Source organism: Rutilus rutilus (genome assembly GCF_951802725.1).
Source record: "Rutilus rutilus genome assembly, chromosome: 4".
NCBI lineage: Eukaryota > Metazoa > Chordata > Actinopteri > Cypriniformes > Leuciscidae > Rutilus > Rutilus rutilus.
The window spans coordinates 31,636,320-31,708,408 of NC_140212.1; the positions used below are offsets into that span (position 1 = coordinate 31,636,320).

The following is a 72,089-nucleotide window of genomic DNA, read 5'->3' on the forward strand; positions in this document are numbered from 1 at the left end:
CTCATAGGCAGCTATTCAAAAGCAACTGTAATAAAAACATTTATTTTATGTATGTCAGGGCATCAACTCCAGTTCTAAAGTGTAAGTGTGTCTAAAAGTGCTCTAACCCTAACCAAACACACTTGAAAAAGCTAAATCATGGTGTTCAGAATTAATTGCAAATTACAAACGAAAATCTTTGACAGACACAGATAGTAAAATAAGCTCTCATTTATATATTCAAGATATCTGAAATACCTAGCTTTTATCCAAACCTTTTATGTAGGATTTTCAAAGGCAGCTTCACAGAGCCAAAAAACCAGCACCAACCAGCAACCAGCATCACTTTGTGTGTGAAGTGCAAGAAATTCATATGCAGAAAGCACACACTTGCTGTGTGCTCATCATGTCAGAAGTAACTTCTTGACTTTATGAAATGAGTTTACAAAAAACTTAGGAAAAGTAAATATTTTCATTATACAGCTACATTTAATTGGTCAGTTATGATGTTCTAAGCAAAAAAAAAGTTTAAAAAAAAATATGTGATGTATATGCAAAACAAGTCAGTATACTGTTTATTTTCAAATTTTGTCAAAACAAAACAGTTTAAAATTTAAAAAAAAAAAAACATTTTCATTAAATCATATCTTCAGATATATATTTTTTGGCATATTTGACAAATGTTGATATTAAAAGTTTACAGTTTGTACCTGAATCTTTGTTGTTTTTCATAGTGTGATTTTTGAGGAATTGTATTGAATCCAATACTCTGATTTCACGCAGCCGTTATTTTGAAATCGAAAGCGAGGCTCCGGTGGGAAGAAAACCGGAAGTGTCGCCTTTAATCACAGGAGAGTCGTGAATGCGATGGCGTATTGTTGTGTTTAATGATGTTGTGTCAATTCTAAAACTGTACATACATTTCTTTCATACTTTAGAATATATACAGTGAAATTCATTTATAAATAAAATAAATTTTTTCTATATAATTCAGATATAAAAAAAAGAAGCAGGATTCAGGTTGGTAGTCCAAGACATTGTTGTTTATCTTTACTTCCGGGGTTCTTCCCACCGGAGCCTCACTTTCGATTTCCAAATGGCGGCTGCGTGAAATCAGCGTATTAGGGTCAATTTGACCCGCTCCATAAAGGGTGTACACAGAAATCGAACAGTGCACAAGGGTTAACCCAAGACTTCCTCATAGGTTTTCCCCTTTTAGTAGAGTATCCCCACCTAATTTGGTCCATAGGTGTCATAATCTTCAAGATTAGGGAAAGAAACTATAAATACTATACGATCACAATAATATTATAGAAACTATAAATACTATATGATCTGCCCTGCTGTTTTGTTTTTGTCTCTCTTTTGTTTTGCAGACCTGAATGCTTGAAGGTCCCATTCCTTTCACTACAACCTCCCCTCCATCATCTGGATATGAAGTTTTTTCACAGACATCCTTGAAAGATCATCACAAGAATACACCTGACGAAAGACTGCACAGACGTTCCTTCTTCACGGATGAAATCTGCACCTGGGATCCTTTACCATGTGCAAGTTAATCACACCAGTGACTATTATAAGTATCGCGGAAGCGTTGGACTCCAAAAAGCAACATCTTCGTGGCATTAATGAATATGTCTAGAAATGCCTTGATTTCTGGGAGAGATGTTTGTATGCCACATCCACCTTCTGTAGGAGCAGGGATTCCATGGGTAGCACACCAAACTTGGTGGTCAAGAACACTTGGAGCATTAATTCCGAGTTATGGTGTTATGCAGGCCCTAGATCAAGTGAGAAGTTTATCTAATGCAGTGCAGAAGCTAGCTAATGATACTGCTTTTGCAATTGGCAACATCTCTTATGCATTAGCCTCACACAAAATCATGATACTGCAGAACAGAGTGGGACTAGATTATGTTCTTGTTACAAAAGGGGGAGCATCCACTGTTATTGGTCCTGAATGTTGTACAGGCCTGGTTGACCCCACTGATGACTTAGATAAAATGCAAAAGGATATTAGTGAGTTATCAATGAAGTTGCATAATATGACTGTGGAAAATTCCTCATGGTTTGAAAACCTCTTGGGCAAGTCAGGGTTATGGGTTAGAGAAATAGTAGTATTGTTACAATCACTTTTACTATTTTGCTACATATTTTTCGGTGTTATAAAGTGTTTCATTCAATGAGTGACTGACCTCTCTCGAAAAGAAGTAATTGCGGCTTCAGTAACAAAAAAAGATTATTACCCATAGATTATTAGTTTACCTTATTCTATTTTGTATTATTATTATTTTGTATTTTGTGAGAGTTATTTGAACTCTCAAAGGGGGAATTGTGGGCCCCCTTATAAGACACTGTATTAACAACTAACCATTTGTGTTTTTTCTCTTCTAATCAAGTTCTCTCCTCTTCTATACAAGTCAGCTGTCTAAATATTGTAATAGTCAGGGGTAACTGCCTGTTTAAGGACTTTTAAGGTGTGTACTGTCTTTGGATGATTTAAGGACAGCCCACTGAATATCTATAAGATACCATGTAAAGTTCCCTTAGTCAGACTCAATGACTGCAGCTATGGACAGCTTGTGTTCTCAATAAAGAATCCTAATGAAGAAACAACCAAGTTTCCTGGTCTCCGGTTCTGAGTTTCCTACACCAGTGTGACAGCCTGTTAGATAACTTTTTTTCTTCAATTATCTACAGTCTTCTGCAATGCCCTCCAAATCTCGTGAAGCCTGACAGTGCACTTGGAGAACCAATTAACAGACACAGAGACCAGATTGCTGCTCAGTTGATTCTCAGTTTAATACAGTTGGACAGAGGATACATGTGTCAGTACACGCGTTAGCCTGTTTTCTGCTTGCCTCAAAGTTGCAGGCAGGAAAACCACAGACAGGAAGGGTAGACAGCGCACAGAATGCAAACTCAAACAGGGTGACAGAGAGCCAAAACATATTTTACACTGGCACAAATATCACATCACGGTAAGTCTTCAGGAATTAATCTTCAGGATTATAATGATATCGAGCTCTAGGGATTCTGCTTTTAGTTTAGATTAATTTACAGACGCTTTACAATCTGAAATATACAGAGGTGGAAAGTAAACATGTAAATGTTCAACACTGCTACAGAAAATCTATACTCTCCAATTAAAGTGTCTGGATTGTGATATTTAAAGGAAGAAGCCCGAGTAAATAATCTGATAAATTATTTAATGTTTTTATTTCACCTATTTGAAAATGCTCAATAATAATAATACTAATAAACTAGATTGAAAAGTTTGTGGAGACAAACTTTAAGTTTGCTTGAGAAAGTTTGGACCGGAAAGTTTGAAGAAGTTTAAAGTAGTTTGGAGTTTAAATTAGTTTAAAGTTTAAATAAGTTTGAAGTTTAAAAGTAGTTTTAAAGTTTAAAATAGTTTAAAGTAGTTAGAAGTTTAAAGTAGTTTAAAGTTTAAAGTATAGTTTGAAGTAGTTTAAAGTTTGATAGATAGATAGATAGAGCAACCTCGGTTGCTAGGGTGTTTCTAGTGGGTTGCTAAGGTGTTCTGGGTGGTTGCTAGGTGGTTGCTAGGGTATTCTGGGTGGTTGCTATGGTATGACTAGGCGGTTGCAATGGTATTTTGGGTGGTTGCTAGGGTGTTGCTATTGCTTGGGTGTCCCTATTTTCCTGAACTGCTTTTACATGCCCTTCACTCAAAGCATTCTTGATTTTGGATCCTCCTCCTTCCTAATGTTATATTCAGCCCACGCATCATACAGAGTTTGTGCCGCACTGGCATTGAGTGTTTGGAAAGATGATGTTGCTTTGCGCCGATTCTGATACCCGTCGTGTGTAAACGCGCAGGTCAGCCTAACTGAGCCCTCCCCATTAAAATAATTGTTTATTCAGAGGCTACACTTTTTCTTTAGGTCTTTAATGATTATTATTATTATTTTTTAAATTAAAGTAACAGAGTAAAAAAAAAAAAAAAAGGAAATGCTAAGGCGGGGCTGTGCTAAGCTAATTTCTGACGAGGCTATAAATATATATATATAAATCGAGATCTCCGAGACAACTTCATGACCGAATCTTTTGAGCCCGTTCTTTATTCCACTCGTCTTCCTTTATGTGGAACGCCAGAGGAAGAACTTTAGGCCCTATTCTAACGTTCTGAAACGCAAGTATCAAACACAAAACGCAAGTAACTTTGTGGGCAGGTCTTGGGCGCTGTTGCTATTATACCGGCGGGATAAATGACTCTTGTGCCCGACGCAAATCTAAAATGGGTTGGTCTGAAGTAGCTACATTACTCATAGGTGTGGTTTGGGCGTAATGTGAAATAAACCAATCAGAAATCACAGCCGGTTCACAGCCGAGGAGGCCGACGTTCTCATCAGGGCCGTAAAAGACAGAGAAGTGACATTGTACGGGGATGGGAGAAACCCACCCAAATTAACTTAGGTTAAACAGGTGTGTAATAGTTTTGGTAAATGTGTAAGCTAGATTTATGCCTATTTTTTCACATTCTCATGGACACCACAATGATTTCAATTGTGTGGAATATGTTTCCTTGTAATTATGTATGGTTTGCAAAAATGTCAACTGCTGCGTCTGTGTGTAGATGAGAGAAGCAAAGTGTATGCGCGTTGTGCACACGCTACATTATGGCCAAGCATGCACCCTTAAAATAGCGTCTGAACGCGCCACTGACTTTAGACTAGGTTTTTCCTGGTCTGTGGCAGAATTGTTTTCTGGAACTGCAAAATAGCACCAGGGAACGTTTGAGCCAGAACACGCTGCCTCTTTTCGCTGAACCGACCCCGGGAGCGCAAGTTCATTCCCTAATTTGCCAACGTGGGTCTGTGGAGGGGAAAATTCGGTGTGCGTCGGGTGCAAAATAGGAATGATACATGCGTCGGTGTGCAAAGATGGGTGCAAGATAGGGCCCTTTATCTGAAAATATCGCTTTCCAAGCATTGCTATTTTTCATTTCCGCTGCTCTTGGTAGGTTGTGTTGGTCATTATGGAAATGTGTCTGTGTTCCTTCATTTGCATATTATCATTAGATCGACAGCAGAACTTTTACACTTCAGTCTGCGCTTTTATGGGATATCGTGGTCTTACGCTAATTTGACCTGTTTATAAATCTGGCCCTAGATTATTACTATATTATTATACTACCTATTACTAAATGACAACTCAGCTACTGTTTTTAGTAGTGTTGATAAATGTCAAATTATTTTCCCACAGATGCAAATGGAAATCTTGCACTTAAGCTGTTACCTGTTTTACTTCCACCAGTCAGTCAAAGCTTTCATTGACATTCAACCCGTAAGTGCAAGACATTTACCTTGATTATTTTATGACTTGACCAGGTATTTTTTAAAGACCAATAGCGTGTGATTCATTGATCACATTCTGCTCTGTGTGGGAAATGTCTGGAGTTGCTTCTTCCCTTTCCTTCAGGAATGTCTTTAAAACTCTCTTCCCACACACACCAATTAATCATTTTGAATCTCAGAACTTGGATGATGTGTCACCCTCATTCCTGTCTTCTTATTCCTAATTTTATCCAAGTGGTGTTTAAGGAGTGCATCATAATGTGACAAAAGTTCAACTGTGCCGAGGAAATTGCCATTATGCACATGTAACACTTGTGTGATGCTTTAATCAGTTTGTGGTAAGTAACAGGTAAAAATGTTCCCTGGAAACCCGACCTAATCACTGGCCCTCAGAAGATTTAGGTATCACAGGAGGCAGGAAAACACACGGACTAAAATTTTAGGGAAATATAGTTTATATGTGCGTTGAGAGAAAAAAAAAACGTGAAATAATAATGTATGAACCGTATTGTTGGTTTATTGCTGTTTATGCTATGCCTCGAAGGAATGTGCTTGTGGTATATTGGTGCATTACAGTTACAGGATTCAATATACAATTACCCGGTGCTCCTACAAAGATGTCCCGAAACCTCCCTTTTCCATCCACAATACCCTGGAGGACTACAGAATAGTAGCCTTTTCTATTCAGGTAGTCCCCTCCTCTGACAGGTGGCCGCTGTATTTTTATGTGGCATCCATCTATGGCACCTGCAATACACAATAACAATGCACAGTTTATGACAGATATGCAATTTGACTAGTGGTCATTTTTTATTGACTGATCCTATAATACAGTGTATATTAATGCTCTGAGTATGCTCTGTATATTAATGCTCTCAGTTTTTAAATCTTAAACATCTTTATTAATTTGGAAGGGACAGTGCGAGTTGATGAACGCGGTAGAAGTTATGATTTTGATGCACATTTGCACCTCCCTCTTCGAGTGCTGCTATGTGTGCCCTATAGTGTGTCTGAGCATATCTGTAACAGTGTGCACTGTAATGACATGTTTGTAGTTTTGTTACCCTGTACAATGCCATGTCTGCGGTGTATACCTTGCAGTTGTGAAAACTTAAAATGTCCCTATCCCCTGGCCCTGGGGATGAGTAAAAGCTATCATAATGTACCTATGATGCAGTCAATGCCACACATCGCCCTGAAGGCAGCAGAGGTTAACATCTTTTCACACTCGGTGAACCAGCTGACAAAAGTTGGAACCATAGTGCAAAAGGTTCTCAGCACTTCAACCACACATCTGTAAAATAGGATACAACAGATTAGAACAGGTTTTTATGAGCATAACACAATTCATTATCAATCAGGATATTTCAAACTGTTTATTCTTCAATTGACCCTTCGCTAAGCCCCGCCCTCCTTAGTTACTGTTGCTACGCCTGTCAAGCTTTTGCGCCTGGCACGTCTATTACAGTATGTATGCACCGGTTTCAGACATTCCCAAGGAGATAATTAGTCATTTTTGGCGAACAGGTGAAAATCTGAGAGAGCAAGACAAAAGGGACTGCAGTATGCATTCGAGGGATATATCCACGACATAATATGCAAACGATTAGAGAATAATTTCATCAAAATTGAAGCTAAAGCCTATAACGTTAGGTCCCAGCGCAAGCAGCAGCCGCCTCATAGGCTGACCATTCAAATGGGAAACACACAAATTGAGGAACAGCTATGTGCATGCACAGCAGGGTGAGTGAAATTTGAAAATCTAATATTTATAAATCAAACAGCTTATCCATAAGTATTGTGGAATAAACACAAGACATTAGCCTGACCACTTTGCAATGATAACATTCTCCCGCTTATATTTTTAGTGCGCCAGGCTACAGCTCACACGTCGTGGGTCACATAAGTGACTACTGTTTATGAACTGATTAAGTTTGCATACCAACCTTTTCCTTGGAGATCTCCGGCAAGTAGTGATGGGAAGTCCGGTTCTTTTCCGCGAACCGGTTCTTTCGGACAGTTCGTTTCAATGAACCAGTTCATTCACCAGTTCTTTTACGTCATCACGTAATGACGTCAATTCTATCATCCCGGCGTATAAATATACATTCAAATAAAGGCATTTGTAATCATAACTTCAGTACTCATCGTCATAATCATCTTGGATAGGTTTCTTACATTTACGTTTTGAAAATGAACCCTGTAGTAGGCCTAAGGCAATGCGCAAACGCGGATGTTTTACATGAAGTGAATAAACTGGTCTTCATCATTTTTATTTTATTTGCAATGAAATAAACTTACATTTCGCCGAATTCGGCCCCTCATTCAAGTCATTGGTTCACCCGTGCTCATGTAACAGCACAGCACATAGACAGTATATAAAGACAGCATCAGTTGGCCAAAAGAAAGTTCGGTTCAGAGACGGTGCGATCACGCATGCGCAGTCTCTCCAGCTCATCGGTTCTCCGTATCGAACGTGTCCGAAAGAAACAGTTCTCGGTTCTGTGCTGGTGATCCGAGAACTGCTGCAACAACCAGTTCTTGACTCGAGAACCGTAGCATGCCTGTGTGTGAGCTGAAAACTACTGAAACCTTACTAGGCTAAATCAGTCGACAAAACTAAAAACTCGATGCATGTCTCCAGTATGTTTAATACGTTATGTTTTGATTAACACATTATAAACATTTGCACCCTTTAAAACCTTGGCAAGAGTTTAGGCTACGTCAAAAACGTATATCACCTTACTTAGAAATTAAATTATCTGTTCCTGAAAATAATGTTTTAGTATAATAATAAATGTTTAGTTTTATAATCCATTCATTGTTTCCAATCTTTAAAATAATACAGTGAAAAGGCAGTAGCCTATGTGATAAACATGTTTCTAACATGTTTTATTTTGTTACACTTCTTGATGTTCAATAAAATAGGCTACTTAAGAAACATGCATTTCGTCCCTCTGAAAAAATTGCACGCATGCTCAGCTCATCAGCTCATCGGTTCTCCGTATCGAACGCGTCCGAAAGAAACAGTTCACAGTTCTGTACTGGTGATCCGAGAACCGCTGTACCTGTACGTTCAGTAGTGCGCGCATGCTCAGTATCTGCTCGTGCTCATCACTTCTCTCAGCACAACATCTCAGTTCAGTGAACTGTTGGATTTACTGGAGTAACATATATGCCTACTCCGGGATATTGGTTTATTTTGAGTCGAAGGGACTGTCAGGACTCAGGCATGTCCGAAAGTGAGTAACTTAACTTGTGGATCAGCGCTGACGCAAGACGCGAACTGTTTCGAACGATTCAGTCCGATTTAGTGTACTGGTTCGACCAGTTCACTAAAAAGAACCGGTTCAAAAGAACGATTCGTTCACGAACTGGCCATCACTACCGGCAAGCCCCCTGGTTTACTTTTACTAGAACTAACACCGGGAGAGTCGCGATCGGATTGGGGTACTAGTTTGGCCGTCGATTAACAAAATGCTGAAATATATTTTTAAGTAACGTTAAGTTATGTCAGTGAGCCTCCGTCTTGCCTTTAATCACACTGCTTGATCCACGAGCTGGACAATAACTTTATTCTAGAGCTGCTATAAAGCCAAAACACTTTACTTTTAATTTCCTATTATCAATGTAAAGCTGCTTTGGAAAAATCTACATTGTTAAAAGCGCTATATAAATGAAGATAACGCCCGGCATTTCTCCCCTTGGGTTTTAGGTTTCGGGAAGGGAACAAAATCCATCACCCCGTCCAATCTTTTAGGATACCGGGTATCAGATTTGCACAATCCATACGCACAACGCTTCAGCATGTTTCCCTCGCTCGAAAGCTTGCCAGACCTCCCGCGCCTAGTTACGGTTGCTAAGCCACGATTGGCCTGTGGCGGTTTTCGGGCGTGGCTTAGCGAAGGGTCAATTCTAGCATCAGTCTGTTAATCGGTTTTCTAGCAGCAATGTAACACCTAAACTCTCTACCTGTGTGCAGATGATTGGGACAAATTGAACTTGTCTGAGATTTCTCGAAAGCTATTCTGGTTTGCCATGTACCAGAGAAAGAGGAATCTTAACACCTCCATCATGCTGGTCCCCTTTCAGACCATGCTGTCTCAGGACCTCAATGAGGTAGACAAACTGCGAATGGGTGACCCGGAGATGGCGGTAAAATGTCTGCTCATCCATATGGAACTGAAGCTCCCATTCTATGCCAGTCTTCAAAATCGTTGTCTGTGTCAGGAAAAATTTAGCAATAGCATTTCTGAAAATTAAGTTAAAACAGGCTTAATGAATGAATAACAAAATCTTAATAATGGGATTATCCTTTAGGAGCTAGGCCATTGATTTCACTGTAGAATATTGAATTATTGGTCTTCACTGAACTGTGTGTAGGATATTGGTGAGTGATTGTGTATGTTTGTGTGTGTGTGTGTGTGTGTGTGTGTGTGTGTGTGTGAGAGAGAGAGACTGACAGAGAGAACAGTTGAAGCAGAAAAAACTTCTAGTTCTCACATTCACATTGCTGGGTCATGCTCATAAACTGGTGGTCAGGTGCCTTCAGATGTAAGGTTTCTCTAACGTTAGAGAAGGGCCAAATCGTTTATTAAAATCAGGTATTGCTCTAACGTTATTTATCCGCAAATGTTATGCATTATCAGCAGCTATTCTAGCATTAACTAGTTTTCAGTCCATTGAGTGCAAGGATAAATTAATACCAAATACATTTCCAAATATACAAATAAAGTAAAATAAAAGGTATAACAGCTTATCTTGCCTTAAGCGCCGTTTTCCCATTTACAAATGCGCATAAGCCCCGTAAGGTCCGCCATGCTGGTTTGTTTACATCTAGCTACCACAATTCCTTGCGCTCAGGTAGTTTGGCGTGACTGGCCTGGAACGCTACAAAGTCGTGAGTCGTGGTTTGAAGTCGTGATTTACGTGCTCAAAAACCTGCCTGGAACGCAGCAATAGTTCCAAAATGAGAGTTGAACGGACGTCTTCGACGTCATCTGACCGTGAATTCCACGTCTCTTCTGCGTGTCCGTGGCCGTCTAAATGCGTCGTCATCTGTGTGTTTAAATGTGTTGCTGCATAATTTAAGTGTATATATAAGCCTGCATATAAAATAATCACACACCTATTGTGTAACATCGTGAAAGGCAATCAAGTCTTGAGGTTTACACATCTTGACAAAGGTTCTAAAAAGGTCCAAAATTGGTCCAGTCAGACCTGAACGTCAATAAAACGTTTTAATCACGTGTACATCACAAACATCATGTGAAATTGAAGACTGGAGTAATGATGATAAATTCAGCTTTGATCACTGGAATAAATTACATTTTAAAATATATTAAAATAGAAAACAGTTATTAAAATGTAAAATAATATTTCACAATATTACAGCTTTTTTTGTATTTTTAATAAAAAATGCAGCCTTGGTGATCAGAAGAGACTTCTTTCAAAAACAATCAAATTAGTACATTTTCCAAACTTTTGACTGGTAGTGTATATTAGGTTGTGTTGTCACTAAGGTAGACTTCGTTTTAAAATAAGATGCGACTGTAAAGTTCTCACATACAGTGGGGAGCCCTCTGGGACTGGGGTTCACTCTGGGACTGGGGCGTCCTCTGGTATTGGGGCGTACTCTGGTACTGGGGCGTCCTCTGGTATTGGGGCGTTCTCTGGTACTGGGGCGCCCTCTGGGACTGGGGCGTCCTCTGGGACCGGGGCGTCCTCTGGGACTGGGGTGCCCTCTGGTACTGGGGGCGTCCTCTGGGACTGGGGTGCCCTCTGGTACTGGGGGCGTCCTCTGGGACTGGGGTGCCCTCTGGTACTGGGGCGCCCTCTGGTACTGGGGCGTCCTCTGGGACTGGGGTGCCCTCTGGGACTGGGGTGCCAGTGAAGAATTTGGGACAGGAGACAATACTGAATAGACATTAAAAACAAAAGTGTGAAAAATAAAACATAAAAGTTATTTAAGGTAAGAAAGGACACATTCATGAATGAACACTATAACTGTACGATTACAAACAAATCCTCTTTATGTGAATGACATTAAACAAGAAAACAATACTATGCCTCTTTCGGTTCTCCCAGATGGCCAAGAGAACGATTCATTAATTCTCTCTCTGGAAGATGGCTGTTTGTTATGTGACCATGCGAGACAAATTGCACCTTGCATGTAATTTCATTAAGTACAATAAACATAAAAACATGCAAAAAAAACATTTAAATAGTAAATTTTATAGTAGTGTAAAATATTAAAATAAATCACTTTTTAAATCAAAGTTTTGGGATATTATGTTGACATTCAGGCAAAACACCTGACTCATGGAATACATTTCTACCTCTAAATGAGAATAACATAATAATAAAGGCAAAAGTGTATGCACTTTGGAGGCAAGCAATGTGTTTGTAAAGTGTGGGAATGCACTCCTGGATGCACCAAAAAAAAAAAAAAAGCATCAGTAGCACCTACGTCTCACAGTGTCGTTGCTTAAGGGTATGGATCAGAGCATGTGAGCGGAGTGGAGCGGGAGCAAGCGGGGAGCGCGAGCGGGCGGATCTTGGACAGAGCGCAGAGCGGCAATTTCAAAAGGACGGAGCGTCGCATTTCCCGCTCCAATTTCGCTCCGCTCCGCTCACACCACGAGTCTGAAGCATGCTCAGTCAAGCCTGACCCTGAATCCAATTGTCTTGCACAGTCATCAACAGTAGACTATTTTCAGGCAAAACTCGGCTCAATAATGGAGTTCAAAAAGTAAAATGAGAATTCATACAGGTGTAGCCTATCAATATAAGTCGCTCCGGAGTAGCCTATAAGGCGCATCAGTCAAAAAATGCGCCATGAAGAAGAAAAAACATAGGCCTAGCCTCGCACTGGACTATAAGTCACATTTATTTAGAAATTAAAAAAAAAATTTATGGACAGGACAGTTCTCCGTTACGGACGTGAGCGCTCTGAAAGCGGCACTAAGACTGCTTTAAAACTTTCACTCAGACCTCAAACAGAAAGCACAAAGCCTGTCTTTAAAATTAATTTCGTTTTGTATTAATTGTATCTTAATTTTAATCAAGGTTTCATCAACCATTGTCTGGATTTAATAAGAAATAAATATATTAGAAAATAGATAACCACGATACGAAGGCGCCGGCGTGAACCTGGAGTTTGTCTCATGAATGAACCGAAACTCAGCGTATAGCCTACTTGCCTCACACACCTGAGACATATATATAAAGCTTGAAATGTCTACTTTTAAACAGAACAATTCAAAACGAAAGAAAACAGACTGCTCTCCCGTATGAAATGTGCATTTCTCTCAGGCGCGTTCACTACTGCGAAGATCACGAGTCAGCATCTTTCCAGCCGACAGACATAAAAAAAAAAAAAATGTCTTCTGCTATATTTTACATATTCATAATCATTTTGCCGGTTCGTTGTGACAGCTTTTAGGTGCCCTTACATGTTACGTGAACGCATCAGCACTGAAAACATAGAGATTTTTTTTCTTTTGGGGGCATTTTGTTTGTTTTCAGACTTTCTCATTTGCCTGCGCGATGTTAGAGGACGCCGCTGTTAATAAAGTTGCGAGTAGGCCTACACATTGGATTCACGTTTATTATTATAGGCTATTTAAAAAAATACCCCAGTTTTTATGCCAGTCGTATCATTTTAATAATTTTTGTTGTATTTATCCGCCACACACCTTGAAGGCCGGTCCGTGTCTGATATTGTCTGATTTTAAACCGGTCCGTGGCGCAAAAAAGGTTGGGGACCGCTACAAGTGATATACATGTAGATTTTTTTTCCTTTTTTGGAGCGAGCGGGGGGTGATTTGAGTGGAGCGCGAAGCAAACTGCGTTGAGCGCTGAGCGAAAATGAGCGGAGCGGCCTGATGTAGCTTTGAGCGGGGGAGCGGAGGGGTGAACAGTTCAGTGAGCGATGAGCGGAGATTCTCACCGCTCCACTCCGCTCACATGCTCTGGTATGGATCAATCACACTATCTTGATACTGATGTTTACTGTCATGAAGTCCGCTATCACCTGTGTAAACAAAATACACCAAAACAATTTATATACATTTTGGAGTTTGATATCAAAATATATAAAAGTCCTTTTTGAAAGCATGATTCTTTGTCGTAGTATTAAGCAAAAAAGGTCAAAAACTTACAACTTAACGTAGGGTAGACAAAGTCAGGGGTCGGCACGTCTCATCCAAGTGTGTTGGACATAAAACTTGATCTTTAGCACAAACAAGGACATATGACAAATTAGGACATTAACAAATGTGTAGACTGTTTAAGCCATATCTACACAATTCATATCTACAGTTTACCATACCTTCTTTTATTATTGCTTGAAGAATGTGCAACATCTTCATTTGTTTTGTGTTGACCTTCAACTGTAAATCAAATAAAATTGTAATTAATGATATTAACCCCCCCAAATAACAACTCCAATTTGTTTAAGTGTATTTTCAAACTGAGGCATTTACCTGGCTTGGGTTTTGGATGGTTATATTTTGGAGGAGGATCTGGGTTGGACACAGTCCATTTATCAGCTTGTTTATTTTTATTTCGATTAGGTTCTACTTTTCCTTTGTACAAAACAAAAGCAAAGTAAGTTAATCCAACACTTATGCCGAGCTTTTAATACAGAACAGTATTTAACAATTTACATGTGCAATGATTAGGCAATCAAATCATTGTAATTCCATAGCAAAAAACTTCTTCCTCATTTTGAAGGGCTATAATTAAAATTCTACAAAGAGAATATTTATGATTAGGCTAAAGATGCACAATAACATAATAAAAGTTGGCAACTCATGTTTTTTGACTGCCAGGAGACTTTGACTAAGCTGGGTTAACTCAATGTCAGTCACGTCACTGTCGTTTTCAAGGTCCAAGTCTAAATTGAATAAAACAGAAATAAATTTGTGTCAGTTTCAGGTTCACATATGAAAGACAGTGCAAGACTGCATTAACAAATGATAGTCTAAAGCCGTTTTGAAGCACCAAATAATAATGTACCATGGAATGTAGTCATATAATATCAATAATGTAGTCATGGAAGACTTTCCTCTCTCTAGTTCTTTTTGCTTCGCCCCGATTGTCCATTACCTAGAAGGACAGAGTTTAACTTTCAGGACACTAAATTCTGTCCATTTATTCCAACAGTGGAAAAGCATAATAATTTTAATATAATTTTGCATCATACATGCTAGTAATTGTATATACAAAAGAATGTTGATTGTTGAATTACACCCAAGTCAGATCATGCTGATCACCGTTAACCACAAGATTAAAACCATCAGGTGGATTTAATGTTATCGCTAATTAGTGTGTTAGGTGCTTTTCCAAACCTTACTGAAGTAACAGTGAAAATATTATATAAAAAAAAAAAAGAATAATTAGGCTACCAAAGTCTAGTCATTCTTGTTTGTGCAGCAGAGGGAATATAGCGTAACCCTGATTGTAAGGAAGACACACAGCCTTTTTGTAGACGCTTTCTCTGTTTGTCAGTATTCGCTTTGCCATTGTCAAGTCACTGCTGACAAACATAATGTTGAAGAGCTTTGAGTTGCATGGCTTTTCAAAGACACTGTCACAGTCAGTTTCCCTAAACACATCCATCCATAGCGTTCCATCGCTTCGTTTCTCCTGGATAAATCCCACTGCATTATCCATCAGGAACACACAGTTGTCAGGCATCTTTGCTGTTAGCTTGCTTGTATTTCGGGATTGTCTGGCATGTCTTTCAGTACATTGTCTTTCAGCAAGTCTTTTTGTGACTTGCACTAGCGGTTGTTTGCCACTTCTCACCATTTTTTTGATAACCTGTAAGTGGTTCTCAAACGGAAAACATGAAATATTGTTCAAAGGGCTGTGGAAGTTTGCAGCATTATCTGATAAGTATTTGATGGGATGAATGTTGTATGTTGGAAAGGTGGGTCTATAAAAATCCACAGAGCCATCCACACAGTGCTCCAGAATGTTGTGCGCGTATCTTAGATAAGACTCTCTCTTCACATCTGCTTCATCCAAAAGAATGCTCATACCAACACTCAGACAAAGAAAGTGGTGATACTGGTCATTAGGAAGCACATCCTTCAAGATTAATGGTCCTGTATAGAGCATGAACTGACGTAGCTCAGTAGCTTTCCACCTATCCAAGTCTTCCATGCTTCTTGGCTGCCTTGCAAACTCTGCAGGCAAAGCTTGTTTCAACTGACTAATGTTCATTTGTACTTGCTCTCTCTGAGCCTTACTCAGTCGACAGATAACTGGCCCACGCCACAAGTATGTCAGCAGCCTTTTTGTGGCTCCAAGACATACTAGGTGCATGTAGTCAAGGGGGAACTGTTTCACACACAAAATACCAGCTCTAACAAGAGGTGATATTTGTTTTTGATGGTCAGGGTATCCAACTCGGTTGAATACCTCATCTGTTCTTCCTTCAGAAGGACCCTTCGTCAAGTAAACTACTCTCCTTTCGATCATTTGTGCTACTGCAACACATCGCTCACATCCATGCAGACTATTGTGACTTTTTATACATTTTAGAAATGACCTGGCTTGTGCATCACAGATGATCGCCTTCACTGTAACTGTGTGAACCAAATTCTGGAATGAAACTCCATTTTGGATGAGCGGTTGCAACTCCTCCAAGAAATCTTGTAAAAACTCCTCAACAGGGTCAGGCTTGCTGGACCTATAATACAAATGGCTGACAGTTCTGAATTTAACCAAGAATGGGCCAGAAACACATTTGACTTGATTTAAACAATGGCACGCCATCCACATTAAAGCACAGTTCAACTTGCCCTGGCAGTGTCTCTTTTGAAATGTGTTCAAGAAGGTAACGCTCAATACCATAATAAATATACTGTCCATTGCATTTATTTTGAACTGGCACTCCTTGTGGAGTATCAAGAAGGCTTCTAGCATCTTTGGGAAGTCTATGGCCATGGTGTCTGAGCACACAAAGAAGCTCATTTAGTGCCTTGTGGGTTTGGATTGTAGCAGTAGCCCAACTAGCCAAGTCTACGTGGAGAGAAGGTGTTTCATCAGTTGAATGTAGTCTCATCCAACTGCTCAGACTCTGTTTTAGTAGAATCTGTGTCATAATTGTGTTCTTCATCGGTATCACCCCTAATGGACACTGCTACTGTGCTGATGGAAGAACTACAGGCCTCTATAGGATGTAAATCGTCAAATGTTGATCCCTCCGCGAGTGGACTGCCATCCCCCGCCAAGGCTGGCTCCACTGACCCCTCGGATTCAGAGCTGCTACCATGTTCCACTAAAGCATCACCGCCTTGCCCTTCGTCGTCTCCACTTCTTTTGGTATTCAGAGGACATGTTTAGCAATTCTAAAATTACAAAATATTTTTAAAGCAGTTACTGAAAACGTACATGTTCAAATCCAGCTAAACATTTCATTCTATTTCAGATAATTTACTTTCTGAAAGAAACTCTCAAAAGGCTACATTAATAAGTTACAGTAATAACTTTGACTGTATCATTACACATACTTTATACTATGGTATACCGTTGTATAAGTTCAAAGTAACTTTAAGCCTAATAGCTCATTTTAGCCAAACTCAGTAAATTGCAGTTGACAATGTGGGCATCATTTCTTTCGGTTCATTCATGTCAAACAAGTAAAACTCAAGCATGTTAATCTAATAATACAAAATGTACGTACCCAACAGTAGATTTTTAATAATTTTTTTTGAGATTGAACACAAACACAAATCCAAGATGGCCGCACATGTGTAGCTGTGTTTGTTTGTCTAAAAGTCTGTCTAATGTTTGCTGAGCCCAACGTTTTTAGATGAAATATATTATAACCTGAATCTACCAAGAAGTGGAATTTTTATATTTTCTATATTTTAATGCCTCAGCTTTCTGGCTAATTGCTGCCCGTTGCCTGCACCATCTCAGCTGCTAAGTTTTGCTGGATTTGTCTGCTGCTGCTGCTGCCTGCCTGCGCTGACCTGGCTAATCAATTAACCCTCACTGCATGCTGCTCTTGCTGTTTGGCTTGCATCTCCTTGCTGTTGCTGCTGCCCATGTCTCCTCACTACATGGTCCTCTACAGGCTTCCTGCTTGGCCTTACTGCTGCTAAGTTTTGCTGGATTTGTCTGCTGCTGCTGCCTGCCTGCGCTGACCTGGCTAATCAATTAACCCTCACTGCATGCTGCTCTTGCTGTTTGGCTTGCATCTCCTTGCTGTTGCTGCTGCCCATGTCTCCTTGCCGCATGGTCCTCTACAGGCTTTCTGCTTGGCCTTACTGGTAATCTATGGTACGCTTATTGCTGCTTCACCTGGCTTCGACTGGTAAGACTTCGCTTTTGTCTACACCTGTGCCTGTTTGTTGAGCCATAAAACTTTTCAGCCTTTTCTCTGCCTGTATACGCAGTCATCTGCCAAGCAAATTGCACTCCAATTTAAGCAGCAACTCTATAGTGCCGAAAATGACTCTTTTTTTGTTGAGTTTTGTTTTGCTCTGGGGACACGGGCATATGAATGTCTTTGATGAAACCTCTTTAGTGAAGGCTTGGGGTCCCTCATTTGTTCCCAGTATGACTTGCTCCAGGCCAGAGCTACCTGTGCAAAAACTACAGCCCCTCTATAGTGTTCCTTCTGAATCCCTTCTCCGTTCTTTGTGCCTTGCTGTTATGAAAAGCTTCACTGTATTATCTGACAATGATCTCATGTTGTTTTTTAACTCATTACACACTAAAAATTCTGTGAGCCGTGGTGCAACTATGAAACAGAGATGTTTGATTATTATGTTGTTAATTATCTGTGGTGATGTGCAACCAAATCCTGGCCCAGTTGATATTGACTCTAAGATCTGCAATACTCCGGCTGATTTCAAAAACAGGTCTGGGTTGGGTATTATTCATTTGAATATGCGAAGTATGCTCCCTAAGATTGATTCTTTACGTATTTGGGCAAAATCCACCGATGCAGATATTATAATTCTTTCAGAAACATGGCTCTCTAAATCAGTCACAGACAAAGACATTGCTGTCAGTGGATACAATGTCTTTAGAACTGACCGGCCTCGTAAGGCCGGTGGCGTGGCTATATATGTAAAGAGCAAGTTCATTGCCAATGTAGTTTTGTCTATATCTGTGAGTAAACAACTTGAATTTCTGGCCCTAAATGTTGAGGTGTATAAAGGCATGACTGTCACTAGCTACGTTTACATGGACACAATCGGAATGAAATCAATCCGATTGATGAATCCGAACAAGGTGTTTACATGAATGATAAATAAAGAAATCGGGTTGATGTGCGCGTTTATATGTCACAAGTTTCAAATCGAATCTGATGTTTTGACATGCGCACACTGCACGAATATACAGAGTTTCCCGCTTTTCGCGCATAAATATTCTCCTCTATTGGTTCTTTATTTGTTTTAAAAAGCAGACGTAATATTAATTCGTCTCTATATAGTTTTGCCGTGCTGCTTATTGATCACGCAGTAAAAATGACCCTCCCCGCGGCCAAAACCAGTCGTGTGTGGATGAGAATCCAAAACAAGGACTGGTGGGACGTTGTCTTGCTTCACTTCACAGACGCGCGAGTGAAATAAGAATTTTAGAATGACGGGAAACTTATTAATATGACACTTTATTCAACAGGAAGAACAGCTCGTTCCGCGCGTCATACGTCATTACGCTAGTTAACGTCATTGCACATGCGCAGTCCTTTCAGTTTCGGTTTTCAATCCGATGAAGTGTTTACATGTTCTCTCGATCGGATTACAAAAGGGATAAACCACCCCTTTCAATCCGATCGAAATATCATTCGGATCGAGCTCAATCGGATCAATTAAGGTGTTTACATGAAGGTTTTTTAGTCCGATTGAGCCGTCAATCCGATTATAAGTGTCCATGTAAACGCAGCTACTGTTGTTGGAAGCTACAGACCACCCTCTGCTGTTGCTGACACCCTTCAGACGCTGTCTCAGCTTTTATCACAGCTGCAGTACAGTGAGATTGTCCTGGCAGGGGATATGAACTGGGACTGGTTCAAACCTGCTTCAGACGGATTGAAGGGTCTTTGCAGTGAATTAAATCTTACACAATTAATTGAGTCTCCTACTCGCCCAAATCCAAAACACTCAGAGAAATCTACTTTAATTGATTTGCTATTGACAAATGCTCCCCATAAATTTTCTGAAATTGGTGTGTTTGCTAATGACATCAGTGATCATTGTACGATTGCTGCAATTAGAAATGCCAAAATCCCAAAATCCAGGCCTCGACACATTGAAAAACGTGATATGAAACATTTCTTGAAGCATTAGGCTTATTGATGATGTTGAAATAGCCTGGAAATACTTTCATGATGGATTTTTGCAACTTATTAACAAACATGCTCCTTTGCGTAAGTTTAGAGTCAAGGGTCGAGACAACCCTTGGTTTTCGACGGAGCTTAGCAAACTTCTTCATGAGAGGGATGTGGCTTGGGCAAAGGCTAGGAAATCAAAGGTGGAGGCCGATAGGATTAATTTCAGACGACTATGAAACCAGTTTACAGCAGCTGTTCGACATGCCAAATCTGAATACTATCTAGCTGCTACTACAGACAATCTAAATAATCCTAGGACTTTTTGGAAGTCTATCAAGTCAATTTCTTTAACTAAATCTCGAAATGAACTGCCTCCTCATATCATTAGGGACAATATTACTATCTCGGAAAGATCAGCGATGCTAGAATGTTTTAATGAACACTTTGTTGCATCTGGTTTTTTGTTTGACCAATCTCCACCTCCAAAACCCTCCCCTTCTGATGGTAATGCTGCTGGAAGATGTTGTGTTGGCCAGCCTTTTTCTTTTACCTTTGCCCCGTTTTCACTCAATGATGTACATAATGCCCTAACGTCACTGGACATCAGAAAGCCTGCTGGCCCAGATTGCTTAGAGCCATATTTTTTAAAAATCGCTGCAGATTTTATTGCTAAACCGCTCATGTATATTTTTAATTTGTCCTTGGCTCAGAATGTTATGCCATCAATCTGGAAATCTGCCCATGTCCTCCCCTTGTTAAAGGGAGGAGATCCTACTTTGCTAAACAACTATAGGCCTATCTCCAACCTGTCTGTGCTGTCAAAGGTCTTAGAACGACTAGTAAGTGAACAACTGAAAGAATTCCTGAGTGTTAATAATATTCTCTCAGAGTTTCAGTCGGGTTTCCGAAAGGAACATAGTACTATCTCTGCTTCACTGAAGGTTGTGAATGACATCATTGAGGCACTGGACAGCAAAAAGATGTGTGCCGCTCTTTTCATCGATCTTTCTAAAGCTTTTGATACGGTGAACCATTGTATTTTAAAACAGAGACTGCTCAACATTGGTCTTTCTGAGAAGGCAGCTGGTTGGTTTGAAAATTATCTTTCAGATAGGACTCAGTGCGTCACCTTTGACGGTGTATCTTCAAGTTTCTTACAAGTTGTATCAGGGGTTCCACAGGGATCGGTGCTGGGCCCACTTTTATTTACCATTTATGTAAATGACCTTGGTTCAAATGTCCACAATGCTCTGTTTCATTTTTATGCTGACGACACAATCATTTACACCTGTGGAGAAACCCTTCACCAGACCTTTCAGTACCTGCAGGATGCCTTTGACACTGTACAATCTCGGCTATCTGATTTGAAGCTTGTGTTGAATGCAAGTAAAACCAAGACGGTTCTGTTCTCAAATTACAGGAACTCCACAGTTATCCCTCCAAACATTGTTACCTTGCAGGGAAATCTAATAGAGCGTGTGGCTGAGTACAAGTACTTAGGGCTTTTACTTGACGACCATTTGACTTTTAAGGCTCATATCCTAAATTTAGCCCGGAAACTTAGGTTAAAGTTAGGGTTCTATTTTAGGAATAGGGCCTGTTTTTCTCTTGCAACAAGAAAGAAATTGGTCGAGGCTACCTTCCTGTCTCTTATGGACTATGGTGATTTTTTATATATGCACGCGCCTAATAAATATTTGCACCAACTGGATTCAGCTTATCACGGTGCACTGAGATTTATTACAGGGTGCAAACCCTTTACACATTGTTGCACTCTGTATAATCTAGTCCAGTGGCCCTCCCTTGCTCAGCGCAGGCTAACCCGTTGGCGATTGTTTATATATAAATCCATCATTGGGACATTGCCCCCTTATTTATGTAGGCTTATGTCCTTTAAGGCCAGCACTCGCTCTCTGCGGTCTAATGATAATCTCCACCTGGTTGTGCCTAGGGCTCGCACAGAGTTAGGGAAGCAAGCATTTAGAATTTCTGCCCCATCAGCGTGGAACCTGTTACAGAATGACTTAAAACTTGATAACTTGGTCTCCTTTGGTCAATTTAAGAGGCTAGTAAAGTACCGGGAAGCAGGCACAATGGGCACCTGTCCCTGCTTCCCAATTTAGGATAAGTCTATGGTGACAATGGGGGATGTCATGATGTTTTTTTTTTGTTTTTTTTTTGTTTTTTTTTTATGTTGGTCGATTCATTGTACTGTTAACGTATTATGTTTTGTATGTTCATTGTATTATTGTATTTTGTATTCTGTGTGTAACTTTTATGGCGGCCTTCTTGGCCAGGGCTCCTTCGTAAAAGAGACTTGTTCTCAAAGGATTTCCCTGGTTAAATAAGGGTTAAAAAAAATAAAAAAAATAAATAATATCGATACAACTCCCTCCTCAATTCCTCCTCTCCTCGTGGTTGTTCAATGTTCCGGAATCTATGGGGAGAACTCGTTAACATCTCACGAGATAATCTTGGGACAACACATGGGACGTAACAGCCACCTACGGATCATGAGGTGTTTGGATCTCAACAGTATTGCAGGAAGACTCAAAATGCATTAAGAACCAAAATATGTCTTCAAACTAATCAGATGCATATGTCATTTCACCACAAAATTGCTTTTGGTTAAAAATTATTTAATGTTTTACTGTTTATGAACAATAAATAAAGCGATCGGGTTGAAGTGTGCGGTTTCTCTCGATCGATTAGAAAAGGAATAAACCTCCCCTTTCAATCCGATCAAAATTTCATTTGGATCGAGCTCAGTCGGATCGATTAAGGTGTGTATATGAAGGCTTTTCAGTCAGATTGAGCCGTCAATCCCATTACTAACAGATTATTTGGTTGCATGTAAACGTAGCCGGAAGAATTTATGCCTTAATGTGTTTTTAAATTTTGAAAGACGGAATTAGATTGCATTTTAAGGAACGTTAAAACAATTAGTAAACTAATGAAATTAGTAACAAGTAAAAATTATTTTAGAATGATAAAGTAGTCATTGTTAATCTTCAAATGTATAAATATCCCCATTGTTCATTGTTATTTTCTACAGCCATGGGATCACAGACCATTGAAGTGGCAGCTCTAGGAAGACCTCTGTATCCTGGTATGCTTTATGACTGCCGCAAGGATACCTTCATTCCAGGTGGTGTACAGTACCTACTAAAATGCTTTTTACTCTCTTTTTCACCCAAATGTGAATCAACAATGTGGTAATTTAGAGATTTAAGAGAAAGGACACAACTATCAAATTAGTAGTCTTATAGATACAAAATCGGCATGCTGACATTGCGTCCTCACACGTTAATATTCAACAATATTATTGATCTGCTTGCATTGACATTATTATATGAGAACTGAACTGAGCTGGACGATGATGTCACGTTTTTTTCAGAGCGGCTATATATATATATATATATATATATATATACACATATATATATATATATATATATATATATATATATATACAGTACTGTGCAAAAGTCTTAGGCATGTTAATACCCCCCCCCATCCCCTCCAAAAAAAATGGTTATTTATATCTTTTGCTGTAGTGTGTCAGTAGAAAATATCAGTTTACATTTCCAAACATTCTTTTTGCCATTAATTGTAATAATCCAGCGAGATTTCTGTTTGCACAAGGAATCTGACAACAGCCAGGATGATCTAATCTCACCATCATCGAGTCCGTCTGTGATTACATGAAGAAATAGAAAAAACTGAGACAGACTAAATCCAGAAGAACTGCAGGCATGTCTCCGAGATGCTTGAAGAAACCTTCCTGCAAAGCTACAGTACTGTGAAAAGTACTGGCACTTGTGTTAAAATGCTGTAAAGTGAGAATGCTTTCAAAAATAAAATCATGAATTGAATTTATTTATGATTTAACTTCTATTAACGAATTCAAATCAATATTTGGTGTAACGACCCTTTGCGTTTAAAACGGCTTTTGTCCAGGTACACTTGCGCATAGTTTTTCAGGTAGCTTTGCAGGAAGGTTTCTTCAAGCATCTCGGAGACGATCCCGCAGTTCTACTGGATTTAGTCTGTCTCAGTTTTTTCTGTTTCTTCATGTAATCACAGACGGACTCGATGATGGTGAGATCAGATCATACCGGCTGTTGTCAGACTCCTTGTGCATACACAAATCTCACTGGATTATTACAATTAATGGCAAAAAGAATGTTTGTAAATGTAAACTGATATTCCCTAGTGACACACTACGGCAAAAGATATAAATAACTGACTTAAACAATTTTTTTTGGGAGGTGGGGGGAATATTAACATGCCTAAGACTTTTGCACAGTACTGTGTATATATATATATATATATATATATACAGTACATATAAATAAATATAAATGAATTAAATGAATACCCTTTTTTTAAAACAAAAATGAACCATCACTGAACTTACTTAAGCTGGATGTTGGCGCTATTTTCTTCTAGATACAAACTTTGTTGCATTATTTTCCTGTTATCACTGTAAAGCTGCTTTGAAACAATCTGTATTGTAAAAAGTGCTATATATATATATAAAGGTGATAAAGGTAACTGTAAAAGCCATTTCTCATTTCAGGTGTCACTCTGTGGGATAAGAAGTCACTGAATGAAGATTTGGACACCCGTCCAAAGCCCATGACAGATTTGAAGTTCAGTAGCTCCGACTCTCTCTCTAGTAAGTCCAGTCTCCTGGATGTGAGTACTTCCCTGAAGGCCAGCTTCTTGGGAGGGCTGGTGGAAGTGGGAGGATCTGCCAAGTTCCTGCGTGACACCAAATCCTCAAACCAACAGTCCAGAGTAACAATGAATTACAGTGAAGCCACAAGATTCGACCAGTTCACTATGAGCCAGCTGGGACAGATCACTTACCCTCAGGTCTTTGACCAGAAAACTGCAACTCATGTGGTCATGGCTGTACTGTACGGAGCTCAGGCCGTCATGGTGTTTGAACGGACATTTTCAGAAGACGAAGAAAAGCAGGAGATTGAAGGAGAACTGAATATCATGGTCAAGAACATCCCTAGATTTTCTATTGAGGGGCAAGGAGCTTTACAAATGACAGATGGTCAGAAGAATAGGGCTGAGAGCATCGCCTGCACATTTTATGGTGACGTCCGCCTTGATCAGAACCCCACCACTTACATGGAGGCCCTAGATGTGTACAAGAAGCTCCCCACTATACTGAAGGAGAATCCACAGAATGCAGTTCCAATAAAAGTCTGGCTCTATCCTCTTTCTCTACTGGATACAAAAGCTGCTCAGTTGGAAAGAGAAATCACCACACGTCTGGTTTCCAACACTGAAGATATAATAGAGGGGCTGGGAGAAGTAGAGAGGACATGCAACGACTTCTCCAGAAAAACTCTGGTAAATGTTTTCAAAGACATCAAAGAGAGGCTCTGTTTATTTCAGGGCTCTCTTAACATTTACAAAATGGTATTCCTAAAAGCAGTGGCCAAGGTCTTGCCTGCTATACGAGGAGGAGAGATGGAGCAAAATTCATTGGAAGACATCCTGAAAATCCACTTCAGCTCCCCCTTTAATGCTGACATGCTTAACCAGTGGTTAGATCATGCAACGGCTGAACTTAAAATCTTGAGTTCTCACACCAAAATACTGAAGGGAATCAAAACTGAAGACTCAAACTGTCTCAACGCCATCCTCCTTGATCCTAATATTGATGTTGTGGTGTGCTTGACCTTCACATCTCTGAAGTATGAAGACCCGTATCTTTCAACCCTGAAGAAGTTTCTGGAATCTGACGAGTTTAAAGAGCTAGATGTGGGAATGAAACACAATTCTAGTACGTTAGTATCAGAAGAGTGGCTCAACAATCCTGGTGTCATGTCAAAGATGAGAGAGAACTTAACTCTTTTCAGAAGTTTTTCAGAGGCTAATAAAGATGAAAAGAGATATCGATTCATTATTTCTGCCATCTCCAATCCCTCCTGTCCAGGCTCCTCTATCTATCTGTATGAAACAGGGAATCTGACAGACACACAGTTCCAGCCTGTGTCGAAGCCTCCCCCACCAGAAGTGAAGCAGGTCCTGGAGGACAGTGTGTCCCTGAAACTGCAGAATTCCCCAACTGGAGAAACTGTGCTGTTCAGAGTGGAGTACCAGCAGGTGAAAGCAGATTCTGGCTCTGAGGAACAGTGGATTATCATAAACACCGCTGATGAAGTCTTTAATCTGACTGGATTGGAGTTTGGAAAGCAGTACTTGATCCGCTACAGGATAGTGGGTAAAGTGGGATTGAGTGAAGCCAGTGACACTATCGGCCCCATACAGTCTCCAGGTAAGTGTCATATGCACATTTCTTTTTTCTTTTCTTTTTTTCCTCACTTTATTTAAATTTTTCCATATAAACAAAATATAACATACAATTACAAAACATATACTTATATAATCTTCATATGTATATATATATATATATATATATATAAGAATATAAGAATAAAATGAATACTACAAAAAAAACAGAACAATAATAATATTAATAATAATAACAACAAGATAGTAAGAAAATAAAATAGTAAAAAAAAAATAAAAAAAAAACCTACAGCTTGGTCATCCAAACCGATAAATAAATGAATAAAATAATAATAATAATAATAAAAGAAAATGAATAATTCTTTACAAAATAAAATCACAGGTACAAAAAGGTGCTAAACATACTGAGCACAGCCGACATATCCCTAAAGTAGGGTACCAATCTATATACCGGGGGAGGAAAATAATTACTACCAGAGGAGATGTGTAGTCAGGTGAATGAAGGCCTTTCATTTTCCTACATATCCTAGGAAAGGTCCCCAAATTGTATTGAAATTATCAGAGGATCTCTTCATTGTGTGTCTGATTTTTTCTAGTTTAATAAAATGGAAAATATCTTTAATCTATAAAGAATGAGTAGGAGGTTTAGGCGATTTCCAGTTTAATAAAATTAAACGCCTTGCTAGCAATGTGACAAAGGCTACGAAGTCAGACTTGTATTTGGGCATATCAAGAGAAGGGGGAAGAGTACAGAATAAAGCAGTGAAAGCCAGAGGTTCAAAATGATTTGTAAGAACTTCAGATAATGTTTTAAATATTTGGGACCAATAATTTTGTAGGGAGGGACAGGACCAAAACGTGTGCAGTCATATGCACATTTCTTTGCATTAATCTTTATCTAAAAAAAAAAAAAAAATTTGCAAAAAAAAAATAGCAGGTTTTCCCACTTACAAAGCATGTAGAAGTCTGCAATTTTTATCATAGGTACTCTTCAACTGTGAGTGACGGAATCTAAAACAAAAATACAGAAAATCACATTGTAGGATTTTTAAGTAATTCATTTGCATTTTTATTGCATGACATAAGTATTTGATACATCAGAAAAGCAGAACTTAATATTTGGTACAGAAACCTTTGTTTGCAATTACAGAACTTCTCCAGATCCTTCAGGTTTCGGGGCTGTCACTGGGCAATACGGACTTTCAGCTCCCTCCAAAGATTTTCTATTGGGTTCAGGTCTGGAGACTGGCTAGGCCACTCCAGGACCTTGAGATGCTTCTTACGGAGATCCAGCCACGACCCATCTTCAATGCTCTTACTGAGGGAAGGAGGTTGGCCAAGATCTCGCAATACATGGCCCCATCCATCCTCCCCTCAATATGCAGTCGTCCTGTCCCCTTTGCAGAAAAGCATCCCCAAAGAATGATGTTTCCACCTCCATGCTTCACGGTTGGGATGGTGTTTTTGGGGTTGTACTCATCCTTCTTCTTCCTCCAAACACGGCGAGTGGAGTTTAGACCAAAAAGCTCTATTTTTGTCTCATTAGACCACATGATCTTCTCCCATTCCTCCTCTGGATCATCCAGATGGTCATTGGCAAACTTCAGACGGGCCTGGACATGCGCTGGCTTGAGCAGGGGGACCTTGTGTGCGCTGCAGGATTTTAATCCATGACGGCATAATGTGTTACTAATGGTTTTCTTTGAGACTGTGGTGCCTGCTCTCTTCAGGTCATTGACCAGGTCCTGCCGTGTAGTTCTGGGCTGATCCCTCACCTTCCTCATGATCACTGATGCCCCACGAGGTGAGATCTTGCATGGTGCCCCAGACTGAGGGAGACTGACCGTCATCTTGAACTTCTTCCATTTTCTAATAATTGCGCCAACAGTTGTTGCCTTCTCACCAAGCTGCTTGCCTATTGGCAGGTCTACAATTTTATCCCTGATATCCTTACACAGCTCTCTGGTCTTGGCCATTGTGGAGCGGTTGGAGTCTGTTTGATTGAGTGTGTGGACAGGTGTCTTTTATACAGGTAACGAGTTCAAACATGTGCAGTTAATACAGGTAATGAGTGGAGAACAGGAGGGCTTCTTAAAGAAAAACTAACAGGTCTATGAGAGCCGGAATTCTTATTGGTTGGTAGGTGATCAAATACTTATGTCATGCAATAAAATGCAAATTAATTATTTAAAAATCATACAATGTGATTTTCTGGATTTTTGTTTTAGATTCCGTCACTCACAGTTGAAAAATTACAGACTTCTACATGCTTTGTAAGTAGGAAAACCTGCAAAATCGGCAGTGTATCAAATAATTCTCCCCACTGTATAATGGGCAGTTTTTTTCCAACAGCAACAACAACGTTTAATTTAGGTTTCATTTAAATACACGTAATACTAGCAACAAATTCAAATACACACTGATGTCTATGGAAGCGGCATTTAAAACTTCTAATTTGACACCGTGTTTTATTCACGTCAGAAATACATTGTGTAGGTAACGAAATAGTTTTTATTCTTCTCCCAGTTCACCGGCCACTTACTTTCCTGTCTTTCAGGAGAAGTGGATGAAGCAAACTATTACCGATTACCCGTTATCATCTAACATAATCATTATAAAAGTGTTTAAAAGACTAAATACAATTACTAAGACGAATTTCCCCATTGTGGGATTAATAAAGGTTTTCTATTCTATTCTATTCTATATTTGAGAATCGGAATATCAGATTTCACAATAAGAAGGCAAGGCAAGGCAAGTTTATTTATATAGCACATTTCATACACTATGACAATTCAAAGTGCTTTACATAGAAGAAATTAAAATAATAAAAAGAAATTAAAACAGTTTAGAAAAATAAAATAAAATACAGTACAGTACAAACAGTCGGACGAACAGTGGCACAGTGCTCATTCAGTAAATGCATAGCTAGATAAACAGATGTGTTTTGAGTCTGGATTTGAAAGTGACTACTGTAGGAGCACATCTGATCTCTTCTGGAAGCTGGTTCCAGCTGCGGCTGGCATAATAGCTAAAAGCGGACTCGCCATGCTTAGAGTGAACCCTTGGTATTTCTAGCTGATATGATCCTAATGATCTGAGTGATCTGTTGGGTTTATATTCAGTGAGCATATCTGCAATATATTAAGGTCCTAGGCCATTGAATGATTTATATACCAGTAATAATACTTTAAAATCAATCCTAAATTTAACTGGGAGCCAGTGTAAAGACCTGAGGACTGGTGTGATATGTTCATATTTTCTGGTTTTGCTCAGAATCCTGGCGGCAGCGTTCTGTATGAGCTGCAACTGTCTTATGGTCTTTTTGGGAAGGCCAGTGAGGAGACCATTACAATAATCCACCCTGCTGGTGATGAAAGCATGAACAAGTTTCTCTAAGTCTTGTCTGGAAACAAAGCATCTAATTCTTGCAATATTTTTCAGATGATAGTATGCTGATTTAGTTATTGTTTTGACATGACTACTGAAACAAATGGCGCTTTTCCACTGCATGGTACGGTACGGCTCGGTTCGGTACGGCACGCTTTGGCGCATTTCCACTGCATGATATGGTACGGCTCGGTTCGGTACGGCTCACTTATGGCGCATTTCCACTGCATGGTACGGTACGGTACGGCTCGCTTCGGCTCGCTTTAAATGGTACCACCTCTGTTGAGGTTCCAAGCGTACCGTACCGATACTAAAATGTGAATTGAAAACACTGCAGATCACTGATTGGTCAGACAGAATCATCTCTACCAGCGTCATTGTATTTACAACACGAGACACTAAACCCGCTAGATTTAAATAGCCAGTAGACAACAGCCAACGCTGTAACACCTGTTTTAAAAGTATTTGCTTAAAAAAAAGAAGAAAAAAAGAGTATAAACTTAAAAAAAAAAGAAATGGCTGAATCGTGGTCAGTGGACGAGGTGCAGACGTTCCTCTTGTCAGTTGCCGAGGAGTGGATGGGGAAACACGGAATGAAAAATTTGCATTTAATATGATGTCATGGTAGTAGAGACGGCAACTATATAACGATCACTTTGAAGCGGTACTAACTGCAGTGGAAAAGCAACCGAGCTAAAGCGAACCGAACCGTGCCGTACCGAGTCGAGTCGTACCACGCAGTGGAAAAGCGAAGCGAGCCGAACCATTCCGCGCCGAGTCGAACCGTACCGAGCCGAGCCGAGCCGTACCATGCAGTGGAAAAGCGCCATAAGGTCTGACTCTAGTGTCAAACCAAGATTCCTGACTTGATTTTTAGTTGTTTGACCCCTAGAGTGAAGGTATGCGTTCACCTTGAGAACTTCATCTTTGTTTCCAAATGCAATGACTTCAGTTTTGTCTGTGTTTAACTGAAGAAAGTCCACTGTTGACTTCATCAATGCATTGGCACAGGTAGTCAATGGGGCTGTAATCGTTAGGCGATAGGGCTAAGTAAATCTGTATGTCGTCTGCATAGCTGTGGTAAGCAGTTTGGTTCTTTCTCATTATTTGGCTCATTGGGAGCATATACAGGTTGAACAGGAGTGGCGCAAGAATTGAGCCTTGAGGGACTCCGCATGTCATGGATGTCCACTCAGACTTATGGTCTCCTATACTCACATAATAACCTCTCCCATCTAAGTATGACCTGAACCATTTTAGGACTATCCCAGAAAGCCCACCCAGTTTTCCAGCCTGTCAAGAAGTATGTTATGATCGACAGTGTCAAATGCAGCACTGAGGTCGAGTAGTACCAGCACTGATAATTTGCCTGTATCAGTATTTAAGCGAATATCGTTTATTATCTTTATGAGCGCTGTCTCTGTGCTGTGGTGCGGTCGGAAACCAGATTGAAAATTGTCAAAGTATCCTTTCGAACATAAGAATTTGTTCAGCTGATTGAAGACAACTTTTTCAATGATCTTGCCTATGAAAGGAAGAATTGAAAATCTTGACAACTGCAGTTTTCAGGGACTTTGGAAAACTCCCAGAGAGAAGTGAGGCATTCACCACTTCTAGAAGATCTGCTTCTAAACTGTTTAACACACTTTTGAAAAAAGATGTGGGAAGTGTGTCGAGCGCAGGTTGATGTTTTAAGGTGCTGTACGGTTTCTTCCAAAATTTTGCCATCAATTTCTTTGAAATCAGACATAGTAACTACTTTCTCAGGTGGTCTGATCTGTCTGACCCCAGCGCAACTCAAGGATGTGCTGATCAACTTTCTGATATTATTGATTTTCTCAGAGAAGAAAGAAGCAAACTCACTGCACTTGCTGTCTGAGAGCATTTCACTGGGAATCTGGCTTGGTGGGTTTGTCAGTCTGTCTACAGTAACAAAAAGAGTGCGTGTGTTGTTTAACTTGCTGTTTATAATATTTGAGAAGAAAGTCTGTCTAGCTTTGCCTAGTTCCATATTGAAACCATGAAGGCTGTCTTTGTAGATGTTATAATGGACTACAAGTTTTGTCTTCCGCCACATGCACTCTGCTTTTCTGCATTGTCTTTTCATATTTTGCACTGCTGTTGAGTTTCTCCAAGGTGCTTTTTGTCTGCCACTCTTCTTCCTGACTTTAACAGGAGCAATAACATCAATTACTTTTAACTTTTGAGTTAAAAGAATCAAGGAGAAAATCAACAGAGTCTGCAGATATGCTTGGTGTTAAGGATATAGCCTTCATAAATAGTACACTAGTGTTCTCATTTAAGCATCTCTTCTTGACAGACACAGATATAGCTTCAGTGGTAGGAGAGATCAATATATCAAAGAAAATACAGAAATGATCAGACAGTGCTACATCCTTAATAACAATCGATGAAATGTTTAGACCCTTACTGATAAGTAAATCTAGAGTGTGTCCACGATTGTGTGTGGGTCCATGTACATGCTGAGTCAGATCAAAAGTTTTTAAAACAGTTTTGATTTCTTTTGCCATATTGTTTTCTGCATTATCTATGTGAATGTTAAAATCTCCAGCAATGGTAAAACAGTCAAACTCTGAGGTAATTGTTGATAACATTTCTGTAAAGTCCTCAGCAAAGGCTGGAGAGTATTTTGGAGGCCTGTAAATAATGATAAGTAAAATGCGTGGAGTAGAGTTCTCAACGGGCCTGAAAATTACAACCCGACCCAACCCGGCCCGTGGCTTTTAAAGCCCGGACCCGATGTAACCCGACACATAAACATGAATTATCTGCCCGAACCCGGCCCGCGGCCCGACGCCGCGGCGGATTTTTTTTTTCTCTCATACATGTATTATCATGACCAGCAGATGGGAATTCAAATCAACCTTTAATGTTCACGCCTTTTAACAATACAAACAACTGAAACAATAAACTTTAAATATATAAATAGGCTGTAGTAGCGACGGTGAATTCACCTGCGGCAAGTTTACTTATCACAACTCCATCTTCTTCTCCAGGCTAAAGGCGTGCACGCAGCGGCGTCAGGTCTGCCCCCGCCCCTCTCCATGATGCACGTTACACGCAGCAGCCAGACTTTCTTAACGGTGAACAGCAGCGATGATTAATAGCCTAAATGTTTTTTTTTTTTTTTTTTTTACTGAGCGGAAAAGATTAAGCCCGAGGTCCGACCCGACCCGAGTCATTTGATTATATTTTCGACCCGAACCCGCGGGTCCCGTCGGGTTTGTCGGGCCGACCCGACCCGTTGAGAACTCTAGCGTGGAGCACCTTTTAACACAGTACCCAGATATTTGAAAGACGGGTAATTCCCAAATGATATTTGCTTACATTGATAGATATCTTTAAAAAGAGCAGCTAGAACCCCACCTCTCTTAACAGCTCTGCAGACACTCATAAAAGTAAAGTTAGGAGGGGCTGCTTCATTGAGGATTGTTGCACTGTAGCTGTCTTCTAGCCAGGTTTCATTTAGAAACATAAAATCCAGGTTGTTTGTGGTTATTAAGTCGTTGACTAGAAGTGATTTATTTTTAAGTGAGCGAATGTTTAAAAGTGCTAACTTAACAGTCTTACTTTTTGTCCCCACAGCAATCTTAGTTTGACATGTAATAGGCACCAGATTAGTTGGGTTTGCTGTACGGCTATTGAAGGCCTTAGACTTTCTATCATGTAATAGAACATCAATAGAGAAAGATACAGGCACACTGGGTTCCCGCTTGTTCTGTTAACATTTGAGAAAGTTACTGTTATGATAGCAGGGACCCGACACATATCACTGAGTGCTGGTATCAGTTGTTTTTGGTTCACCTCAATAAGATGGAGGAGGGTGTGGGCCCTGGCGTTGTGGCAGAGGCCGAAGAGCTCTCAAAGGAGGAGGAGGATGGGGAGGGCGAGCTGGGCCCGCAGGCTTTGGTGGTTGAGGTGCCTGCCGTTTTTTGGTTGGTATCTGGGGGCTTGCAGCAAAAGAGTGGGATAGTTTGGTTCCAGCATACACCAGTTCTTCCATTTTCTGTGAGAAGCACAGAAGTGGAGATGCTGGAGAGAGGGATAAAGTGTCTGGTGAAAGGGGCTGTTGTTCTGGTGTTATCGCAGGCTGTAATATGCTGTCCTGGCTTCCCTGGCTGTTTTCCAGGAAGTCGTCCTTGGGTGCTGAATCTTGGAGCAGTTCTAATATGTCTGTCTGTGGTGAGCTCTGTGGGCAGGGCTCAGCTGAGATTATGTCCGTGAGCAGAGGTTGTTGTGGCGGAGTGGTGTTATCATTGTCCTTGTGTGATATGTCAACCGCATGTCCATTTTGCTGCTGAAGTGAAGTCCCGTGGTCATTCATACTGTGTCCAGGTGTGTGTGTGCCGTTCAGATTGGCACACACTGCAGAAGGATGATTGAGAGAGAGAAGTAGATATTGTCCTTAAACACTCTTGAACCAAGTTTGTTTGGGTGATGGCCATCCCGATGAAACAGTTGTCTCTGACTCCAGAACAGATTGAAGTTGTCATTGAAGCTCACTCCTTTTATATTGCAGGTTTTTTTGCAGCCATGTATTTAGCCCAAGCAACCGTGAAAACCTGTTTGTTCCTCTTGCTGGGAGTGGTCCACTGATGAATGTTTGAACTTTCAGTGTTTTAAGTGTTTCAAAAAGTTCATTGAAATCCTTTTTAAGGAGTTCTGACTGCTCTTTATGAATATCATTCTTCCCCACATGAATGATGAGATTTGCAGTCTCATGTTTCATCAGAATGTTTTGAAGTTCACTGTTTAAGTTGTTGCTTGTGGAAGGCAGCACGTAGTTGTGTCACTGCTGCTAATGTTTCTGATTATGGAGTCCCCCACTATCAGAGTCCTGGGCTCGGCTGCGCTCTGAGCTGAGTGCCGCTGTCTGCTGGACCTTGAGCGCCAGTTAGCATCAGTGTTAGCTACTGGCTGATTCAGTCTGTGTTCGATCACATTCATCACGTTTGGGGATTCCTCATTTACATTCATTAGTACTTAAAATCTGTTCTCAAGATGTATAGGCGGTGGTAGGAGACCAGTGTTTGCAATCCTTGTCAGTGCTGTATCTGGGGTAGAGGATGCTACTGCGCCAATATGTGACGCTTGTGACAATCTGATGTCTCGAGTGCCTTTGGGTCTCGCTCCCTGTTTGTGCCATCGATTTGTAAGTCGATCGGCTTGTTTCTCTACCTGTCGAGGAGCACTAGTTTCATGGGACTCACCGGCTATATGCTGAAGGTGTCCATGACGAAGCTCTGTTGTGTGCTCCATCTGGTTTGGTGGTCCCGTAAGTAACTTTGTTTCAAGAACTGCAATCCTTTGTAAAAGTCTGTGGCAGTTAGTGCAGCAAGTAGATTCTTGAACCAGAAGAGACATTTTCTCTCTTATCCTTATGAATGTAGGCAGTTGTGTTTTCCTTTCCCCGGAATGTAAGCTGGTCGGGTAAAAGAATTCTGAATAATCCAAACTTTGTCGTTTGAGCACTGTGCTGATTTGCTGATTTGTTGAAGAAGACAATTGTTCAAGCTAAAAAGCAAGTAGGGTCTACCAAAGTGTAGACAATTTTTGTTATGCAGTTTAAAGTAAAATAAATATATATTTTTAAACATCTCACTTAATTCTATTCAATATTACTGTAGTGCAATTCAGAGTAAAATGTTATGCAATGTTGGTGTGTTTGTGTGTGTGTGTGTGTGTGTGTGTGTGTGTGGATCCTGACTTTGCTTGGGCCCAAAATGGTGAACCCACCCTGATGATAATCACACTCTTCATGTCTGTTGATTTCCACAGTCACTGTTCCCAAGACCAGGAACGACTTCCTACAATGTAAGTCACTAAGAAAACAAGCAGAGAAGCTCACTGAGTGTGTTCATGTTCTTCCTGTAGAAGCTGAAAGAAAACATGACAGAAGAGTTCTAGAATTGATCATGTAATTGATGATTAAACTGTACTATGTTTAACTGACACTGATGATTTATTGAACATGAAGAGTTCAGCTACATTACACACACTCTCTCTCTCTCTCTCTCTCTCTCTCTCTCTCTCTCTCTCTCTCTCTTACACACACACACACACATACACATTCTTGTACATCTATCTTTATGAGGACATTCATTGACACAATGTAATCCTATCTTTTCTGTTTGGTAACCATGGCGATTTCAGTTTATTATCATTGGTTGCTTACAATCCTAAAGGAACTAGTCAGGTCTGAAATGAAGACTCAAGATAGAGGGCCCTATTTGAATGATCTGAAATGCAAGTATCAAGTGCGAAACGCAAGTAACTTTGTGGGCGGGTCTTGGGCGCTGTTGCTATTATACCGGCGGGATAAATGACTCTTGCGCCCGACGCAAATCTAAAATGGGTTGGTCTGAAGTAGCTTCATTATTCACAGGTGTGGTTTGGGCGTAATGTGAAATAAACCAATCAGAGCGTCATCTCACATTCCCTTTAAGAGCAGACGCGCTTGTTCTATAGCGGATTCCTATTATAACGGCGGATTTGCCAGGCGCACGCCAGGAGCGGTTCACAGCCGAGGAGACCGACGTTCTCGTCAGGGCCGTAAAACACAGAGAAGTGAGGTTGGGGATGGAGAAACACAGCCAAATTAACTTTGGTTAAACAGGCATATGATCATTTGGGTTAATGTGTAAGCTAGATGTATGCTTTTATAATAAACTGTCTATCTATCTATCTATCTATCTATCTATCTATCTATCTATCTATCTATCTATCGTAATAATGTATGATTTGCAAAAATGAAAACTGCTGCTTCTGTGTAGATGAGAGAATCAAAGTGTATGCGCGTTGTGCACACGCTACATTGATTATGGCCAAGCATGCGCCCTTAAAATAGCATATGAATAACATGCGCAACGCGCCACTGACTTTACAGTTTTTCTCAATTGCTAAAACACTAAACCCTATTGTCTGAACCAAATGCTCAGTTGCCTGAACCCACTGATTGAATCAATCACTCTTTTGGCAAAACCATAAGCACTTTTCACCTGTTTAGACACAACTTGCCAACACATTTTCATTGACTACGTTTACATGCAGCCAATAACCCGTTCAAAACCGGAATATTAGCAACAATACGGTCGCGCACGGCTATGTAAACACCGGCAAAAACCCGGATATGCTCATATCCCGGTTTTTAAAAACCCGGATATGATCCCTGGGGTACCCCTTTTCTAACCCGAATATTTGGTCATGTAAACGCGTATCGGCATATCCCCATCAAAAGGGACATTGATTTGTGTTCTGCGCATGTTCTATTCGCAAGGAATCTTGGTCTTTTGAGTAGAGACGACGCATACAGAAAACCCGCGTGCAGTATACCGGAAGTAAACAAGAAGTAGAGGTTAACATGGCGAGACGCAGCACAGCACCACACTTTTGGAGCAAGGAGGAAAGCGCAAACAAAGGCAATCGCTATCTGCCCCGAACTATTCATTATCCGCGTGCTGCTGCTGTTGTTGTTGTCTTTGGATACAGGAAGAAGAATCGGAAATGACGCATGTTGCGTCTTAAGGTTGTCCGTACGTCCTGACGCTAACCATGCGTCGCCGTTTACATCGGGATATTGCCAATTGATTACAAATTCCATGTATACAGGAGTAACTCTCTCTGCTCACGCATGTAAACGGGTTATTCCGAATGTTTCAGAAACCCAAATAGTGACCTTAGCTCGACCATAACCCTAATTTTAACAGCTTGTAAACGTAGTCACTGTGATGCACCCGTGCTGCATAATGGTGAGCACAGGTGACAAAAGTCAAACACAATTAAAGCACAGGTGTCACCACTTGAACACAACAACTTAAAATTGATCACACTTGTGGCTAATGATGTGAGGGAACATATGCAGTAAGCCAGTTCAGAGAGCACTGGTTTGTGAGGCCCTACAATGGATAGAAATCTGAGAGGAAGAGTTTGTGTGAGAGGAGGTCAAGGTGGTCAGCGAAGACAAAGAATTGTGATTGACCATGTTCTTGTCCATGGTATGAGCATGAGGGAGGCTGGACAAAGGGTACAACCAAACATCAGTAGATTCACTGTGTCCACCATAATCCGAAGATTTAGAGAAGAGAACAGGTAATTACCTTTTTTTGACATTATAGTACAGTATGTAAATGTTGACAGCAATTACTGTATGACATACTATATACTGTAGCACAGTATACTGTAAGTAAATATATGTTTCAGTACATCACTGTACCAATGTACTGTAGTATTGTAATGGAGGGTTGGTCTAACTGTTTGTAGGCCTAGTATTCCGTGTATATTTTTTGTAACTCCATGTTCTCTTTTTGTAGAATTGAAAGACTGCCACATGGGGGTGGGAGGACAGGTATGTTCTCCCCACACCAAGAGACCCTAATTGTTGATATGGTCCGTGAGAACAATGCCATTAAACTGAGTGAAATTCAGCAGAAGATCATTGAGGACCATGTAAATTTTGAGGGTATCAACAGTGTCAGCCTCTCTACTGTTGATCGTGTCCTCAAGCGCAACAGACTGCGCATGAAACAGCTATACAGAGTGCCCTTTGATCACAACTCAGACAGAGTCAAAGAGCAAAGATTCCAGTATGTACAGGTTGGCATATATCCAGACACATTCAATGTTGATTACTCTAAGTAGTGATTTACTGTAGTGGCCTAAATCACTTTTTCCGTATCACTTACAAAACTATATCTATTTCTACAGAGGGTTTTTCAACTGGATGCAATGGAAAGACCCCATGAATACATCTACATGGATGAAGCTGGGTTTACAGTAATCTCACCAAAAGGAGAAGGAGAGGCCGTAATGTGATTGGCCATCGGGCCATTGTTGGTGTTCCTGGGCAGCGTGGTGGCAATGTCACATTATGTGCTGCCATCAGCAATCATGGGGTTGTCCACCATCATGCCAACCTGGGGCCCTACAACACTCACCAGCTCTTCATTTTCCTCAATCACATGCAAGATGCTCTGTTAGGGCAGCAGGATGAGCATCCCATCTATGTTGTTGTTTGGGACAATGTGAGTTTTCACAGAGCCCTCCAGGTTAGAGAGTGGTTCAGTATGAACCAAGGTTTTATCAATCTTTGCCTTCCACCGTACTCCCCTTTCCTAAACCCCATTGAGGAATTCTTCTCCTCATGGCGGTGGAAGGTATATGAACGCCAACCTTACACCAGGGTAAATCTCCTGCAAGCCATGGGACTTGCCTGTGGTGACATAGATGTGGAGGCATGCCAAGCCTGGATACGGCATGCCAGGGGTTTTTCCCTCGTTGCCTGGCCAGACAAAATGTGGCCTGTGATGTGGATGAAGTCCTGTGGCCTGACCCAGTACGGAGACATGATGCTGTGGCTGAGTAATGCACTTATTTGTATATTTTTGTACTTTATTTTTACATGGGCTTACTGTACACAAGTGGCAAACGCATAAGATTTCTGTTTGTTTTTACAAGTGCTACGTGTAAATGCACAAGATTTCTGTTTTGTCTTTTTGTACAAGTGCTAAATGCACAGGTTTTTTTTGTTTTGCAACATGCATTTAGCCTACAGTGAACAATAAACATTTATTTCTCCAGCTTCGTGTCCTGAGCATTGTGTTTTCTATTTTTCTACATAGTGTTTAGTGACTGTTCAGTAGTATTTTTAATTTTGATTGACTCGGGGCACGATTTGACAACATAGTTCAGTTTTGAGCACAGATTGAACTGTTTTGAGGTGAAAGTTTGGTTTTGCAAGAAGAGTCTGAGGTTTTGTGAATGTAGCTTGAAAATTGGGTTTTGTGTTCACAGTTTAGAGAAAAGGAGAGCAGCTTTCAAGAAATGTGTCTTAGCAATCGAGAAAAACTGTAAACTAGTTTTTTTGGTCAGTGGCAGAATTGTTTTCTAAACCTGTAAAATAGCATGAGGGAACGTTTGCGCCGGAACACGCCTCCTCTTTGCGCTGAACCGCCTCCGGGAGTGCAAGTTCATTTGCTAGTCTACCGACGTGCGTCTGTGGAGGGAAAAGTCCGCCGTGCGTGGGTGCAAAATAGGAATGATACATGCGTCTGTGTACAAAGTCAATTGCGCTGGGTGCAAGATAGGGCCCTGAAAGTTTCTGTAATTCACTGATGTGTTTTCTCTCCATCAGATTCTCATCAGTTCACTCTGGATCTGAACACAGTGAGTAAACAACTCCGTCTGTCTGAGAGGAACAGAGTGATTACTGTCACTGACACAGAGCTTCATCCGTATCCTGATCATCCAGACAGATTTGATGTGTATCCTCAGGTGTTGTGTAGAGAGAGTGTGTGTGGACGCTGTTACTGGGAGATTGAGTGGAGTGGTGATGTGTGTATATCAGTGTCATATAAGAGCATCAGCAGGAAGGAATGGGGTAAAGAGTGTGTGTTTGGATCTAATGATCAGTCCTGGAGTTTGTCCTGCTCTTCCTACAGTTACTCATTCAGACACAATAGCATAGTGACTGAACTCCCTGTAAAGTCCATCAGCAGGAGAATAGGAGTGTGTAGAATAGGAGTGTATGTGGATCACAGTGCAGGAACTCTGTCCTTCTACAGCGTCTCTGACACAATGAGCCTCATCCACACAGTCCAGACCACATTCACTCAACCGCTCTATCCTGGGTTTGGGGTTTATGATGAATCATCAGTGAAACTGTGTTGATGTATGAGAACAGACTGTAGAGAGATTCTACCCATAATGCTTTGAGCTGTATGATAAATCAGTAACAGTGAGATGTTATAGAGTCTCTTGTTGTCTCTTCATTACATTAATAACACAGCTGAACTTCATATTTGAGTTTCCTCTTGATCATAATCTTGTGAAATGTGTTGGTTTCCTTCATTAATGTTGGTCAAAATACTGTAAAAGTGAATCAACATGCACCAATGCTATATTTCTAAATCTCATAATCATTTGTTAACAAACAAATGTATGCAATTAAGAATGCAATACTTCAATAAAATCATTGTTTCTGCCTTAAAATATTAGATTAAATTAATACATTTTTAGCTAACTGTGATTTTGTATATGTACATTTCTGAAATACATAACTTAGACAGTGTCCTCTGATAACAGATCACTGTAGATTGTAATAGTTCATGTATTTTCTGTAAAGCTGCTTTGAAACAATGTGTATTGTGAAAAGCACTATACAAATAAAAGTATTGAATTAAAAGAGTTTTATCTTCTAAATCTGTTACTTCTTCCACATACAGTTTCACATATCTTCAATCATAAACCACATTTTTAAGGTGTAATTTAAAAAATATTGTGTTCGATATCTGTATCTGAAAATACAACAGTGAGGAAACCATTATTGCGAATAAAAGTCTTATTGTGTTTATATTCAGGATTCACCATTAGATTTTCTTTTACGTTGTTTACTTTTGTTATTATTATTACAACAACTATTATTAATATTTTATGCATTATTATTATTAGTAGTAATAGTGGCATAAGTATTTATTTCTGATTTCTTATTAATTATTACTCTGTTTAATATTACTATATATTTCTTTCATTTCATATAAACGCATTTTGAGAAACGCCCTGAAATGAAGAGTTAAATTAACACAACTATTATTTAGACCAGGGTTTCTCAAACTCGGTCCTGGAGGGCCACTGTCCTGCACAGTTTAGCTCCAACCCTGATCAAACACACCTAGCTGTGAGTTTCTAGTGATCCTGAAGACATTGATTAGCTTGCTCAGGTGTGTTTGATCAGGGTTGGAGCTAAACTGTGCAGGACAGTGGCCCTCCAGGACCGAGTTTGAGAAACCCTGATTTAGACAGACAAACACTAAATTCAAACACTGTGTTTCCTTTCAGCAACGAGTAAACACATAAATAACTGTAAATACATTTATAACGAATGCTTTTCTTCTTTTCTTAACAAGTGCAAATGATAGGGTTAGTAATTTGTAACATAAACTATAAACTGATGGTTGTGTCAGGCGTTGCGGAAATTACGTTTTTTTTTTTTTTTTCAGCTGAACACCATTAATAATCTCTCAGTGATTGAGCTGCTCCTCTTTCATGAGTGTTTTGAGCTGTCGTGGTTCGGTGTCTCTGAGACGGAAGTGACGTGTGTTTCTCAGGAGTGTGTGTGCGATGGCTGGGAAGGAGAAGTGGGTGACGGACATCGAGAAATCTGTGCTGATCAATAACTTTGAAAAGAGAGGAAGGATCAAGGTGACGGACAGCGACGACTGGAACTTCTACTGGCAAGACCTCAGACACACACACACACTCTCTCTCTCACACACACACACACACACACACACACACACACACACACACACACACACACACACTCTCTCACACACACAAACACAAACACAAACACAAACACACTAAAACCCCTGAAAGAGGACTGTTTTGCAGAGCTTCTTTCTCGTGCTCCCTTTCTGTAGTTCAAGAGAGGCGAGTTTGGCAACATGGCGGAGCCTTATCTTTAAAAACACAAACACAACCAATGACAACAAGTCAGACTGATGGTTGTCGATACCAAACTGGGTCTCCTGAATGTGCTCCCCAAGAAGGAAAACATCCTTTGTTCCAATCTCCTCCCTCACAACGTGCGTGACTGTTGACACCTTAGGAGCTTGTATTGTTGAAGCTTGGCAGATCACCCTCTCTGCAGCTCTCAGCACCTTATAATAATAATAAAAATAATACATATTTATTAGGGGTGGAACGGTACACAGAAGTCACGGTTCGGTTCATACATCGGTTCAGACATCACGGTTCGGTACGAGTTCAGTACAATGGAGGAAAAAGCAAAACAAAAATGCAGAAGGCAATTTTTTTTTATTGTGCATGTCTCAGGCTGTTCCACCAAAGGAAAATAAATTACTTAAGCCTTGTATTTTTTAAATAGGCCTAAGCTTTATTAATAAAGTAAAGGCATAGAGCCAGTTTATTTGTAGTGCACTGACAATAGTTTTATATAATTAGTTTATTAATTAAATTAATAAAAAGACCTTGAGATATGTTTGGTAATTGTACCTGAATGAATTGAAAATTAATTTGCTACATTTCAGATTAATATATTTGTTTTCCTTAAAATTTTATTTAACAGTAACTTAAACACTTTGCAGTTTGAATGATGTCCTGTATTAAAAAAAAACGTACGATCGCGCCCACGCCTCACACACACACACACACACACACACACACACACACACACACACACACACACACACACACACACACAAACACACACAAATATAAGTAAACACTTTGCCTCTCAACGCCTCTCTCTCTCTCTCTCACACACAACATATTCCAGCATTGCAATCTTTACATCGCAGCCTGCTTCAGAGCTAAGGCGGGGCTACAGATTAACCCTCTGGGGTCTGAGGTGTTTTTGGGGTCCTTGAGATGTTCTGACATGCCCTGACATTTGTGCTTTTTTCAGTTGCTTATAAACATAGTAATGGCAAAAAAAAATTACACACTATTTAGCACAAACAGGGCTACCATAATATGTGAGCAACAAGAATGTACATGTCTGCATTTTTGAGAGAATAATGTTTATGCGTGGTTATTGAAAAAACTAAAAACTAAAGTTTCTGAAATAAGACCACAAAACACACACTAAATATGTGCCAATAAGACTTTTGTCTAATGGATGTCATCGCCTAGTGTTTTTTCTTCAAAATTATGTGAAAATCTGCCTAATCCTTCACATAACACAATACATTGATTTGAATTTTGCAAAGCACTTTCTGTTTGGAAAGGCCATATGCGGAGTGGGCGTCACAGATCATGCATATGTAGTGGTTCACACCTGAGGACCGCATACTTAATGAGCCATTCATTCAGGTGAGTCACTGAGCCACAAGAATGCAAGAGCAACAGTTGGAAGCATCTCAATTCTTTTTTATTTTTCCACATATTGTGCTTGCAATTTGGCCTATAATAGCCAAGGAAAACATGTAATTGTGCAGTTAATTCTCATACTGTATTTTCAGTTTTGGAATATTTATCTTCTCCCCAAATTTGTCACTAATAAAACACAATAAAAATTATTTAAAGAAAAGGCTTATATTTACCTTTTAATAGTTTGTTTACATCTACCTTGTAAATATTTAAATAAACAACAATTCAAGTGTAATCTTTCTTTGTACAAACTAAAGTATACATTTTATCATACATATTTCAAAGTTAAGGATTTGATTGATTATTTGATTATTTTTGACAAAAAAATTGGCAAATAAAAGCTTATTTGAGGTGGCAGATATTTTACAGTAAAAATGTATAATCTATCCAAAACTAATCAACGAAATGTTGTCTTTCATATGTCTGTAACATAGGTCTTTCATTTTTATTATAAGGAATATAAATGCTAAAATGCTAAAAGGAATATAAACGAGAAAACACAGCCCCTCACAGGTTTGCGCCGTGGATTCCTGCGAGTCAGACGCGGATACTGTGTTTGTTTTAGGCTCGCGCAGTCTTCACTCGGACGCGCGCTTCAATCCGTTGTGGAGACTCTCTTTTCGTTCCAGTGAAATTACAAAACAAAATACACACACACACATGTCTCTGCCTGATATACAACCACTGATAAACATAATCTGATTTGACAAAAAAAAAAAAAAAACATATGAGTGCAGATTCAAACTCAGAACCTCTGACACGCTAGGCAAATGTTCTACCACTAGACCACTTGAGTTCACGTATTTATTCACGTGAAAACTCGGTGTTTACTCTGCGTGATCATTCGCTCTTGAACATGCTGCCGTTCGTCTGAGTTACAATCTTCCTCTGAGGAAAAGCCAAGGTGAGTTATTCCTCGCTGTCCAGGATCATCTGAAGGGCGTCTTTAAACGTCATCCTCTCTAAACGCGATGAACTATCAGTGAATCTGATCTGATGAAACTTCGTGTTTTCAAGGCATTGATCGGGGGGCGGGTGCGAAGCATAGATCACCTAAACTATTTACCATGTCAATAGCGCCGGGGGCAGGGCGGCCTCAGTTCATTATAGAGATAATTAGGCAGAAGGAAAAAACGGTACCTCTCCTTGCTTTCAAACGGATTACATGAGTTGAAAACATTCGTTTTTTTTATTAATTACTTCATTTAAAAGAAGAGATTTCAAGCTTCATAAAGACATATATCACGTGCCTGTGTGAGAAGTATTCGCTGAGTTATGATTCATTTTCGGACGCGTTTCAGAATGGACTACACGGACAGAGAGAAGGCAGAACTCGCTCCGTGATTATTTTTCTTAATTTGGCGAAAAGCACAACACTTTGTTTTTATTGTGAGTATACAGAAAAATAATACACATTTAACAGAATCGATTGATGTATGAAACTCCTATGGAAAATCAAAGTCAACAGAGTATTTATGAGTTTCTTTTACACTGATAAAAAAAAAGCGAGCTGGTATCGCCGGCGATACCGCCGACCTCAGGGGGTTAAGAGTCCCTAAAGAACCTGTGTATCTAACAGTAGTCTGCATTACATTAATTAATTTGCACGCAAGTTTTATTTATTTTTATACCGTGTATTCTCCGTGGAAATTTATGCACAGAACTGTGACGCCCGTACCATTTCGGTTCAATACGAATACATGTACCGTTCCACCCCTAATATTTATATAGCGCTTTACACAGTACTCAAATACACTTTACAGAACAGAGAAAATAAGAATAAAGTAACCTTAATATACAAAGATTAAAAGATATTAAAAAAACAAGATAATAGAATCAAACCTTCACTGTGCCCTGTGATGGAATCACTAGGCCGCCGTTGTTTTTCAGGGCTAGAAGGTGGTAGCTCTTGTCAAATGAAGCTGGTCTAGCATCTCTGACCAAGCTTGCACGGTACACATCACAGGACAGCTTTCGAAGAATCTGCCGGACTACAAACCCTGCTATGTAGACCAGAGCATTTTCCACCAGACCACCAAACCGAGTGGGGAGATAACTGGTCACACACAAGGGCCGAAATGTTGGCGAATGGAGATAGGTGCTCTTCAGTAGTTTCAGCAGAGGACGTCTCCACAGCAGACAGGGACATAGTGTGATCTTGTGCTGCCACATTGCTTGTCTCACCAGGTGAAACACCACACTGAACCATCAGACGGCGGAAGATTGCCTGGAACTGGCATGCCGATGGATTGTTATTCCAGCCGCCTTGTATGGATAACAGGCACACAATACATACATTACTCACAAGACAAAGATATTCATGAGGTATATTTTCAGAATTTACTGTAATTAAAAGACCAACCCTACCTGACACTCTGATTGAATTAAATAGGAGTTCCAAGTGATCCTGGCTGAACCTGTAGGTGAGCACATACCGCTGAACTCGGAGCAGTTCAGGAATCATCAGCATCAACGTGTCGATATTGATGACAAATCCAAAGATCGACAAGTACCTGCAAAAGAAAAAAGTTGTATTACTCTGATCATGGCGAAAGAAGACACCCCAAGAAAGCACCATGTGAAACAGCTACCAGGGCGGATATATTAGGAATGGGATCAGTTTCTTGTTTAACTATATAGTATACTTGTAGACAATGGAACAATATCTTGGAACAATGTAATTGCAGAACTGGGAGAACTTAAGAACAACACATGCAATACCTACCAATACCTACCATTTTGCCCTACCCTACATGTACTTGATGTTGTGTAATACATACCATTTAGAAACATCTAGTACCTGAAACACACTGAATACAAGACAATTCCAACAGAAACAAAACTGCATTAAAAAAACATTTAAACAAAAGAACATCATATCAACATACAAACCATCTTTCTGACACCTGCATTAAGTTGATGTTCTGTAATGCATACCATTTAGAAGCATCTAGGACCTGAAAAACACACCAATAAAAAAACAAGACAATTCAGGCACAAACAAAACTGAAGCAGTTAGGAGCATCTTAGGAACACGATGTTTATGGGAACAGAGTGTCATTGAACTCATGTCATGAACTTAACAAGCACCATTTTAATAGACCTCTTAGATCAGTGAAGCGGTGTTCCATCTCTTGTTACCAAAGTGAGCAAGTACTCCCTGGCTCTTGACAAAAATGCTTTCCTCTCCATCCAATTCAAAGCACCCAAGTAGCTTTGAATCCTTTGGCACGAGGATTGTGTCCATTCATTGTATCAAACAACCTGTCAATAATCTATACAGAAATATCGGTATCTAAAATCAATATCATTACAGGGTTTCATTAGGTATCAGATAAAATATCTCATCAGAAATCAATACTTATCTATTCAATATATACAGAGAAAACAGTACATATTTCTAAACTTTATGCTCAATGAGTAAACATGCAAGTATTAATATTTACTTGACTTCCTTTCCATAGGTATGCTTTGTACTATAGCAAATTTCACAGAGCTTTACCACTCTGATGAATTATAAAAAAATAAAAATAAAAACTTGGTTCTATAATCACTAATTGTATTACCTCAATGAATTGTGCTGTTGCCTCACAGTCCTTAAACTGAGAGTACCCAAGATGCCTCATTGTGTGGAGAGCCACTGACACGGAGCAACTCAGTGTCTGTGCAGCCCGGGACACCCTCATCTTGTGGTTTTCAAAGTAGACATGTTTGTCTGTAATTTTATTGACAGCATGCAGTCCATCTTTTTTTTGCCCATCATTGAGATGATTGATGTACCTCCAATTGATCTGTCCGGTGGTCGTTGCAATTAGACTGTATGCCTGCAGAGTAAGAATCAGTCACTGCTCAAACAAGTACAAACAGCAAAATGTTGATCATCACATCCAGCCATAACTGTGCAAATGGACAGACAACAATATTTAGATATAACTTTTAGCAGCAGAGGCATAACTTGTTAGCCTGACTACGCCAGACTTTGTACTTCCTCTCAATTTCATTTCGCTTCTGTACTCAGTCTGAGACCGCGTCATAGCTTTCCGTTTTCCTCCGGCCTGAAAACAGCCGGCCAATCAACGAACAGAGGGCAGGCTGAGAGCCGTGACGTAGACGCTGATTGTACCGTGGATGCGTAGATTTACTTCACATAATCTGCAAAAGTCGTTCACAGCCATGTTCACTCCGGTGTTTCGCTCGATGGTTTTGTTTTCGCATCATACATGTGTTTACAGTGGAAGTTCGATGCGGCTGAGCATGCGCATAACACAAGCCATAACCAAACGTTATGTGATTGGCTTACGGGTAACCAATGATTTTAAGCTTCAGACTAGCGCCCCCAGGCGGTAAAGAAAACGTTTTTCTATTACGGAACTCCAGACTCTCTCTACGAAGCAAAGCGAAGTAGCAGAGTCTGGTATTACCAGGCTAATAACTTGTACAAATAGGTCTACAACAATCATTATTTACCTGCAACATATTACGTGCCAACTTGAGCATGTGGCAAGCGTCCATCATTACAAATACTTTCTCACCAGTCACCGGATGCGAGAAACTGGTTTGAAGCGGCTCTCGTGGGTCTCCCTTCAGCTCACACCCAAGTTGGTTGTACATGCTGACATTGGAGGCATGACCATCCATTGATACACATACCACCCTAATGCCCCGTACATGCAGCTCCTCCAAAGCATGACTGAGAAGGACCCTTTGTGTTTCTGAAGAGAGACTTAGTCAGGAAGTAAGCAATGTGAGCCTTCCAATGTCCTTGTAGGCCAACCACCATGAACACAAGAGCCTCAGTAGCAACATCAGTCTCACTGTTTCCATCACCCATGTCTACAAAACCAGACATTGACTGTGGATTATATACACATGTTTTCTGATGGACATGGCAACCAACATGAGTGAAACACATCCATATTTAGCCTGGTCTCCCTGGCATCTTCTCTCCAGCATATCCAGCATCAGCTTGTTCAAGCCAGGTTTGGCATCCACCGAACGCAGCCACCTGTAAAAAAAATTGAGAAGAAGCTTTTTAACGTGTTTGCATCAGTAATTTCCCAAAATTAAATTCGGACAACATTAAGCCTACCTTTGTATTGGTTGTGGATGTGGGAAGGGAAAATGTTGAGTCTCTCTTAGGTATTTGTATGCCTTTGGACCATGTAGATGGAGCATGAGCGCAAACTCTCTGTAGTCCTTTGTGTACTCGTGGCCTTGCTTTGCCATGAGGTCTATCTGAAGATCTGAAATGTTATGATTTAAAATGAATAAGTCCCCTTCAGATAATAACTAAGGAGTTTAATAAAGAGAGTAAGAAGAATATGTACATGAATTTCAAAGTGCTACTTTTGTCTTAACAGAGTAGAATTCAAGCTTCTCTTTGAGCTCTTCATTAAAGGTGCTATAAGTGATGCCGGGAGACGTAACTTCTTGTTGACATTCGAATTGTTGTCAAACAAAACGGAGGCTAGCTAGACCCTCCCTCCTCCTCATCCCCTCCCTTCCGGCATAAAGGAAAGTCAAAGTAGTCACTACAAACAAAGTTAAGTTTTGCTGATACTTCATTCAATGTGTAATGTCACCAAGTTAGATAAATGCTTTTATATATTGCAGAACAGAATGCAGAAAAAGAGAAACATTGTCTTAAAATAATTTCGCCACCTGAGGTTATAACTATAGCTCCCATACAAGGACGCAATAATAGCAAGATAACGTTAGCTTCGCGTTTCCCAGTGAGCATAAACAACGACAGCGTCGTAAACAAATTTAGTCAAAGTTGTCAATAGCCTATAAATGAACATTCAAATTCATAACAAACAGTGGATGAAAACAATCATTCACACAAATTGTCGCCCTACTGTGAATTTGCTTGATCATTTACAATAGAGATTGATCGCTAGCTGCTAGAAAAACATATATGTTGTATTCACCAAAGTTAATGCTGACTGCATAAGTTAGTTCTAGCTAATTACATCCTTGTGTTGGTTTGGCGAACATGAACGTCAGTTTAGAAAGAAAAATGGATTTACCTGTTCTGCAAAAACAGAGCAACTGAATGTCGGATTGGAAGCCCTTCTGCCGGCGGAGTTCTCGCCACCTTTCGAAGGTTTTTCCGATGTAAATTCGGTACTTCACGCGTTCCTTATCCTTGTGCCTCTTCTTTGCAATTTGTTAATCGGAACGTCGTCTCTTTGGTCGTGTGTTTAATTTTATTTTTAATATAATTTTAGTTTGAGTTTTTACAAAATGAAAATATAAATAAGGATAAAAGATAAAATATTGCTTTTAACAAATAACAGAAACAAAAAGAGTAATAATAATACTAATAATATTTTTTTATAAAGCACTTTTAAAACCAACAGTACAAAGTGCTTCAGAAGAATCAAAAACAAATTATAAAATTGATTTAAAACATTTTCGACCACTTAAAACATGAAGGCAGGTGAAACAACCCACAATTGAGAAATAAAAGTAATTTCCAAAATCGAACTTCACATAAAAGCGATCAGCTTTTATGGCAGCTTGACTCTGGATCAGCTGACTCAGGATCAGCTGGCGTAACCGTGAGGGAGGACCCACCAACTGATCCTGAGTCAGCTGATCCAGAGTCAACCGATCCAGTGCCCGAGCTCTCAGGCTTTATGGTTTCTCCCTCTCAGTGGGAATGCCAGAGCCCGATTCAGTGCCCAAGCCCGAGACCCTCATCAGAAGAATTGGAGAAAGGGTGGAACCAGATACTTTCAACCTGTCTACCTCGGCCACTGAGGAGGAATTCTGATACCTGGAAAGGCAATTGGAAAGTGCGGAGACCCGGGCAACAATGGTAAATAAATAAATAAAAAACTGTATTTTCTCACTAAAGCTCTCACCTTTGACAAAGTCCATTGATTTGAACTATAATATTGAATTTGACTGAACAATGGCTTGTTGCATACAGAGAGAGCATAAGCTAATAGAGTAGTATACTATTTGTCATTGTACAAGCACAATAAGATAAAGTTTGAAACTTCCAAATTAATTTTATAATACAGCATAAAAATACAAATGAAAAGGCTCTCGGGAAAAGTCTATTTCTCAGTCGGGAGGTGTGTACTGAAGGGTATAAAACACATATTTACGATACGTATTTACAGTTATGAATGACAAATTGTAATATAATTATATCGATTTCTACATTTTAAACAACTTACCACAAACGATAGATACAAACACCCTCTAAACAAACCTGAAAGTTTGGTCGGCACTTTAACCTCATAGGTAGTGATGAGTATTTATGATACCTTTTGGGGACATTGACCTGTATTTTAACTGTCCTTATGGGGACACCTTTGTTGCTAATATAATTTGTGTAAAATTCTCAATACCTTCTACCTTTATATTTGTCATGTTTGACTGATTACAGGTTGCCTTCCAAAACCACATGGACACAGATTCCAGCCCTGCAGAAGATGGGAATGTGTCCCACTCCAATCACAAGGTAAAAAATTATAGATGATGGCCACAGTTCATAAAAGTTTGAAGAATTCGTTAATTTTATCTTGACTGATTTTCGTAACAGTTTAAAAGAAAACCATTTCAATGTTTGTTTGATACTTTAGACCCATTCATACTTGATAACTTGCATTTAATTTTGCATTTATTCATGCAATTAGATATTAAACTAGAGTAATTGCGTGCATGTAACAAAAATGCTTGCTTTTACATTTTTTTAGCAGTTTAAAATATAGGGTATTTTTTTGTGGATGTTAGAAGGAAATACTTTTATTCTACAGACATTGGGAGATATTGTAGTTCTGTTTCAGTGACACAGACCTTGTATTTAGGAAATTTAATTTGCTGAATTCTGATTAATTTCAGTTTAAAAAACAAATGCTTGGATATGATTCTGAAGACTCACTAAGCAGCATGGAAATAACAGAGGATGAATATGTGCCAGGGTCAGATTGTGAAAGTGAGACCAGCTCAGAGGGAGGCAGTATATTAAAGAAAAATGCTGCCACCATGGCCAGACCTGCTGTTAAAGATGGAACAAGAAAAACATACAAGGGACCTAGAAACCGGAACTCTGAATCTGACACATCTGGGGAAAGATCCATAACTTCACTTACAGTCATGCACAGTCAAAAGATCAACGAAATCCAAAATCGCCAGGCATCTGGAACTTGTTCATAAAGATCAATCTGAAGTCGCTAAGGCCATTTCATCTCCAAAAAACTCCAAGGAAAGAAAGCTCCAACTGACTATACTAAGGAAACAGGGGGACAGAGCACACAATGTAGATGTCATTAGAAAGGGAAAAGGTGTCATTGTTCCATGTAAACAAGCGAGTTCTCCAAATGTCAATCCAAATAAATTCGTACACTGTGCAAATTGCCAAGGACTTTTCAAAAAAAGATTTCTTTGGAAAATATGAAAAGGTGCCCACTTCGAGGTGTTCTTCCAAAACCTGGTCGAACTCGAGCCCAATCGATTTGCGCCTTTGCGCAACCTGTGCAGGAAGGAGTTAGCAAGGGACTGTGGAAACTTCTCAGTGACTTGAAACAAGGTGAAATGGTAGATGTCATAAAGAGTGACCATTGTATCCTCAAGTATGGCGAGCAGAAATACAACATCATGGGACACCGGCGTTCTGATCATGAACTGATCCGTCAGAAAATGCGTGAGTTAGGGAGAATGGTTTTGAAAGGAAGGCAGGTGTCCCCTCTCAAATCACTTGAGGAATACATTGATCCAGCCAACTTCCAACACACAGTTAATGCAGTTAAAGCTGTTACAGGCTTTCAGAGTGAGACAAATAAGATAGCGGTGCCAACGCTAGCCAACAAACTTGGTCAGAGCCTCATGAACGTTGCCGACATTGTAAGTTGTGATGCAAGGATCTGCGGTGACACAACAAAAGTTCAAAAAGCAGAGGACTTCAAACACATCTATCAGACACGCTGGAGGGAGATGATCTCATGTCATGCTCACAATACCCTGGAAGAAAAAAGGTACAACGCTCCACTGATCTTGCCATTTGCAGATGATGTCAAGAAACTCCATATATATTTAAAGGAGAAACAGCAAGAATACTACAGCGCACTTTTTAATGCACCGAACACCAAGACCTGGGCAAAACTGGCTAAAGTCACTCTTGCACAAATGATCATCTTCAACAGAAAAAGGCAAGGGGAAGCCTGTCTGATGCCAGTACAATCATTCGAGTCTCGAGACAAATCTACTTTAAATATTGATATTGCTGACTCTCTCTCAGAAGTTGAACAAGCACTATGCAAGTACTTTAGTCATGTAGAAATCCGTGGAAAGTGCGGAAGGAAAATTGCAGTACTTTTGGCACCGGAAATGATCAAATCCATGGAGTTGCTGGTTAAAACACGTGAAGTTTGCGGTGTTCCGAAGGAGAACATCTACATGTTTGCAATCCCAGGCTGCGAGACATCATTTCGTGGATCAGACTGCCTGCGCTGCTTTGCCATGGAGTGTGGTGCTAAATGTCCAAAAGCCCTATCGTCCACCAAGTTGCGCAAACACATCTTTACAATGTCCAGAGTTCTTAACATGAACGACACCGAAATGGACCAACTTGCTGATTTCCTGGGACATGATATTCGTATCCACAGGAAATATTACAGATTACCAGAGGGAACACTCCAGCTGGCAAAAATCACCAAAGTCTTGATGGCAATGGAGCAGGGAAGGCTTAACGAATTCAGAGGGAAAGGTCTTGACCAGATCAGCATCAATCCAACAGGTATGTAACCTGTTAATCGAGTTTAAACTACCTGTCAAGCGTGTCCTAGTGACTTTGAAATATAGTCTTAGTATTCAGAGATATGCACAGATTCTTCCAGAGTGCGTTGAGCCTGATGCTGGGATGGAGAGTGAAACAGAACTGTCAGATCATTCTCATGATGTAACGTCAAGTGAGCCAGGTAAAGATTTGTAAACACATTTTTTAAAGATGTTTGTCATTTCCATTAGTTAAATAATAATTAAATCATGCCTTCAAGCAGGCACTTCAGGAGTGAATAGCAGCAGGCCAGTAAACACGAATGAAGGTAAGATGTATGAACAGGCAGTTAAATGTTTAATGCAATCAGAATATCAAGAATTCCCCCCAAACAGCCTATCAGTAATTAGTAGTTTGATTTAGAAATGTATATGATTGTGTTTCTAAAGGATCTCCAGAGAGGACACGGGAGGTCATGAAAGTAACATCAGGTAAGGAACCTGTCCAGTAATAGTTTTTATTTGCTTTATTTATAAAAGGTCAACAACATCATAAAGAATAGTATAAAAATAATCCAGTCTTGCACCTACAACACATGCAGTGCAATTAATGTAATTTTCTTGTCATTAGTTCCTAGGAAGAGAAAGTGGAGTGAGGTGGAGATTGCGGCTGTAGAAGAGAAAATGATGAAATTTATTCACTTGGGAGTTACTCCTGGAAAAGTCGACTGCATTGCATGCATTACAGCAGCCCCCAAAGCCTTCGGTGAACGAGACTGGCAGGCGGTAAAGTATTATATAAAAAACAGAATCACAGCATATGAGAAAGACCACTAAAAAGTAAGGTTGATTTTGGTTGTTGATTCTGTTTTTGCGTTTTAGTTGAATTATATTATCTGTTTTTTTGGTCTCAATACCATAGTTGGAAACATTATAATGTAATTTAAGTTTTGAAAGAGTTAAAACGGCTCGATGTTGGTTGTAAATTTGGTGCTTGGACTTCCTTGTTTTTAAGTCTGCAGGCAAAATGCTGTGTCAGGTGATAAGGAGTTGGTGTAAATGTTTTTTCTAATTGCGTAGATTAGTTTTACTGTACAGTAGCCATACGACAGAGTGCCTATAGTTTTCAATGCCTTTATTTAGGCCCCTTTACGTTTCACATTTTTATATGTGTTGTGGATTTAATTTTAAATTGATTAATTTATTTTCTGATCGCACATTAGACGAAACACATCATAAAAAATATATGTTGTAATATCTGGTGGCAAGCACGGAACCCATACTGTACTGTACTAAATTTGGCTGTAGATTCAATTTGTATCAAGCTCGTTTTTATTTCTCTTGGATTTTTTTAATGACTTAAAGATTCAATTCTTAGAGCATTTCAAAACAAGACAAAAAAACAATTTTAGACAATTTAAGAATTGTAGCTCTGATCTACTAACCTTCCCAAATGTGTTATTACTGGTTAACTACAGGATACTTAACTTTACCTCAAACATAATACATACTTTTAACAGTAAGCTTACCATGTATACGTTTAATTGGTTTGGTAATTTTAATATTTTTTTTGTGTATCTACTTCTTGTGTGCTCTGTCGGGTTTAGGGTGGGTGTTTGTAAAAGCACTCTGTGACAACTTTGTTTTAAAGGGCTTTATAATATAAATTAGATTGACTTTGATAAAAGCAGCAAAATCACATTCAACGTACGGCTCTCATGGGTCATAATCAGTAAATTTAGCAACTGAATTGTGTAAGAATGAGTTAAATGTAGTATATGATTGTGGCAGTCTTGGAGGACTGAAATGACTTGCAGTTGAAGATTGCATGTTGTTCAAGTTCATTTTTGAAGTTAAGCTGAACTAACTTATTAAACCACCCTATTTTTAACAAACCAATATAACTTCCGGAAATACCATTATGAATTGGCCATCTGGCCATATTATGACCTTTCTTTGTCTGTAGATTACACTGGTTTGTCCCCAGATTGGACATCCATGTGTACTTCAGGCATGAAAACAGGTCAGGGGTAAAAAAGGTGAGAAGGATGCGGCATATACCCCCCCCCCAAAAAAAAAAAATTTTTAAAAAATAAATGTAATGAGTGAGTAGGAACGCGTGAGTATTAACACGAACAGATTAAAGTCCCCGTGAACCGGAAGTTGCAAACGACTTTTCTCCAGTGCTGTGACGTATTTCCCAGTGAAAAGGAATATTGAACAGAGGGCAGGGTTTTACTCTAGCGCTCCTCCTCTCCATCTCTCGCTCATAGCAGACTAACGGTTTGAGGGGAGTGGTTAAGCGTTTCCCAAACCAAGCCGTCAAACATACGTCATCAGGGAAGGTCCTCCAATGCAGAGGGGAGGGGCATTTTCAGATTTTGATTAAAGATTACAAAGCCAAAAAATTTTTTGTGTGGATTGACTTGCATGGATGAATTGTTCACCACAAAACTAACAATTTAGGCAAACAAAGTAAATATGGTCAATTTTGAATTCATGTGGACTTTAAAGAAGCTGCATTGGCATAGTATTACCAGTGTTTCTCACAGGATTTTTGGATCACTGTGATGAGTGGACCTCTGCCACTCTAGGGGGGTTCGGGGGCATGGTCCCCCGTAAGAAAATGTGCTTTTTAATGTTAAATTCATCAATCTGGTGCAAATTAAACAAAGAAAAATTCAAAACTCTTTTAGTTACAGTGTCTGTCTACATTACTACTACAAGAATAGTTATAATATTAATCCCATGATAGTAATAGCCATATTGTAAAACAAATGCACTGAAAAATAAAGGAAACTTTCATAATTAGTTTTGTACTAATTTCTATACTTGGAAGAGTATATTTCTATACTTCACATTAAAGATGTGATTGGGCTAGCCCAATGTCAATCAAGAAAAGAACCAGTGGGCCGCTGAACTATGTGTTTCATCGGGTGTCAGAGAAAAAAAAAAAAAATTACTACTACTATTTATCACGCATTAAAAATGCCCCAAACCAGTCATCTGTATGATAATCTGAAACAAGGACTGGTGAGCCGTTGTCCTGCTTCACAGATGCTGAGTGAAAGGAGAATTATAGAATTAAAGGATACTCATTCATTTATATGACACTTTATTCATCAGGAGAACAGCTCGTTCAGCGCGTCATACGTCGTACTTTCAGTTTCGGTTTTCAATCGATCAAGTTTTTTCACGTTCTCTCGATAAACCACCCCTTTCAATCCGATCGAAAATATTTGTAATAGAGCTGACACTTTGAGTTTTTAATGGGTTATGTTAAATCCCTACTTGTTATAAATGTTTTTATGAAATATCTCTAGTGAATGCATTATCATATCACCGTATTATTTACCGCCATGCGAGCCACAAATTAAATCTTGGCGAGCCACATGAGGCTCGCGAGCCGAGCAATGAATAACACTGCTACTTGTTCCTGCTCACTCAGCGCTCACGGCGCCCGCGCCCGCTCGCGATATTATCTCGCCCACTTCTATATCAAAATATAAAAATAATGACATTGGCAACATCGCTGTCTGTATCTGACAGGACAGTTAACATTGTAAGCTAACTTACCTCAGGCTTGCTTTCCGACGTGCGGTTTTCCGACGTGCAGTCCAGTTGTCAGACTCGCGGTGTAATAAAAGACTTTGAAAACATTTCTGGCCTAACGTTACTCTGACTCGTATCTGTCATGTTTCGGCATTAGGAATGATGATTGTTTTTTAAAGCTGCGAAGTTTATGGTAACTTTATAGGGGATAAATGTTGGCCTCGGCCTCAGCCTCAGCCTCGACCGAGCCTTAATTACATTTTAGGAGAGGTATTTATTAATTTTTTTTTTTTTTTTTATGTGTTTATCTAGTCTCTAGGATGTCAGGAAAGTGGTGTCCCCAAAATGTGGTAAATAACTGGTGCCCCCACGAGGCACCCCAAACAAGTGTGTGTGTGTGTGTGTGTGTTTAAGCTACAAGGAAGCAATGTGTTATTTTAGAACAGCAAATCATTACAGAAAACTGTTTAAAACGTGTATTCCCCCAATCAACATTAATCCAGATGGCATAAACTGAAAATAAAATTGGCTCTTTTTTCTCTATGGCAGGGATTATTGGATGGGCCGGATTAGAGAAAGATGCGGAAGGAAATCGTGGATGTTTCACCCGCGGTGGTGAGGGTAGGTCTCGGAGTGTTTGTTTGGGCTGAAGCTCGCGAGATAATGGCGAGGGATCGGCGGCGGTGATAGGAGAATCGATCCTTAGGCTGGAGGTCGTGCGGCAATTGATTCCTCCAGGACAAAGAATTCTTCATCGGATGGGAAGAGCTTTGCTGTGTTTGAAATTGCCCCCTATACCCTCATTCACTATTCCCTACGTTACTCCACTAATATAGTACACTTGAAGGAGTGAAAGAAAACGAGTGAGTGAATTCTGACACTGAGTTTGCCGGAAGGGCTGTTGATTTTGCATAGTTCGTGCTGTTTAATAATAATCATTTGAAACCGCAAACTGGCAGATCCAGTAGTAATGAAAAGATTAATCTTGAACTCTGCCATGGAAACTAGCTTTAACTAAACTTTAATGAAACAATTTAATAACAAATTAAAAAAGAATTTATACCTGTATGATAGTATGCTGGACTGATTTCCAGCATAATACTGAATGACTGAATGATTTGATTCAGATGCGGGAATTCATTCAGCGCATTATGGGTATTCTCTAGCCGTTGAGCGTACATCGGTTGTACGCTCGTTACTGCGGTGCATTGTGGGATTGAACGAGTGCACTCAATAACGTCCACTATGGTTTCGGACACCACTGTAAATGGATCTCCCCTCAAATAGTGCCCTATTTAACACTTGTGCGTTCCTTATTTGTGAACACACTCATGTTCCTTACGGGCAAAAGTGACCAGATACTGAAATGTAACTTTTTATCTTCTTTAAAATCAATGTAAAATATTTTTGTTCAATAATATTTTGTCTTTTTTGTTTTGAGAGAAATTTATGGTACTAATTAATATTTCTGCAATAATTATTATTATGCATTTTTCCTCATTGAAAACAATATTAAATATTTTTTTCAATTAATGCAGTATTTCAGATTAAAACAGAGACCAGGGTCTCATTTATTAAACTGTGTGTATGATACTAACTAAAAGTGTTTGTGCGCCCAAAAGCCAAAAATGGGAAACGCCAAAAGCCAGAACCTGCGCAAAATTCCCTTTATAAATCCCAGTCAGCGGAAGATTGTGCGCACAATCACACATGCGTCTCCTCCCCGTTTCCTCCATGCAATAACCATATATAGAGCTTACAACACCTAGTTTTACTATGCGTGATACCATGTTTACAAGACATTAAGAAAATATGAGATACGGATGTGCCGTCACATTACATTGCTAAAAATCATTTAGTACCCTATCCTTGCCTTGTTTTTGAATGAATAAATAAAAAAAAAAAAAATAAAAAAAAATACATGACCATGAGTTCTCTGAAATTTTAATGTGCTAAGCAAGCCTCTCTGTAGTTAAAACATTAAAACACAGCATGCCCCAGGAAAAGTGTTCAAAAGCATCACATCCGCTTCAAAAAATTATATTTATTAGAATATTTTTGTTGTTGTTGTAACTTCTAGGTAGTGATTTCATGTAATTTAAGCACTTAACTGCAGTAATGAGAATGGCATATTTAATCTACATGTGTATATTAGATGTAAAACATAGTTTAAATAAATAAAATAATGATTTAAATTGTTATTGTGAACATGCACTGTATTTATGACTTGGACTCATAATGAAAATTTAAAGTGGTTTTCCTTCATCTGTCCCTCAGATCACCATCGGTGTCGCCAAACTGCTCCGTCTCCAGAATGTTTGTACACATGACTGTTTACGTGCAGGTGCTCAAATTTTCTCGTCAAGTTTGTTTTTATAAATCATTTCTTTGGAAGCGTCGGAAGTGGCGTACGCCTCTTAGAGGGGCTGTTTTGTGCGACGCAACGATTATAAATGAGGCCCCAGGCCTTTAAAACCTAATTAAAAAAACGTGTAATGTCACGGTGTAACGGATGGATGATCGGGCCCCAGCAAACTTCCATGGCCCATTTCATTGAGGACTGTTCCAGTAAAAGAAAGGGCGATGACCAACTCAAAAATAGGGGAAAAAAGAAAAGCAAGTCAAGCTTCAGTCGTAAATATGATGCCTCATATATTAGGTATGGATTTATGGCAGCAGGCGATTCCATGGCGCCAAATCCATCTATATAATCTGTGATTTCTGTGGATGTTATCAGTATGATTTTAGTGTTTGGGCAACTCTTCCTTGCAGAACCTACAAATGAAGCATCATCTGTCAGGATAGATAGCCTGTCTGCTAAGGACATCAGGGATCTAAATATGTGCATCGCTCTCATTGCAGGATGTTTCTCTTGAATGTCCTCCTCAATCCTGGTGAGGAACGTTGCCACAGACCATTTGTCATGTTCCAAGCTGTCACTCACAAATTAAATGACGTTCCTTGAGAGAGAAATCCCTGAGTTGTGGCAGTCATATTATTCATTTTCTTTTACATTGACCTAATGTAATTTTCTTGAAAATTAAACTCAGCTATATTACATTGACCTACCGTATTTTCCGGACTATAAGTCGCTCCGGAGTATAAGTCGCATCAGTCAAAAAATGCGTCATGAAGAGGAAAAAAACATATATAAGTCGCACTGGACTATAAGTCGCATTTATTTAGAAATTAATTTGACAAAATCCAAGACCAAGAACAGACATTTAATCTGGAAAGGCAAGTTATTCAACTACACAGTAGCACACAGAACAACAGGCTGAGTAGGTGTCCGGTATGTTAACGCAACACATTAACAGTTATTCAGCTACACAATAGCATAAAGAACATATACCTGGGAGGCTGAATAGGCTAAATTAACATAAGTCCAGCAAGCAAGTTACCAGTAAACAAGTTCACCAAGCACCCGCGATCTCATTCCACATCACTGAATCCATTGAATTTTCTTCATTCTTGGTGTCACTTCTGAACAACTCCGCCATAGAGCGCCCTCTCGCGGCTGTAGACGGTAATGTTTTCATCTCAGTCTGAATTAATTTTGATATATAAGTCGCACCTGAATATAAGTCGCAGGACCAGCCAAACTATGAAAAGTGCGACTTATAGTCCGGAAAATACGGTAATGTAATTTTCTAGAAAATTAAACTTAACTGTATTACATTGACCAGATGTCATTTTCCTTGAAAGTCAAACTTACTGTATTAAATTTAACTAATGTAATTTTTCCAGAGTAAATGTAACTCATGTATTACACGGACCAGAATGTCACAATCTAATGTATTTTTTCTTGAGTAAAATATACAAAAATGACAATATTTTGCTGATCTTAGAATTGCTTGCATGCATGTCTTTTATATTGTTGCATACATTACCATACCTTCAAAAATATGCCATTACAGTAAGCACACCAAAAAAAGCAAACAAATCAAGTAGCCTTTGTTTATTCATGTCATGAATTTAAGAACTGCACACTGGCTAAAAACAATTGTACATGACACTATTAAACAGTAGTGCTAGCAGAGCTCTGTTAGCCATGTAATTGCAAAATAAAAACTGGTCTGCAGAATAAACACTGATCAATCTACTCTGTCAGATAATCACTTAGTTCACATTTACACACTTTTTTTTAATGCAAAAATGCAGACAAAACATGTAAAAAAAAAAAAAAAAAAAAAAAACTGATCTACTCAAACATTTTCAGCTTTAGTTTTGGGATTCTGTCTGACAGCCTTTGACCATCCAGATTTAGAAATAGTTTTTGAAAGACCTCAAAAGTATGCTGCAGGTTGGATGGGTACCTCAAATCCAGAGCATGAATTATGCCCATAAGTAAAGTGATGGCACATAGCACAGTCTGAATTTCCCCGAGTACCTCGACTCCCTCAATTACAATTGACACTCTTGGTGGTTGTTGTGCATCCTCTGGATGGACCACACAGATCCCAAGGACCATCTCCTCTTTTTCTTTCTCAGCCTGCTCACAGTCCTTGAAGATGGAGAGCACAAGAAACACAAACATTGTGTGTGTTATGGTTAAAGCAACAAAACATCCCACTAAACTTGCATTACAAACAGAAACACTGAGGGCTGGGGCAGAATTAGTTTTTTTTTTTCAGGGGCAAGATTTAAAGCAACACTAAGGACATTTTTTTTTTTTTACCTTAAAATAATGTTTCTAAAATCGTATCAGTGGTTCATCAAGTAAGGCTGCATTTACACTGCAGGTCTTGATGCCCAATTCCGATTTGCTGACTATATCCGATTTTTTTGACGACCCGCTTACATCATCTTTTAAAAGTGACCCGTATCCGATATTTGCATTTACACTATACACTGCCAAAACAACCAAATGTAGACGTTCTGACCCGGAAAATGAAGTAAAACAGCTCGATATGCAATGGATGCAGAAGCAGACAAAATTATTATAGTGATGCGCGGATCGCGGTCATATCCGCGGGGGCTCTGTGGATAATCCGCGGATTGCGTGGGTCAAGTAGGCTAATAAAAATAACATTCTGATTAATTTCGGGTGGGTCGCGGGTGGATATGATAAATCATTAGTAACGAAAATATTAACTACATTCTCTAAAATATGAGTGTTCCATTCCAGTTTAAGTTTCAAGGGAGTAAAGCCTGTTTATGCCAATTAAGAAAATTAAATTGTCAAATAAATTTTGTTTTAAAGAAATGTTCATTTAAAAGCAGCGCTCATTCATCATGTATTATGTTACCATTAGAGATGCGCGCATCAACCGTCGCCTCGAGTCCGCTGTTAAAGGTGATGATCATCCATTTATTCTCACACGTAACAACACATACGAATACATCATTTGACCATCGGGTGCGGATACTTAAATCAGACAAAAATAGTGGTGCGGGTGAGTGGCGGGTGGATGATTTGTTTTTGGCTGCTGATTCGGGTGACGTTGGAGCTCATCTGCGCATCTCTAATTATCCAGTGTTTTGCTTTCCGCACTATTTTCAAAAATCAGCAAAACATTGCTCTCGTAAGGCGGAGAAAAAAATACTCCACTGTGTTGAGCCTTCGTCCTCCATCGCACCATTAATAAGTCATGTGATCACAGTTGACGTCCCTTTTTTAATGACGTATGACTCGCATTTACTGGGGAATATCCAATTTCTCTGCTTACATGGCAGACGCAAATGCACGTATCCGATTCATATCCGATTTATTACCACATATGAGTGAGGCCTGAAACCGATCTGAGAAAATCGGAATCCATGCGTTTTTTTTTCTGCTTACACGTTCACCGGTCATATCCGATCTGTGCCACATGAGAGGAAGAAAAATCGGAATTGGGTCACTTTAACCATGCAGTGTTGAACCTAAAAGGGTGAAAGGCACTTCTGTATTCACTTTGCAGCCCTATATCTGGTATAACCACACTAGGGCTTGGTATTGACACAAATTTCACGATTCGATTTCGATTCACAAGCTTGCAATTCAATTCGATTTCGATTCGATTCAATATTGATTATTTTGGATATCAGGTACAATACATGGCAAATTGTCTCAAGAAAAACAAATCTCTTAACTTAACTAATGCTGTAAACTATGGGAGTCAGTTGTAGCCGTATCCGATTCATATCCGATTTATTACCAGTCATGAGTCATTAGCCTACTATAATATTGAAGGTAAAAATTAACTGATTTGTATACAAACTCTTAAATTACACTTTTATTTATTTTTATAATAATAAAGTTATATGAAATATAAACATTTAAATGGTGGCTGTCATAAAAACCTGCCAGATTTATTCAAACATGCATTAAAAATTGAAGATTATAAAAAATTATAATGAATATGTAATATGGTGCATATACAGTGCTATGCATAAGTTTAGACACCCATGCTAAAGTTGACTAAAAAGAGGAATAAAAAATCATCTTTTGGAAATTGACCTTAATGCCTTAATTAAAAAAAATTGGAAAAATCCGACCTTTAAGGACACCAATTTTCTTTGTTAATGAATAATGTATCGTAAATAAATAAATGTTCTTCCTTAAAATACAGGGTGCATAAGTCTGGACACCCCTATGTTAAATTCCCATAGAGGCAGGCAGATTTTTATTTTTAAAGGCCAGTTACTTAATGGATCCAGGATACTATGCATCCTGATAAAGTTCCCTTGGCCTTTGGAATTAAAATAGCCCCACATCATCACATAGCCTTCACCATACCTAGAGATTGGCATGGAGTACTTTCCATAAGAGCATCTCTCAATGCAAATCAAACCAGCTATTAGGCTAACTAAAATAAAACCATTCCAATCTCTAGGTATGGTGAAGGCTATGTGATGATGTGGGGCTATTTTAATTCCAAAGGCCAAGGGAACTTTATCAGGATGCATAGTATCCTGGATCCATGAAGTAACTGGCCTTTAAAAATAAAAATCTGCCTGCCTCTATGGGAATTTAACATAGGGGTGTCCAGACTTATGCACCCTGTATTTTAAGGAAGAACATTTATTTATTTACGATACATTATTCATTCACAAAGAAAATTGGTGTCCTTAAAGGTTGGATTTTTCCTAATTTTTTTAATTAAGGCATTAAGTTCAATTTCCAAAAGATGATTTTTTATTCCTCTTTTTAGTCAACTTTAGCATGGGTGTCTAAACTTATGCATAGCACTGTATTTAGCAAAATGCTCCTATCTAGAGTTAATTTTTCTAGCTGACTGACGAGTTCATGGTCACTGGATATGGTTTTTCTGAGGTAAATGTGACGTTACATGACATTGTTTACAAGCTGATTTACTGACATCTTTCCACAGTTGAAACACTGAGTGAGTCCAAGTCACATGAAACGGTTGTACTCTACCTTTTAACACACTTTCAGATGCTCATTCATGTTTATTTTGCGCGGTAACTGGTATTAAGGCGGAAGAGAAGATCATGTGCTGCTGCTTCTCTTGAGCTGAGCCGCGCCAGAGCGATCTCACGCCACAGCGCCAAAACGGTATTTATGTTTTTGAATTTCGTAAGAAAATGGACGTAATTTGAAATCTGAGATTTTAAGAAAAAGATTTTTTTTTAAAGAAGAAAAAAAAAAAGGGTCGCTCTTAAAAAAAAGTTTGAAAACCACTGATGTACATCCTACCACCCACTGCCCAAACAGAAACAAAATATTCACATACAGCGGGGGAAATAAGTATTGAACACGTCATCATTTTTCTCAGTAAATATATTTCCAAAGGTGCTATTGACATGAAATTTTCACCAGATGTTGGTAACAACCCAAGTAAGCCATACATCCAGGTATAAAAATGGAATTTTGGAATGAAAGGAGTTTCAAAGTATGATTCAGTTAAATCTAATATTTGATCAAATATTTAATTTTAGAAAAAAATACACAAAAGTTATGAAATAGCTGTTCATGTGTATAAATTGTGTTTAAGCATAGCTTAAATATAACATACCTCATCCAACACAGCCAAAATGTTGTTTATCTTTCTTTGAACAACTCCTTTGGCACTGCGGAAGACTTTGATGAGCATGTCAGAATGCTGGTCGAGATGTGCAAAGAATGTTGACTGAAGTGGGACTGTAGTAATCCTGATGAATTCGGCATTTATCTGTAAAGACATAAAAAAAACATACAGTTCAAGACAGAGAGACAGGAATAATAATAATACACCCTATTTACCTCTGTATGGTACTTACTTCATTAACCTGGAACAAGGCTGGCCATCTACTTTGGAAATCTGCTATGGTTGGCTCTTGGACCACCTCTTCCCTTCTGTAAGAGAATGTGCGCTCCAGTTTTTGCCTTATCACTGCCTCTGTATTTTTCTTTGTCAGGTCACTCAGCATTTAAACCCTGTCCTCTTCAAGACTTTCCTTGGTAATTCCCTTTGGGTGGCAGGGAATATAATTGACCTCTGCCCTCCTAGGTTTTTTAATATTTGCAGCAGGCTTGCCTTTGCCACGTTTTTTGTTTTTCTGGGAGTTGACAAGAACCTCTGGACATCCAAGTTGAACAAGCTTAGTGTGAGAGTTTGCCATCTTCATTTTAAGAGAGTTTTTCCATCCCCAATGGCCCGAGGAGGAACCTTGCTCTGTCAAACAGGGGTGGGTTAAGATTAACGCTATAGCTGCTTTTTCCAGTTGGGAATTACCGGGTTAAGCTGAGTACTTCTTTATTTCTTCTGCCATGTAGTCCAGGATGACAGATTTGATCTTGTAGCCAGGAACTAGACAAGTTCCATTTGCTATAAACTCTCTGTTCCCCTTCTCCAGTTCAACTTCTGCATCATATGAAAATGTAGGTATCAGAAAGGGATCTGGCCAAGAGGTTCTATGAAATGAAGATGGGACTTGTGAGGAAGATGAGGAAAACTGTGTGAATGTGTCATTGCTGTTAAGTGTGGCCAGTGCTGCATAATCTGAGCACTGGGTTGAAATGGGGGAGACTGTCTGTGTGTCTTCAATTTCTTGGACTATAGGAAATAAAGTGATCAAGGTCTCACTTGGCAAGATAATCACTCTCAAAGTGCTCTTGTCTTTGATCTCATTCATTGAACTCAAATGAATGAATTCATTAAAATCAGGATAAAAAACTGAAGTCTGAACTCCTCTGTAAAATTAAAGCATGTCCTCAATATGTTGTGCAGTTCATTAACAGACGCAGGAAGTCCTGAGTCAAGGGTAAACTTTCGTGAATCTTCCGGTCCTCCAAACAGGATATGAAGAGTAACAGGAGATCCCATTGCACTGCTCCTTTAATCTAAAATACAGAAAGAGTTAATAAAATAAACATCCATCATTTTGTAAAGAAACATTCATTGTAACTGAAATGAGACAAAGTAATCGACAATCATATCGACTAAGAAAAAATAATTAAATAATTAAAATAATTTCTCGTTTTCTTTGCCTTGACTCTTCCGATCGCGCTATCTTCGTTTTCTTCGTCGGCTCTGCCATGATTCACGTCTGAAATGCGTGCTAGTGTCTTCCATAGAGGCTCTTCATATGTTGTTGATGTATGTGACGTCGTGCCATAAAGCAAGTCGTGATTCACTCGAGAATTGTCGGGGCGCTACCTATCAAACTTGCATTGCTGGTTTTGCCTTTCATATCACAATTTATATATATATTTATTTATATAGCAGAAAAGCGAAATATAACATTGTTTATTCCAATATTGTGCAGCCCTAATGAAAAATGCAAAGTGATAATTGATAATCAAAAATCCAACCTTCGATGATGATGTGTCTCTTCAAGGTAACCATGCGCACTGGCCCAACCATGTAGTCTGCAAGTGGATACACATCAGGTAACTCTCCAAGTTCAACAATGGAAATCTCTCTAGTGTGTGATGCTTTCAATTCAAATGCTCTAAAATGTTCTCTATACCATGCACACCACCCCTTCACAATAAAATGCAGCTTGTTTTGAACAATGCACATCTGAACGATTTCAGCAAAATCTGGAAGCCCTCCAGTGGACCCATGTGCAAGTACCATTCCATTTCGATAATTCATTCCATTGCTTGTCACATTTTTAGCTAAATGCACTTTTGTGACATTTGGGAATTTTTCCTTGAGGGCTGAAACTACATCGTCGTTAAGGACATCAACAGGAATTTCAGAGACTTTTGTGACCTCTAGTATGGGTTTAGTGACGCTTGAAGAATGCATGTAATATGCAATCATCAGTTGATGTTTTGTTGCAAGTGACAGTGCAATGTTTTTAAAGCAATGTGTGTGTCGAGCAATTTGTTTAAAAAAGCTATGTTTTGACTCAAAACGCATAGTCCATAATCTAACCAGAGGCCCAAAGCAACGAATCATCTGAGGGTAGTGCTCTAGGTAGTGATGTTTTGGTAAGACACATCCAGATAACAGTTCAAGGTACTTTTGTCTGTGCTCAGAGATTTTGAAATCTAAAAATGCAAGTCTCTCCTCAGTGTGGACAGGAGCAACTACTAACTCGACAATGTCTTTTAGTTCTAAAATGACTTGCCATGCAAGCTCATCCTCTGGTACGAACAAACCAACCATAAATGCAATTAGTCTCAGCAGGTTCCAATTTTCATGAGCATTTCCGCCAATGTTTTTTTTGGCGGAAAATGTGCGTTGAATAACATGTGGTCTATTGGTTTTGTCACCCTGCTTGTATGGGAAATTCTGGATTAAGGAATTTAGGGAGTCAAGAGTGAAATACTTCTTTGAAATAAGAAGATTTAAAGGGATACTTCACCTCTGGGAAGATGAATGTGTATTTAAAATAGGTCATTTAAGTAGAAGAAATGTGAAGAAATTTTTGAATTTGGAGCTTTCTAGACTGAGAAAGGCCAGAAAATGTATTGTTGGCTTATGTGGATGAAAGACAACAACTCCCAGAATGCACTTGCTTCGCTGCCTTAGGAGGCCACGCCTACCGGTAAGAGTGCGCAGTTGTAAACAACAAAGCTAGCCTACGTGATGAGTTTGCGAGGGATTTAGAGATCGTCCAAAATGTCCGGGATTCTGCTTTTGCGTTCTACAGTCGCCATTCATCATGTTTACTGTGGCGAGCAGGACGAGGCTGACGGCCGCGGGAGAACAGCGCGAGGCCGGTGGCATGATTACTGAGACGCGCCGGGTCTCGCATCTCTCACGGAGGAGCGGGAATTTTTCTTAGCAATGGTAAAACGCACATCAAACGATCACTTGTTTAGCGTTCATGTAAACACTACATTCAAATTCACCAATCGGAATGAATTCAGTTAGATTGAAAGGTGTGCATGTAAACAATGAATGGCGACCGCAGAAAGCAAAAGCTGAATCCCGGACATTTTGAACGATCTCGCCCGCCGGACAAGTCCGGGAAAAGGAGGATGGTTACTTACTCAGCTTTCTCCTACTATTCAGCTTTCTCCACAGAACAAGAGCCTGCTAGCTTAGCTTCCAAAGAAAGACTGACTGTGTGTACATTCTGTGAGTGAGATCCCACCCTGTATGGGCGGGCTGAAAACATGCGGAACAACGCCTTCTACTGCCTGTAGTCTTTAGCCTCTGTCCAGAAAACAATGTTGTCCTGTCCAGGAACAATACCCTCAAATAAATCGTGATCAATATCAGGAGGATAACCTGTGCTTACGTCAAAATGGGCAAGGCTTTCAGAAAGAATACACTTTCTTTTTACTCCACAGTAGTTACTATTGCTCTTCTCTGCAAAGTCAACATGTTCTTTGTGAATATCTCTTGTTCGAAGGGGGTAAGCACCAGATTTGACATCTTGACACTGAATCTCAGATTTTTGTGCTGTACAAAATCTGCATATGTAATGCCCAGAAAAACTCTCAACAAAGCCAGCTAAGCCATGGGCTCCAAGATTGTCTGCTACCACAGACTGGACTGTGCCTTTGACAGAGTGACCGAGCTGGGATATGAAAACGCCGAAGTGTTCCAATGTAGCCAGGTCTTTTAGAAGAGGCTCCAAAACTCTTTCATATCCATATATCTTAATATTATCTGTCTTGCATAAGATAGCTAGATAAATGGAAGACACTGCAGATTTTGAACCTGCCCACAAATCACTCAGAATCCAGTAGACACCACACAGTTTATGTTTTTTGCGTGATGTTCCAAGAGGGTTACAAATCTCAAAATCATCCACATACCTGCAAACTAGTCGCTTTTCTCGTCATCACGCGAGTCATTTGGCCAATCACAGTCAAGATAACGGCAGCGTCTTCTTTGAAAAGCTGACTGCAGCTTTTCCGCGGATGAATTCACGTTAGTGAACATGTTTAATGTTAACGTTATAATGGAAAGTAAGCTTGTCGGCTACTCAGCTAACGTAAGATCAGCAAATTGTGTTGTTAGCCTACAATGTTAGTTCAATGTCAAGGATTTTGGCAAGGCTCCACTGCATTATATTACAGTGTTAATTTCGTTGACGAATAATTTTCGTCATTATTTTCATCAACGACCTTTTTCACAGACGAAACCGAGACGATAAAGGAAATTATAAAAACTAGTTTTGAATGACAAAAACTATGACGAAAATCTATTGACATTTTCGTCAACGAATAAAAACTAGACGAAAATGTTAGATAATGACGATTTGGGAAGCGATCCATTCAGAACTGATAGTAGATGCGCACATTTGTACTGTAACGTGCTGATGTACCCAGCGGGACACGAGTTGGCATGCGCTGCATGTCTCATCTTTCTGTGCGCACACACCCGACCCGAAGCATGCAGCCATAGACACCTATACAGCGCGCGAGTACTGAATTGAGCTCTGTTTCGTGTCTGAATGGACAAATGCACACAACATTATGTCTAAATGTCCGTTTTGGAGAGTATTCACGTAAAATATGTCGGTTATGTCTTAAACAGTTGTGAGTGTATCGGATGTGCATCAGTGCAATTCTGGATCCACATGTCATGTACATATATATTTGCAACCATGTTGTTAATTATAACGTTTTTAAATGTTTTTAAAAATCGCTAGGCTATGCTAACGATACATTGCTGGTTTGCACAATCAGTCCCGTATTTCTCTGTCTAGCCTTGAATGGACTCCATGCATGTCTACAGTTTTAACTAAACTCCATAAGCAGTGAATTTCCTTTTCCCCGGACATGTCCAGCCAGGATTTCGAGATCGCCCAAAATGTCCGGGATTCGGCTTTTGCTTTCTACAGTCGCCATTCATTATGTGTACATTATTTGACACTGACACGTATGTGCCAGCTTTGCAGGTCATGCATTCTGCTTCACACGGATCCCGACTGATACGAAAACACAGGATGTCACAATTTAAGCAATGCTAAAACGCACATAAACCGATCACTTGTTTAGCGTTCATGTACGTTAAACACTACATTCAGATTCACCGATTTGAATGAATTCAGTACGATTGAAACAACACTCTGTGCATGTAAACATAATGAATAGCGACAGCAGAATGCAAAAGCCGAATCCCGGGAAAAAGAGGACATTGCATGGTCACCCTGGAGACATCGATACGTACTTTACATATACTGTCCTGTATCACACAGGGACACAGGAGGAAACCCGGCAGCTGATCCACTTTCGGGATGAAAACGAGCTTAAGTTTCTAAGATCAAAATATGCTGCAAAGCAACTATGGGAGTGAGTCATGTGTTCATGTTGTAGCCATTCATTATTGTATTGGTATTGTATTATTGTAATCATTTGTAATTCATTCCTGTTCATGCACCTGTACATTGTTGTTGGTTATGATACAGGACACTGATGAAAGAAATGGGGTTGGAGGGAAGGGTTTCTGGCCAACAGGCATCAAATAAGTGGGAAAATCTTAAGCAAAGATACAAGGTATGTGATGGTCTGTTAAAGAAAAAAAACATACATCTTCAATCTCAATGCAAGGCAATGAATGCAAACTGTGTAAGTTATTATTGTATTTTGAGTTCGATTTCGGCTTCCAACAATTGTGAAAATAATATAATCGAGGTAAAACAATTATTGTGCCGCATTCCGCCCATCGCTCCTTCCTTTCCTTCACAGCGGGCGTGCTTTCGTTCCTCCCTAAGCCTCCAAATCAGCCGAATAAGTGAGTGATGTAAAATTGAGGCTACTAAACTATTAAACTATTAATATTAAAAGTGCAGAAACGGGTGTCACCGGTGCAGGCCGGGGCGGACTCGGATGACCAGCCGCCCCTGACTCCAGGCACCACCGTGAGGAGCCGACACCACAGGCACGCAACAGATGGACAAAAGAGGCAAGTAATTGAGTTCAAAGTAACAATCTTTATTGAATAACAATCAACTTGGGAGAAGAATAAGCAACTCTTTTCTTCTAGGGCTATTCGACCGGGGTAGCCACTGGATCGATTCTTCACGGTCTTCAGGGCACAATAGTGCAATAGTGACTCAAAGCTTACTTCACAGCGTGGCTGCACATCTGCAGGACTCAGACAGTAAGTAACAGGTAATGTATGCTTCTCAGTATGAGATACGTCGTCGGGCACAATAGTGCAATAGTAACTCTAAAAGCTTACTTCACAGCGTTGCTGCACATCTGCAAGACTCAGACGGTAAGTAACAGGTAATACTTCTTCTCTCAACAGCAGATTCTCTCATCACAACATGAAGGGGAAATTGTAACTTTAAAACTCACTTCACAGCATTGCTGCACATCTGCAGGACTCAGACGGTAAGTAACAGGTAATGTTTCTTCTCTCAACAGCAGATTCTCTTATTAGGACATAAAAGGAGAATTGTGACTTTAAAACTCACTTCACAGCGTTGCTGCACATCTGCAGGATCAGACGGTAAGTAACAGGTAATGTTTCTTCTCTCGACAACAGATTCTCTTATCAGGACATAAAAGAAGAATTGTGACTTTAAAACTCACTTCACAGCGTTGCTGCACATCTGCAGGACTCAGACGGTAAGTAACAGGTAATATTTCTTCTCTCGACAACAGATTCTCTTATCATGACATGAAGGGAAATTGTGACTTTAAAACTCACTTCACAGCGTTGCTGCAGTCTTCAGGATTCTTCTCCCAGCATCAAACACTTTCACCAGACATTCGCGAGAGACTCAATAGGCGGCTTTACCAGCGAGGCTGTACCTCTTCAGAGCTCAGTCGGTAAGTATAATAGTTCGGACTTTTCCACAGCCATACGGTTTTTCCCGAGACTTGTAATTTCAGAGAAAAAGAGAGGATTAACAAGAGCCTTCAATGAGGAATACTCCACAACAGTACTCAATGGAAGAGAAGATACTACAAAGCATTACTTCACCAGTTCAGTTGTTTCGTTCTGGAATTTGGATGGAGACAAGTAGATCATTTCACAAGAATGAAAGCAGGCATTGGGGGACTTTTCTCAGCATAGCACACAGCACTCGTGTTCACTACACATCCACAGCATTAATTTGGCGTGCATCAGGTAAGGCAAACAACTGCAAATCACTCACACAGTAGGGCTGATCAGAAGCCTCGCTTCATCCATGCATTTCATTTGGAATATTCAACTCTCAGTTAGTGATGTTACGTCTGACACCGACGCTCCGAAGCTTGCTTCAAACTCGAACGGTCCTTGCAATGAACCACTGCTTCGGAGCTTGTATCATTACGTCACTAGTCACGTGAAAATGACTTC

At 39.7% G+C, this 72,089-nt stretch overlaps 2 protein-coding genes across 8 annotated transcripts; both read left to right on the forward strand.

Moving 5' to 3' along the window:
* The first annotated feature begins 2,877 nt into the window (after nucleotides 1-2,877).
* Nucleotides 2,878-40,485, forward strand: LOC311289702 (stonustoxin subunit alpha-like). Of its 7 annotated transcripts, none has more exons than XR_014627204.1 (6): nucleotides 2,878-2,960; nucleotides 22,658-22,750; nucleotides 24,185-25,906; nucleotides 35,068-37,377; nucleotides 37,599-37,881; nucleotides 37,993-39,405. XR_014627204.1 is itself a non-coding variant. In XM_084407928.1 (6 exons), exons 2-6 carry the CDS (start codon nucleotides 22,660-22,662, stop codon nucleotides 39,952-39,954), a joined length of 2,232 nt encoding a protein of 743 aa, XP_084264054.1. In that variant the 5' UTR covers nucleotides 2,878-2,960; nucleotides 22,658-22,659; the 3' UTR covers nucleotides 39,955-40,485. The 7 variants fall into 7 exon arrangements, 3 of the variants coding, with proteins under 3 accessions (XP_084264054.1, XP_084264052.1, XP_084264053.1); XR_014627205.1 differs by having other exon boundaries at nucleotides 37,599-37,871; XM_084407928.1 differs by lacking the exons at nucleotides 37,599-37,881; nucleotides 37,993-39,405 and adding an exon at nucleotides 39,419-40,485 and having other exon boundaries at nucleotides 24,185-25,411; nucleotides 25,565-25,906; nucleotides 35,068-35,103.
* Nucleotides 40,486-52,892: 12,407 nt separating this feature from the next.
* LOC311289822 (uncharacterized protein) lies at nucleotides 52,893-53,791 on the forward strand (the record flags this gene model as incomplete). Its single annotated transcript, XM_084408070.1, has 6 exons — nucleotides 52,893-52,927; nucleotides 53,018-53,108; nucleotides 53,190-53,234; nucleotides 53,356-53,397; nucleotides 53,537-53,696; nucleotides 53,788-53,791. Exons 2-6 carry the CDS (start codon nucleotides 53,051-53,053, stop codon nucleotides 53,789-53,791), a joined length of 309 nt encoding a protein of 102 aa, XP_084264196.1. The 5' UTR covers nucleotides 52,893-52,927; nucleotides 53,018-53,050.
* Nucleotides 53,792-72,089: the final 18,298 nt, after the last annotated feature.

Excerpts from the sequence above, each read along its gene's own strand:
- LOC311289702 (XM_084407926.1), top strand. The coding sequence starts at position 22,660 with ATGGGATCACAGACCATTGAAGTGGCAGCTCTAGGAAGACCTCTGTAT. Across the intron at positions 22,751-24,184 it reads CAAGGATACCTTCATTCCAG|GTGTCACTCTGTGGGATAAG; the intron begins GTGGTGTACAGT and ends TTCTCATTTCAG. Across the intron at positions 35,104-39,418 it reads CAGGAACGACTTCCTACAAT|ATTCTCATCAGTTCACTCTG; the intron begins GTAAGTCACTAA and ends TCTCTCCATCAG.